Source organism: Ambystoma mexicanum (assembly GCF_040938575.1).
Source record: "Ambystoma mexicanum isolate Mex_15411 chromosome 12 unlocalized genomic scaffold, UKY_AmexF1_1 Mex_chr12_unloc.1, whole genome shotgun sequence".
Classification (NCBI taxonomy): Eukaryota; Metazoa; Chordata; class Amphibia; order Caudata; family Ambystomatidae; genus Ambystoma; species Ambystoma mexicanum.
Genome location: NW_027182322.1, coordinates 3,446,237 through 3,518,325, shown reverse-complemented (window position 1 = coordinate 3,518,325; position 72,089 = coordinate 3,446,237). Strand labels below are relative to the sequence as shown.

The window sequence follows — 72,089 nt, the reverse complement described above, 5'->3', positions numbered from 1 at the left end:
ATTAACCCCCTCTCCCCAAATACAATAAAAATAAAGAAATATATGTGCTTCCATAATGTCTACCTTCTAATGTTTCATATGTGTAAGCACATTGTCCTCCTCCTGACCACATTCTAAAACTATGTGCAAATTGTTCCTTCCATAAACTGTCACTTCCTTGGCCCTTTATTTATAATGACTGTTATACTCTCTCTCTTTCCGCCACAGTATAAAAAAGCCTAGCACACCTCATGATTGGACTAAGAAATTCCTGTCATTTAGTTGGAAATGATTTTCCCATTATCCCCAAAAACTCCTCACTGTGTCTAAGAACGCTTTTTTTCACAGGACAATACAGATCAGATTGACTTGAAAGGTCCTTTCCCGCGACTACAGAATGCCTCTCATTCCACTAAAAGATACGCCAGTGCCTACAATAGCCTAGGACTAGACTATGAGTCCCAATGTAGAAAGACCACAAGTCCACAGATATGCCTGTTTATTTAAACATCTGTATTATCATCAGCGTGTGACTGTAAAGGCGGGACCTCGCGCTCTCTGTAACGCGCTCCATTGGCAACATCAGTTAAATGTCGTTGGTTCAATCCCTCGCGGATGTTGTTTTTATTCCCATTTGTAACTGGGAAATACTGTCGCTGCAATACATATGTCTTAATCAAGCTAGTGGTTATTGACGTAAATGGCAGTGTTATAATGTTTCATGTACTGCAAATGTCACCACATAATGCGCTCTTAATTAGATTTGGTTGAAATACATTACAGTCACCCGATGAAAAAGTGTGCAAAGAGCATTAAAGAAACAAAAGGTTCATAACAGTAACAGGACATATCGAATTGTTTCAGTCCTCCACAGAGATTGCCAATGTATTAATGGAAATTCTAAAATATCTGCCCAACTGCCGTGACATTGCCTCACCGCAATGCCGTGACTCGGATTTGAACCGAGGTTGCTGTGGCCACAACACAGAGTACTAACCACTATACGATCACTGCGAGCTACTTGGGCAGCTACAATGCGACGTTCCACCTCTATCATAAGCTGTACTCCATCTGTGATGTCATGACTCATGTTTGAATTAAAGGTTGGTTGTGATGTTATCCATGAGAATAAGTGGACACCTGATCCCCAGTCACTTATTTAAGATCTCAATAATCAAGTCAGAATCCAAATGAAAGTCATCAAAGTGGAGCCAATTAGAAATAATATAGTTACACAAACCTGGCAATGGTGCGGCAGCCAGGGCTGATAATGGCCCGCCAGCCTGAGAGCAGGAAAGTGTGAGAGCAGTGATGGTCTTGTGAGAGTTTACAGCTGTTATTGAACCTGTCCCCTTCCATTGCAGAGTTTTCTCCCTATAAGAAGTGCAGAGGCTCCCTCCGGGGTGCTAATAGTACATTTATTTTTTTGCGCAGGAGAAGTGCTCTTGACCAATTGCACGTGCCAAATCACCCGAAGGCCACCACCATAAAATTCAGGCATTCATGTTCATGCGTCCTCCATGTTATGTCCTTATAAAGGGATGCATGTTCATGATGACTCCATGTCACACCTGCATACAAGGATGCATGTTCATGCCGCCTCGTTCTCTTGGCTTCATAAAGGGATTTTATCTCCTCCCTGTCTCACCCTCATGCAGGGATGCATGACCAATGCTCCTTCCCTTCTCGCCCGCATACATGGATGCACGTTCATGTCTTGTCGTTCTCTCGGCTTCATACGGGGATTTTATCTCCTCCCTGTCTCACCCTCAGGAAGGGATGCATGACCAATGCTCCTTCCCGTCTCGCCCGCATACATGGATGCACGTTCACGCCTCCTCCTTCTCTCGGCTTCATACGGGGATCATATCTCCTCCCTGTCTCACCCTCATGCAGGGATGCATGACCAATGCTCCTTCCTGTCTCGCCCGCATGCATGGATGCACGTTCACGCCTCCTCCTTCTCTCGGCTTCATACGGGGATCATATCTCCTCCCTGTCTCACCCTCATGCAGGGATGCATGACCAATGCTCCTTCCCTTCTCGCCTGCATACATGGAGCAACGTTCACGCCTCTTCCTTCTCTCGGCTTCATACGGGGATCATATCTCCTCCCTGTCTCACCCTCATGCAGGGATGCATGACCAACGCTCCTTCCTGTCTCGCCCGCATACATGGATGCACGTTCACGCCTCCTCCTTCTCTCGGCTTCATACGGGATCATATCTCCTCCCTGTCTCACCCTCATGCAGGGATGCATGACCAATGCTCCTTCCCTTCTCGCCTGCATACATGGATGCACGTTCACGCCTCCTCCTTCTCTCGACTTCATACGGGGATCATATCTCCTCAATGTCTCACCCTCACTTCCAACATGTGTAACTTCTTGTTCTCTTTGACGTCTGGGGCATGGGTGGCTACTGCACAGATCTAGATGTCGCCCACCTGCAAGGTGCTATGGAAAGCACTTTTCCACATTGGACGTGCTATATTAACCCCCTCTCCCCAAATACAATAAAAATAAAGAAATATATGTGCTTCCATAATGTCTACCTTCTAATGTTTCATATGTGTAAGCACATTGTCCTCCTCCTGACCACATTCTAAAACTATGTGCAAATTGTTCCTTCCATAAACTGTCACTTCCTTCGCCCTTTATTTATAATGACTGTTATACTCTCTCTCTTTCTGCCACAGTATAAAAAAGCCTAGCACACCTCATGATTGGACTAAGAAATTGCTGTCATTTAGTTGGAAATGATTTTCCCATTATCCCCAAAAACTCCTCACTGTGTCTAAGAACGCTTTTTTTCACAGGACAATACAGATCAGATTGACTTGAAAGGTCCTTTCACGCGACTACAGAATGCCTCTCATTCCACTAAAAGATACGCCAGTGCCTACAATAGCCTAGGACTAGACTATGAGTCCCAATGTAGAAAGACCACAAGTCCACAGATATGCCTGTTTATTTAAACATCTGTATTATCATCAGCGTGTGACTGTAAAGGCGGGACCTCGCGCTCTCTGTAACGCGCTCCATTGGCAACATCAGTTAAATGTCGTTGGTTCAATCCCTCGCGGATGTTGTTTTTATTCCCATTTGTAACTGGGAAATACTGTCGCTGCAATACATATGTCTTAATCAAGCTAGTGGTTATTGACGTAAATGGCAGTGTTATAATGTTTCATGTACTGCAAATGTCACCACATAATGCGCTCTTAATTAGATTTGGTTGAAATACATTACAGTCACCCGATGAAAAAGTGTGCAAAGAGCATTAAAGAAACAAAAGGTTCATAACAGTAACAGGACATATCGAATTGTTTCAGTCCTCCACAGAGATTGCCAATGTATTAATGGAAATTCTAAAATATCTGCCCAACTGCCGTGACATTGCCTCACCGCAATGCCGTGACTCGGATTCGAACCGAGTTTGCTGCGGCCACAACGCAGAGTACTAACCACTATACGATCACGGCGAGCTACTTGGGCTGCTACAATGTGACGTTCCACCTCTATCATAAGCTGTACTCCATCTGTGATGTCATGACTCATGTTTGAATTAAAGGTTGGTTGTGATGTTATCCATGAGAATAAGTGGACACCTGATCCCCAGTCACTTATTTAAGATCTCAATAATCAAGTCAGAATCCAAATGAAAGTCATCAAAGTGGAGCCAATTAGAAATAATATAGTTACACAAACCTGGCAATGGTGCGGCAGCCAGGGCCGATAATGGCCCGCCAGCCTGAGAGCAGGAAAGTGTGAGAGCAGTGATGGTCTTGTGAGAGTTTACAGCTGTTATTGACCCTGTCCCCTTCCATTGCAGAGTTTTCTCCCTATAAGAAGTGCAGAGGCTCCCTCCGGGGTGCTAATAGTAAATTTATTTTTTTGCGCAGGAGAAGTGCTCTTCACCAATTGCACGTGCCAAATCACCCGAAGGCCACCACCATAAAATTCAGGCATTCATGTTCATGCGTCCTCCATGTTATGTCCTTATAAAGGGATGCATGTTCATGATGACTCCATGTCACACCTGCATACAAGGATGCATGTTCATGCCGCCTCGTTCTCTTGGCTTCATACAGGGATTTTATCTTCTCCCTGTCTCACCCTCATGCAGGGATGCATGACCAATGCTCCTTCCCTTCTCGCCCGCATACATGGATGCACGTTCATGTCTCCTCGTTCTCTCGGCTTCATACGGGGATTTTATCTCCTCCCTGTCTCACCCTCGGGAAGGGATGCATGACCAATGCTCCTTCCCGTCTCGCCCGCATACATGGATGCACGTTCACGCCTCCTCCTTCTCTCGGCTTCATACGGGGATCATATCTCCTCCCTGTCTCACCCTCATGAGGGGATGCATGACCAATGCTCCTTCCCTTCTCGCCTGCATACATGGATGCACGTTCACGCCTCCTCCTTCTCTCGGCTTCATACGGGGATCATATCTCCTCCCTGTCTCACCCTCATGCAGGGATGCATGACCAATGCTCCTTCCCTTCTCGCCTGCATACATGGATGCACGTTCACGCCTCCTCCTTTTCTCGGCTTCATACGGGGATCATATCTCCTCAATGTCTCACCCTCACTTCCAACATGTGTAACTTCTTGTTCTCTTTGACGTCTGGGGCATGGGTGGCTACTGCACAGCTCTAGATGTCGCCCACCTGCAAGGTGCTATGGAAAGCACTTTTCCACATTGGACGTGCTATATTAACCCCCTCTCCCCAAATACAATAAAAATAAAGAAATATATGTGCTTCCATAATGTCTACCTTCTAATGTTTCATATGTGTAAGCACATTGTCCTCCTCCTGACCAAATTCTAAAACTATGTGCAAATTGTTCCTTCCATAAACTGTCACTTCCTTGGCCCTTTATTTATAATGACTGTTATACTCTCTCTCTTTCCGCCACAGTATAAAAATGCCTAGCACACCTCATGATTGGACTAAGAAATTCCTGTCATTTAGTTGGAAATGATTTTCCCATTATCCCCAAAAACTCCTCACTGTGTCTAAGAACATTTTTTTTCACAGGACAATACAGATCAGATTGACTTGAAAGGTCCTTTCACGCGACTACAGAATGCCTCTCATTCCACTAGAAGATACGCCAGTGCCTACAATAGACTAGGACTAGACTATGCGTCCCAATGTAGAAAGACCACAAGTCCACAGATATGCCTGTTTATTTAAACATCTGTATTATCATCAGCGTGTGACTGTAAAGGCGGGACTTTGCGCTCTCTGTAACGCGCTCCATTGGCAACATCAGTTAAATGTCGTTGGTTCAATCCCTCGCGGATGTTGTTTTTATTCCCATTTGTAACTGGGAAATACTGTCGCTGCAATACATATGTCTTAATCAAGCTAGTGGTTATTGACGTAAATGGCAGTGTTATAATGTTTCATGTGCTGCAAATGTCAGCACATAATGCGCACTTAATTAGATTTGGTTGAAATACATTACAGTCACCCGATGAAAAAGTGTGCAAAGAGCATTAAAGAAACAAAAGGTTCATAACAGTAACAGGACATATCGAATTGTTTCAGTCCTCCACAGAGATTGCCAATGTATTAATGGAAATTGTAAAATATCTGCCCAACTGCCGTGACTCGGATTCGAACCGAGGTTGCTGCGGCCACAACACAGAGAACTAACCACTATAAGATCACGGCGAGCTACTTGGGCTGCTACAATGTGACGTTCCACCTCTATCATAAGCTGTACTCCATCTGTGATGTCATGACTCATGTTTGAATTAAAGGTTGGTTGTGATGTTATCCATGAGAATAAGTGGACACCTGATCCCCAGTCACTTATTTAAGATCTCAATAATCAAGTCAGAATCCAAATGAGAGTCATCAAAGTGGAGCCAATTAGAAATAACATAGTTACACAAACCTGGCAATGGTGCGGCAGCCAGGGCCGATAATGGCCCGCCAGCCTGAGAGCAGGAAAGTGTGAGAGCAGTGATGGTCTTGTGAGAGTTTACAGCTGTTATTGACCCTGTCTCCTTCCATTGCAGAGTTTTCTCCCTATAAGAAGTGCAGAGGCTCCCTCCGGGGTGCTAATAGTAAATTTATTTTTTTGCGCAGGAGAAGTGCTCTTCACCAATTGCACGTGCCAAATCACCCGAAGGCCACCACCATAAAATTCAGGCATTCATGTTCATGCGTCCTCCATGTTATGACCTTATAAAGGGATGCATGTTCATGATGACTCCATGTCACACCTGCATACAAGGATGCATGTTCATGCCGCCTCGTTCTCTTGGCTTCATACAGGGATTTTATCTCCTCCCTGTCTCACCCTCATGCAGGGATGCATGACCAATGCTCCTTCCCTTCTCGCCCGCATACATGGATGCACGTTCATGCCGCCTCGTTCTCTTGGCTTCATACAGGGATTTTATCTCCTCCCTGTCTCACCCTCATGCAGGGATGCATGACCAATGCTCCTTCCCTTCTCGCCCGCATACATGGATGCACGTTCATGTCTTGTCGTTCTCTCGGCTTCATACGGGGATTTTATCTCCTCCCTGTCTCACCCTCAGGAAGGGATGCATGACCAATGCTCCTTCCCGTCTCGCCCGCATACATGGATGCACGTTCATGCCTCCTCCTTCTCTCGGCTTCATACGGGGATCATATCTCCTCCCTGTCTCACCCTCATGCAGGGATGCATGACCAATGCTCCTTCCTGTCTCGCCCGCATACATGGATGCACGTTCACGCCTCCTCCTTCTCTCGGCTTCATACGGGGATCATATCTGCTCCCTGTCTCACCCTCATGCAGGGATGCATGACCAATGCTCCTTCCCTTCTCGCCTGCATACATGGATGCACGTTCACGCCTCCTCCTTCTCTCGGCTTCATACGGGGATCATATCTCCTCCCTGTCTCACCCTCATGCAGGGATGCATGACCAACGCTCCTTCCTGTCTCGCCCGCATACATGGATGCACGTTCACGCCTCCTCCTTCTCTCGGCTTCATACGGGGATCATATCTCCTCCCTGTCTCACCCTCATGCAGGGATGCATGACCAATGCTTCTTCCCTTCTCGCCTGCATACATGGATGCACGTTCACGCCTCCTCCTTCTCTCGGCTTCATACGGGGATCATATCTCCTCCCTGTCTCACCCTCATGCAGGGATGCATGACCAATGCTCCTTCCTGTCTCGCCCGCATACATGGATGCACGTTCACGCCTCCTCCTTCTCTCGGCTTCATACGGGGATCAAATCTCCTCCCTGTCTCACCCTCATGCAGGGATGCATGACCAATGCTCCTTCCCTTCTCGCCTGCATACATGGATGCACGTTCACGCCTCCTCCTTCTCTCGGCTTCATACGGGGATCATATCTCCTCCCTGTCTCACCCTCATGCAGGGATGCATGACCAATGCTTCTTCCCTTCTCGCCTGCATACATGGATGCACGTTCACGCCTCCTCCTTCTCTCGGCTTCATACGGGGATCATATCTCCTCCCTGTCTCACCCTCATGCAGGGATGCATGACCAATGCTCCTTCCTGTCTCGCCCGCATACATGGATGCACGTTCATGCCTCCTCCTTCTCTCGGCTTCATACGGGGATCATATCTCCTCAATGTCTCACCCTCACTTCCAACATGTGTAACTTCTTGTTCTCTTTGACGTCTGGGGCATGGGTGGCTACTGCACAGCTCTAGATGTCGCCCACCTGCAAGGTGCTATGGAAAGCACTTTTCCACATTGGACGTGCTATATTAACCCCCTCTCCCCAAATACAATAAAAATAAAGAAATATATGTGCTTCCATAATGTCTACCTTCTAATGTTTCATATGTGTAAGCACATTGTCCTCCTCCTGACCACATTCTAAAACTATGTGCAAATTGTTCCTTCCATAAACTGTCACTTCCTTGGCCCTTTATTTATAATGACTGTTATACTCTCTCTATTTCCGCCACAGTATAAAAAAGCCTAGCACACCTCATGATTGGACTAAGAAATTCCTGTCATTTAGTTGGAAATGATTTTCCCATTATCCCCAAAAACTCCTCACTGTGTCTAAGAACGCTTTTTTTCACAGGACAATACAGATCAGATTGACTTGAAAGGCCCTTTCACGCGACTACAGAATGCCTCTCATTCCACTAAAAGATACGCCAGTGCCTACAATAGCCTAGGACTAGACTATGAGTCCCAATGTAGAAAGACCACAAGTCCACAGATATGCCTGTTTATTTAAACATCTGTATTATCATCAGCGTGTGACTGTAAAGGCGGGAACTCGCGCTCTCTGTAACGCGCTCCATTGGCAACATCAGTTAAATGTCGTTGGTTCAATCCCTCGCGGATGTTGTTTTTATTCCCATTTGTAACTGGGAAATACTGTCGCTGCAATACATATGTCTTAATCAAGCTAGTGGTTGTTGACGTAAATGGCAGTGTTATAATGTTTCATGTACTGCAAATGTCACCACATAATGTGCTCTTAATTAGATTTGGTTGAAATACATTACAGTCACCCGATGAAAAAGTGTGCAAAGAGCATTAAAGAAACAAAAGGTTCATAACAGTAACAGGACATATTGAATTGTTTCAGTCCTCCACAGAGATTGCCAATGTATTAATGGAAATTCTAAAATATCTGCCCAACTGCCGTGACATTGCCTCACCGCAATGCCGTGACTCGGATTCGTACCGAGGTTGCTGCGGCCACAACGCAGAGAACTAACGACTGCGATCTACTTGGGCTGTTACAATGTGACGTTCCACCTCTATCATAAGCTGTACTCCATCTGTGATGTCATGACTCATGTTTGAATTAAAGGTTGGTTGTGATGTTATCCATGAGAATAAGTGGACACCTGATCCCCAGTCACTTATTTAAGATCTCAATAATCAAGTCAGAATCCAAATGAAAGTCATCAAAGTGGAGCCAATTAGAAATAATATAGTTACACAAACCTGGCAATGGTGCGGCAGCCAGGGCCGATAATGGCCCGCCAGCCTGAGAGCAGGAAAGTGTGAGAGCAGTGATGGTCTTGTGAGAGTTTACAGCTGTTATTGACCCTGTCCCCTTCCATTGCAGAGTTTTCTCCCTATAAGAAGTGCAGAGGCTCCCTCCGGGGTGCTAATAGTAAATTTATTTTGTTGCGCAGGAGAAGTGCTCTTCACCAATTGCACGTGCCAAATCACCCGAAGGCCACCACCATAAAATTCAGGCATTCATGTTCATGCATCATCCATGTTATGTCCTTATGAAGGGATGCATGTTCATGATGACTCCATGTCACACCTGCATACAAGAATGCATGTTCATGCCGCCTCGTTCTCTTGGCTTCATACTGGGATTTTATCTCCTCCCTGTCTCACCCTCAGGAAGGGATGCATGACCAATGCTCCTTCCCGTCTCGCCCGCATACATGGATGCACGTTCACGCCTCCTCCTTCTCTCGGCTTCATACGGGGATCATATCTCCTCCCTGTCTCACCCTCATGCAGGGATGCATGACCAATGCTCCTTCCTGTCTCGCCCGCATACATCGATGCACGTTCACGCCTCCTCCTTCTCTCGGCTTCATACGGGGATCATATCTCCTCCCTGTCTCACCCTCATGCAGGGATGCATGACCAATGCTCCTTCCCTTCTCGCCTGCATACATGGATGCACGTTCACGCCTCCTCCTTCTCTTGGCTTCATACGGGGATCATATCTCCTCCCTGTCTCACCCTCATGCAGGGATGCATGACCAATGCTCCTTCCTGTCTCGCCCGCATACATGGATGCACGTTCACGCCTCCTCCTTCTCTCGGCTTCATACGGGGATCATATCTCCTCCCTGTCTCACCCTCATGCAGGGATGCATGACCAATGCTCCTTCCCTTCTCGCCTGCATACATGGATGCACGTTCACGCCTCCTCCTTCTCTCGGCTTCTTACGGGGATCATATCTCCTCAATGTGTCACCCTCACTTCCAACATGTGTAACTTCTTGTTCTCTTTGACGTCTGGGGCATGGGTGGCTACTGCACAGCTCTAGATGTCGCCCACCTGCAAGGTGCTATGGAAAGCACGTTTCCACATTGGACGTGCTATATTAACCCCCTCTCCCCAAATACAATAAAAATAAAGAAATATATGTGCTTCCATAATGTCTACCTTCTAATGTTTCATATGTGTAAGCACATTGTCCTCCTCCTGACCACATTCTAAAACTATGTGCAAATTGTTCCTTCCATAAACTGTCACTTCCTTGGCCCTTTATTTATAATGACTGTTATACTCTCTCTCTTTCCGCCACAGTATAAAAAAGCCTAGCACACCTCATGATTGAACTAAGAAATTCCTGTCATTTAGTTGGAAATGATTTTCCCATTATCCCCAAAAACTCCTCACTGTGTCTAAGAACGCTTTTTTTCACAGGACAATACAGATCAGATTGACTTGAAAGGTCCTTTCACGCGACTACAGAATGCCTCTCATTCCACTAAAAGATACGCCAGTGCCTACAATAGCCTAGGACTAGACTATGAGTCCCAATGTAGAAAGACCACAAGTCCACAGATATGCCTGTTTATTTAAACATCTGTATTATCATCAGCGTGTGACTGTAAAGGCGGGACCTCGCGCTCTCTGTAACGCGCTCCATTGGCAACATCAGTTAAATGTCGTTGGTTCAATCCCTCGCGGATGTTGTTTTTATTCCCATTTGTAACTGGGAAATACTGTCGCTGCAATACATATGTCTTAATCAAGCTAGTGGTTATTGACGTAAATGGCAGTGTTATATTGTTTCATGTACTGCAAATGTCACCACATAATGCGCTCTTAATTAGATTTGGTTGAAATACATTACAGTCACCCGATGAAAAAGTGTGCAAAGAGCATTAAAGAAACAAAAGGTTCAGAACAGTAACAGGACATATCGAATTGTTTCAGTCCTCCACAGAGATTGCCAATGTATTAATGGAAATTCTAAAATATCTGCCCAACTGCAGTGACATTGCCTCACCGCAATGCCGTGACTCGGATTGTTGCTGCGGCCACAACGCAGAGTACTAACCACTATACGATCACAGCGAGCTACTTGGGCTGCTACAATGTGACGCTCCACCTCTATCATAAGCTGTACTCCATCTGTGATGTCATGACTCACGTTTGAATTAAAGGTTGGTTGTGATGTTATCCATGAGAATAAGTGGACACCTGATCCCCAGTCACTTATTTAAGATCTCAATAATCAAGTCAGAATCCAAATGAAAGTCATCAAAGTGGAGCCAATTAGAAATAATACATTTACACAAACCTGGCAATGGTGCGGCAGCCAGGGCCGATAATGACCCGCCAGCCTGAGAGCAGGAAAGTGTGAGAGCATTGATGGTCTTGTGAGAGTTTACAGCTGTTATTGACCCTGTCCCCTTCCATTGCAGAGTTTTCTCCCTATAAGAAGTGCAGAGGCTCCCTCCGGGGTGCTAATAGTACATTTATTTTTTTGCGCAGGAGAAGTGCTCTTCACCAATTGCACGTGCCAAATCACCCGAAGGCCACCACCATAAAATTCAGGCATTCATGTTCATGCGTCCTCCATGTTATGTCCTTATAAAGGGATGCATGTTCATGATGACTCCATGTCACACCTGCATACAAGGATGCATGTTCATGCCGCCTCGTTCTCTTGGCTTCATACAGGGATTTTATCTCCTCCCTGTCTTACCCTCATGCAGGGATGCATGACCAATGCTCCTTCCCGTCTCGCCCGCATACATGGATGCACGTTCACGCCTCCTCCTTCTCTCGGCTTCATACGGGGATCATATCTCCTCCCTGTCTCACCCTCATGCAGGGATGCATGACCAATGCTCCTTCCTGTCACGCCTGCATACATGGATGCACGTTCACGCCTCCTCCTTCTCTCGGCTTCATACGGGGATCATATCTCCTCCCTGTCTCACCCTCATGCAGGGATGCATGACCAATGCTCCTTCCCTTCTCACCTGCATACATGGATGCACGTTCACGCCTCCTCCTTCTCTCGGCTTCATACGGGGATCATATCTCCTCCCTGTCTCACCCTCATGCAGGGATGCATGACCAATGCTCCTTCCTGTCTCGCCCGCATACATGGATGCACGTTCACGCCTCCTCCTTCTCTCGGCTTCATACGGGGATCATATCTCCTCCCTGTCTCACCCTCATGCAGGGATGCATGACCAATGCTCCTTCCCTTCTCGCCTCATACATGGATGCACGTTCACGCCTCCTCCTTCTCTCGGCTTCATACGGGGATCATATCTCCTCAATGTCTCACCCTCACTTCCAACATGTGTAACTTCTTGTTCTCTTTGACGTCTGGGGCATGGGTGGCTACTGCACAGCTCTAGATGTCGCCCACCTGCAAGGTGCTATGGAAAGCACTTTTCCACATTGGACGTGCTATATTAACCCCCTCTCCCCAAATACAATAAAAATAAAGAAATATATGTGCTTCCATAATGTCTACCTTCTAATGTTTCATATGTGTAAGCACATTGTCCTCCTCCTGACCACATTCTAAAACTATGTGCAAATTGTTCCTTCCATAAACTGTCACTTCCTTGGCCCTTTATTTATAATGACTGTTATACTCTCTCTCTTTCCGCCACAGTATAAAAAAGCCTAGCACACCTCATGATTGGACTAAGAAATTCCTGTCATTTAGTTGGAAATGATTTTCCCATTATCCCCAAAAACTCCTCACTGTGTCTAAGAACGCTTTTTTTCACAGGACAATACAGATCAGATTGACTTGAAAGGTCCTTTCACGCGACTACAGAATGCCTCTCATTCCACTAAAAGATACGCCAGTGCCTACAATAGCCTAGGACTAGACTTTGAGTCCCAATGTAGAAAGACCACAAGTCCACAGATATGCCTGTTTATTCAAACATCTGTATTATCATCAGCGTGTGACTGTAAAGGCGGGACCTCACGCTCTCTGTAACGCGCTCCATTGGCAACATCAGTTAAATGTCGTTGGTTCAATCCCTCGCGGATGTTGTTTTTATTCCCATTTGTAACTGGGAAATACTGTTGCTGCAATACATATGTCTTAATCAAGCTAGTGGTTATTGACGTAAATGGCAGTGTTATAATGTTTCATGTACTGCAAATGTCACCACATAATGCGCTCTTAATTAGATTTGGTTGAAATACATTACAGTCACCCGATGAAAAAGTGTGCAAAGAGCATTAAAGAAACAAAAGGTTCATAACAGTAACAGGACATATCGAATTGTTTCAGTCCGACACAGAGATTGACAATGTATTAATGGAAATTCTAAAATATCTGCCCAACTGCCGTGACATTGCCTCACCGCAATGCCGTGACTCGGATTCGAACCGAGGTTGCTGCGGCCACAACGCAGAGTACTAACCACTATATGATCAGGGAGAGCTACTTGGGCTGCTACAATGTGACGTTCCACCTCTATCATAAGCTGTACTCCATCTGTGATGTCATGACTCATGTTTGAATTAAAGGTTGGTTGTGATGTTATCCATGAGAATAAGTGGACACCTGATCCCCAGTCACTTATTTAAGATCTCAATAATCAAGTCAGAATCCAAATGAAAGTCATCAAAGTGGAGCCAATTAGAAATAATACAGTTACACAAACCTGGCAATGGTGCGGCAGCCAGGGCCGATAATGGCCCGCCAGCCTGAGAGCAGGAAAGTGTGAGAGCATTGATGGTCTTGTGAGAGTTTACAGCTGTTATTGACCCTGTCCCCTTCCATTGCAGAGTTTTCTCCCTATAAGAAGTGCAGAGGCTCCCTCCGGGGTGCTAATAGTACATTTATTTTTTTGCGCAGGAGAAGTGCTCTTCACCAATTGCACGTGCCAAATCACCCGAAGGCCACCACCATAAAATTCAGGCATTCATGTTCATGCGTCCTCCATGTTATGTCCTTATAGAGGGATGCATGTTCATGATGACTCCATGTCACACCTGCATACAAGGATGCATGTTCATGCCGCCTCGTTCTCTTGGCTTCATACAGGGATTTTATCTCCTCCCTGTCTTACCCTCATGCAGGGATGCATGACCAATGCTCCTTCCCTTCTCGCCCGCATACATGGATGCACGTTCATGTCTCCTCGTTCTCTCGGCTTCATACGGGGATCATATCTCCTCCCTGTCTCACCCTCATGCAGGGATGCATGACCAATGCTCCTTCCTGTCTCGCCCGCATACATGGAGGCACGTTCACGCCTCCTCCTTCTCTCGGCTTCATACGGGGATCATATCTCCTCCCTGTCTCACCCTCATGCAGGGATGCATGACCAATGCTCCTTCCCTTCTCGCCTGCATACATGGATGCACGTTCACGCCTCCTCCTTCTCTTGGCTTCATACGGGGATCATATCTCCTCCCTGTCTCACCCTCATGCAGGGATGCATGACCAATGCTCCTTCCTGTCTCGCCCGCATACATGGATGCACGTTCACGCCTCCTCCTTCTCTCGGCTTCATACGGGGATCATATCTCCTCCCTGTCTCACCCTCATGCAGGGATGCATGACCAATGCTCCTTCCCTTCTCGCCTGCATACATGGATGCACGTTCACGCCTCCTCCTTCTCTCGGCTTCTTACGGGGATCATATCTCCTCAATGTGTCACCCTCACTTCCAACATGTGTAACTTCTTGTTCTCTTTGACGTCTGGGGCATGGGTGGCTACTGCACAGCTCTAGATGTCGCCCACCTGCAAGGTGCTATGGAAAGCACGTTTCCACATTGGACGTGCTATATTAACCCCCTCTCCCCAAATACAATAAAAATAAAGAAATATATGTGCTTCCATAATGTCTACCTTCTAATGTTTCATATGTGTAAGCACATTGTCCTCCTCCTGACCACATTCTAAAACTATGTGCAAATTGTTCCTTCCATAAACTGTCACTTCCTTGGCCCTTTATTTATAATGACTGTTATACTCTCTCTCTTTCCGCCACAGTATAAAAAAGACTAGCACACCTCATGATTGGACTAAGAAATTCCTGTCATTTAGTTGGAAATGATTTTCCCATTATCCCCAAAAACTCCTCACTGTGTCTAAGAACGGTTTTTTTCACAGGACAATACAGATCAGATTGACTTGAAAGGTCCTTTCACGCGACTACAGAATGCTTCTCATTCCACTAAAAGATACGCCAGTGCCTACAATAGCCTAGGACTAGACTATGAGTCCCAATGTAGAAAGACCACAAGTCCACAGATATGCCTGTTTATTTAAACATCTGTATTATCATCAGCGTGTGACTGTAAAGGCGGGACCTTGCGCTCTCTGTAACGCGCTCCATTGGCAACATCAGTTAAATGTCGTTGGTTCAATCCCTCGCGGATGTTGTTTTTATTCCCATTTGTAACTGGGAAATACGGTCGCTGCAATACATATGTCTTAATCAAGCTAGTGGTTATTGACGTAAATGGCAGTGTTATAATGTTTCATGTACTGCAAATGTCACCACATAATGCGCTCTTAATTAGATTTGGTTGAAATACATTACAGTCACCCGATGAAAAAGTGTGCAAAGAGCATTAAAGAAACAAAAGGTTCAGAACAGTAACAGGACATATCGAATTGTTTCAGTCCTCCACAGAGATTGACAATGTATTAATGGAAATTCTAAAATATCTGCCCAACCGCAATGCCGTGACACGGATTCGAACCGAGGTTGCTGCGGCCACAACGCAGAGTACTAACCACTATACGATCACAGCGAGCTACTTGGGCTGCTACAATGTGACGCTCCACCTCTATCATAAGCTGTACTCCATCTGTGATGTCATGACTCATGTTTGAATTAAAGGTTGGTTGTGATGTTATCCATGAGAATAAGTGGACACCTGATCCCCAGTCACTTATTTAAGATCTCAATAATCAAGTCAGAATCCAAATGAAAGTCATCAAAGTGGAGCCAATTAGAAATAATACAGTTACACAAACCTGGCAATGGTGCTGCAGCCAGGGCCGATAATGACCCGCCAGCCTGAGAGCAGGAAAGTGTGAGAGCATTGATGGTCTTGTGAGAGTTTACAGCTGTTATTGACCCTGTCCCCTTCCATTGCAGAGTTTTCTCCCTATAAGAAGTGCAGAGGCTCCCTCCGGGGTGCTAATAGTACATTTATTTTTTTGCGCAGGAGTAGTGCTCTTCACCAATTATACGTGCCAAATCACCCGAAGGCCACCACCATAAAATTCAGGCATTCATGTTCATACGTCCTCCATGTTATGTCCTTATAAAGGGATGCATGTTCATGATGACTCCATGTCACACCTGCATACAAGGATGCATGTTCATGCCGCCTCGTTCTCTTGGCTTCATACAGGGATTTTATCTCCTCCCTGTCTCACCCTCATGCAGGGATACATGACCAATGCTCCTTCCCTTCTCGCCCGCATACATGGATGCACGTTCATGTCTCCTCGTTCTCTTGGCTTCATACGGGGATTTTATCTCCTCCCTGTCTCACCCTCATGCAGGGATGCATGACCAATGCTCCTTCCCTTCTCGCCTGCATACATGGATGCACGTTCACGCCTCCTCCTTCTCTCGGCTTCTTACGGGGATCATATCTCCTCAATGTGTCACCCTCACTTCCAACATGTGTAACTTCTTGTTCTCTTTGACGTCTGGGGCATGGGTGGCTACTGCACAGCTCTAGATGTCGCCCACCTGCAAGGTGCTATGGAAAGCACGTTTCCACATTGGACGTGCTATATTAACCCCCTCTCCCCAAATACAATAAAAATAAAGAAATATATGTGCTTCCATAATGTCTACCTTCTAATGTTTCATATGTGTAAGCACATTGTCCTCCTCCTGACCACATTCTAAAACTATGTGCAAATTGTTCCTTCCATAAACTGTCACTTCCTTGGCCCTTTATTTATAATGACTGTTATACTCTCTCTCTTTCCGCCACAGTATAAAAAAGCCTAGCACACCTCATGATTGGACTAAGAAATTCCTGTCATTTAGTTGGAAATGATTTTCCCATTATCCCCAAAAACTCCTCACTGTGTCTAAGAACGCTTTTTTTCACAGCACAATACAGATCAGATTGACTTGAAAGGTCCTTTCACGCGACTACAGAATGCCTCTCATTCCACTAAAAGATACGCCAGTGCCTACAATAGCCTAGGACTAGACTTTGAGTCCCAATGTAGAAAGACCACAAGTCCACAGATATGCCTGTTTATTCAAACATCTGTATTATCATCAGCGTGTGACTGTAAAGGCGGGACCTCACGCTCTCTGTAACGCGCTCCATTGGCAACATCAGTTAAATGTCGTTGGTTCAATCCCTCGCGGATGTTGTTTTTATTCCCATTTGTAACTGGGAAATACTGTTGCTGCAATACATATGTCTTAATCAAGCTAGTGGTTATTGACGTAAATGGCAGTGTTATAATGTTTCATGTACTGCAAATGTCACCACATAATGCGCTCTTAATTAGATTTGGTTGAAATACATTACAGTCACCCGATGAAAAAGTGTGCAAAGAGCATTAAAGAAACAAAAGGTTCATAACAGTAACAGGACATATCGAATTGTTTCAGTCCGACACAGAGATTGACAATGTATTAATGGAAATTCTAAAATATCTGCCCAACTGCCGTGACATTGCCTCACCGCAATGCCGTGACTCGGATTCGAACCGAGGTTGCTGCGGCCACAACGCAGAGCACTAACCACTATATGATCAGGGAGAGCTACTTGGGCTGCTACAATGTGACGTTCCACCTCTATCATAAGCTGTACTCCATCTGTGATGTCATGACTCATGTTTGAATTAAAGGTTGGTTGTGATGTTATCCATGAGAATAAGTGGACACCTGATCCCCAGTCACTTATTTAAGATCTCAATAATCAAGTCAGAATCCAAATGAAGTCATCAAAGTGGAGCCAATTAGAAATAATACAGTTACACAAACCTGGCAATGGTGCGGCAGCCAGGGCCGATAATGGCCCGCCAGCCTGAGAGCAGGAAAGTGTGAGAGCATTGATGGTCTTGTGAGAGTTTACAGCTGTTATTGACCCTGTCCCCTTCCATTGCAGAGTTTTCTCCCTATAAGAAGTGCAGAGGCTCCCTCCGGGGTGCTAATAGTACATTTATTTTTTTGCGCAGGAGAAGTGCTCTTCACCAATTGCACGTGCCAAATCACCCGAAGGCCACCACCATAAAATTCAGGCATTCATGTTCATGCGTCCTCCATGTTATGTCCTTATAAAGGGATGCATGTTCATGATGACTCCATGTCACACCTGCATACAAGGATGCATGTTCATGCCGCCTCGTTCTCTTGGCTTCATACAGGGATTTTATCTCCTCCCTGTCTTACCCTCATGCAGGGATGCATGACCAATGCTCCTTCCCTTCTCGCCCGCATACATGGATGCACGTTCATGTCTCCTCGTTCTCTCGGCTTCATACGGGGATCATATCTCCTCCCTGTCTCACCCTCATGCAGGGATGCATGACCAATGCTCCTTCCTGTCTCGCCCGCATACATGGAGGCACGTTCACGCCTCCTCCTTCTCTCGGCTTCATACGGGGATCATATCTCCTCCCTGTCTCACCCTCATGCAGGGATGCATGACCAATGCTCCTTCCCTTCTCGCCTGCATACATGGATGCACGTTCACGCCTCCTCCTTCTCTTGGCTTCATACGGGGATCATATCTCCTCCCTGTCTCACCCTCATGCAGGGATGCATGACCAATGCTCCTTCCTGTCTCGCCCGCATACATGGATGCACGTTCACGCCTCCTCCTTCTCTCGGCTTCATACGGGGATCATATCTCCTCTCTGTCTCACCCTCATGCAGGGATGCATGACCAATGCTCCTTCCCTTCTCGCCTGCATACATGGATGCACGTTCACGCCTCCTCCTTCTCTCGGCTTCTTACGGGGATCATATCTCCTCAATGTGTCACCCTCACTTCCAACATGTGTAACTTCTTGTTCTCTTTGACGTCTGGGGCATGGGTGGCTACTGCACAGCTCTAGATGTCGCCCACCTGCAAGGTGCTATGGAAAGCACGTTTCCACATTGGACGTGCTATATTAACCCCCTCTCCCCAAATACAATAAAAATAAAGAAATATATGTGCTTCCATAATGTCTACCTTCTAATGTTTCATATGTGTAAGCACATTGTCCTCCTCCTGACCACATTCTAAAACTATGTGCAAATTGTTCCTTCCATAAACTGTCACTTCCTTGGCCCTTTATTTATACTGACTGTTATACTCTCTCTCTTTCCGCCACAGTATAAAAAAGACTAGCACACCTCATGATTGGACTACGAAATTCCTGTCATTTAGTTGGAAATGATTTTCCCATTATCCCCAAAAACTCCTCACTGTGTCTAAGAACGCTTTTTTTCACAGGACAATACAGATCAGATTGACTTGAAAGGTCCTTTCACGCGACTACAGAATGCTTCTCATTCCACTAAAAGATACGCCAGTGCCTACAATAGCCTAGGACTAGACTATGAGTCCCAATGTAGAAAGACCACAAGTCCACAGATATGCCTGTTTATTTAAACATCTGTATTATCATCAGCGTGTGACTGTAAAGGCGGGACCTTGCGCTCTCTGTAACGCGCTCCATTGGCAACATCAGTTAAATGTCGTTGGTTCAATCCCTCGCGGATGTTGTTTTTATTCCCATTTGTAACTGGGAAATACGGTCGCTGCAATACATATGTCTTAATCAAGCTAGTGGTTATTGACGTAAATGGCAGTGTTATAATGTTTCATGTACTGCAAATGTCACCACATAATGCGCTCTTAATTAGATTTGGTTGAAATACATTACAGTCACCCGATGAAAAAGTGTGCAAAGAGCATTAAAGAAACAAAAGGTTCAGAACAGTAACAGGACATATCGAATTGTTTCAGTCCTCCACAGAGATTGACAATGTATTAATGGAAATTCTAAAATATCTGCCCAACCGCCGTGACATTGCCTCACCGCAATGCCGTGACTCAGATTCGAACCGAGGTTGCTGCGGCCACAAAGCAGAGTACTAACCACTATACGATCACAGCGAGCTACTTGGGCTGCTACGATGTGACGCTCCACCTCTATCATAAGCTGTACTCCATCTGTGATGTCATGACTCATGTTTGAATTAAAGGTTGGTTGTGATGTTATCCATGAGAATAAGTGGACACCTGATCCCCAGTCACTTATTTAAGATCTCAATAATCAAGTCAGAATCCAAATGAAAGTCATCAAAGTGGAGCCAATTAGAAATAATACAGTTACACAAACCTGGCAATGGTGCTGCAGCCAGGGCCGATAATGACCCGCCAGCCTGAGAGCAGGAAAGTGTGAGAGCATTGATGGTCTTGTGAGAGTTTACAGCTGTTATTGACCCTGTCCCCTTCCATTGCAGAGTTTTCTCCCTATAAGAAGTGCAGAGGCTCCCTCCGGGGTGCTAATAGTACATTTATTTTTTTGCGCAGGAGAAGTGCTCTTCACCAATTATACGTGCCAAATCACCCGAAGGCCACCACCATAAAATTCAGGCATTCATGTTCATACGTCCTCCATGTTATGTCCTTATAAAGGGATGCATGTTCATGATGACTCCATGTCACACCTGCATACAAGGATGCATGTTCATGCCGCCTCGTTCTCTTGGCTTCATACAGGGATTTTATCTCCTCCCTGTCTCACCCTCATGCAGGGATACATGACCAATGCTCCTTCCCTTCTCGCCCGCATACATGGATGCACGTTCATGTCTCCTCGTTCTCTTGGCTTCATACGGGGATTTTATCTCCTCCCTGTCTCACCCTCATGCAGGGATGCATGACCAATGCTCCTTCCCTTCTCGCCTGCATACATGGATGCACGTTCACGCCTCCTCCTTCTCTCGGCTTCTTACGGGGATCATATCTCCTCAATGTGTCACCCTCACTTCCAACATGTGTAACTTCTTGTTCTCTTTGACGTCTGGGGCATGGGTGGCTACTGCACAGCTCTAGATGTCGCCCACCTGCAAGGTGCTATGGAAAGCACGTTTCCACATTGGACGTGCTATATTAACCCCCTCTCCCCAAATACAATAAAAATAAAGAAATATATGTGCTTCCATAATGTCTACCTTCTAATGTTTCATATGTGTAAGCACATTGTCCTCCTCCTGACCACATTCTAAAACTATGTGCAAATTGTTCCTTCCATAAACTGTCACTTCCTTGGCCCTTTATTTATAATGACTGTTATACTCTCTCTCTTTTCGCCACAGTATAAAAAAGACTAGCACACCTCATGATTGGACTAAGAAATTCCTGTCATTTAGTTGGAAATGATTTTCCCATTATCCCCAAAAACTCCTCACTGTGTCTAAGAACGCTTTTTTTCACAGGACAATACAGATCAGATTGACTTGAAAGGTCCTTTCACGCGACTACAGAATGCTTCTCATTCCACTAAAAGATACGCCAGTGCCTACAATAGCCTTGGACTAGACTATGAGTCCCAATGTAGAAAGACCACAAGTCCACAGATATGCCTGTTTATTTAAACATCTGTATTATCATCAGCGTGTGACTGTAAAGGCGGGACCTTGCGCTCTCTGTAACGCGCTCCATTGGCAACATCAGTTAAATGTCGTTGGTTCAATCCCTCGCGGATGTTGTTTTTATTCCCATTTGTAACTGGGAAATACGGTCGCTGCAATACATATGTCTTAATCAAGCTAGTGGTTATTGACGTAAATGGCAGTGTTATAATGTTTCATGTACTGCAAATGTCACCACATAATGCGCTCTTAATTAGATTTGGTTGAAATACATTACAGTCACCCGATGAAAAAGTGTGCAAAGAGCATTAAAGAAACAAAAGGTTCAGAACAGTAACAGGACATATCGAATTGTTTCAGTCCTCCACAGAGATTGACAATGTATTAATGGAAATTCTAAAATATCTGCCCAACCGCCGTGACATTGCCTCACCGCAATGCCATGACTCGGATTCGAACTGAGGTTGCTGCGGCCACAACGCAGAGTACTAACCACTATACGATCACGGCGAGCTACTTGGGCTGCTACAATGTGACGCTCCACCTCTATCATAAGCTGTACTCCATCTGTGATGTCATGACTCATGTTTGAATTAAAGGTTGGTTGTGATGTTATCCATGAGAATAAGTGGACACCTGATCCCCAGTCACTTATTTAAGATCTCAATAATCAAGTCAGAATCCAAATGAAAGTCATCAAAGTGGAGCCAATTAGAAATAATACAGTTACACAAACCTGGCAATGGTGCTGCAGCCAGGGCCGATAATGACCCGCCAGCCTGAGAGCAGGAAAGTGTGAGAGCATTGATGGTCTTGTGAGAGTTTACAGCTGTTATTGACCCTGTCCCCTTCCATTGCAGAGTTTTCTCCCTATAAGAAGTGCAGAGGCTCCCTCCGGGGTGCTAATAGTACATTTATTTTTTTGCGCAGGAGAAGTGCTCTTCACCAATTATATGTGCCAAATCACCCGAAGGCCACCACCATAAAATTCAGGCATTCATGTTCATACGTCCTCCATGTTATGTCCTTATAAAGGGATGCATGTTCATGATGACTCCATGTCACACCTGCATACAAGGATGCATGTTCATGCCGCCTCATTCTCTTGGCTTCATACAGGGATTTTATCTCCTCCCTGTCTCACCCTCATGCAGGGATGCATGACCAATGCTCCTTCCCTTCTCGCCCGCATACATGGATGCACGTTCATGTCTCCTCGTTCTCTCGGCTTCATACGGGGATTTTATCTCCTCCCTGTCTCACCCTCAGGAAGGGATGCATGACCAATGCTCCTTCCCTTCTCGCCCGCATACATGGATGCACGTTCATGTCTCCTCGTTCTCTCGGCTTCATACGGGGATCATATCTCCTCCCTGTCTCACCCTCATGCAGGGATGCATGACCAATGCTCCTTCCTGTCACGCCCGCATACATGGATGCACGTTCACGCCTCCTCCTTCTCTCGGCTTCATACGGGGATCATATCTCCTCCCTGTCTCACCCTCATGCAGGGATGCATGACCAATGCTCCTTCCCTTCTCGCCTGCATACATGGATGCACGTTCACGCCTCCTCCTTCTCTTGGCTTCATACGGGGATCATATCTCCTCCCTGTCTCACCCTCATGCAGGGATGCATGACCAATGCTCCTTCCTGTCTCGCCCGCATACATGGATGCACGTTCACGCCTCCTCCTTCTCTCGGCTTCATACGGGGATCATATCTCCTCCCTGTCTCACCCTCATGCAGGGATGCATGACCAATGCTCCTTCCCTTCTCGCCTGCATACATGGATGCACATTCACGCCTCATCCTTCTCTCGGCTTCATACGGGGATCATATCTCCTCAATGTGTCACCCTCACTTCCAACATGTGTAACTTCTTGTTCTCTTTGACGTCTGGGGCATGGGTGGCTACTGCACAGCTCTAGATGTCGCACACCTGCAAGGTGCTATGGAAAGCACGTTTCCACATTGGACGTGCTATATTAACCCCCTCTCCCCAAATACAATAAAAATAAAGAAATATATGTGCTTCCATAATGTCTACCTTCTAATGTTTCATATGTGTAAGCACATTGTCCTCCTCCTGACCACATTCTAAAACTATGTGCAAATTGTTCCTTCCATAAACTGTCACTTCCTTGGCCCTTTATTTATAATGACTGTTATACTCTCTCTCTTTCCGCCACAGTATAAAAAAGCATAGCACACCTCATGATTGGACTAAGAAATTCCTGTCATTTAGTTGGAAATGATTTTCCCATTATCCCCAAAAACTCCTCACTGTGTCTAAGAACGCTTTTTTTCACAGGACAATACAGATCAGATTGACTTGAAAGGTCCTTTCACGCGACTACAGAATGCCTCTCATTCCACTAAAAGATACGCCAGTGCCTACAATAGCCTAGGACTAGACTATGAGTCCCAATGTAGAAAGACCACAAGTCCAAAGATATGCCTGTTTATTTAAACATCTGTATTATCATCAGCGTGTGACTGTAAAGGCGGGACCTCGCGCTCTCTGTAACGCGCTCCATTGGCAACATCAGTTAAATGTCGTTGGTTCAATCCCTCGCGGATGTTGTTTTTATTCACATTTGTAACTGGGAAATACTGTCGCTGCAATACATATGTCTTAATCAAGCTAGTGGTTATTGACGTAAATGGCAGTGTTATAATGTTTCATGTACTGCAAATGTCACCACATAATGCGCTCTTAATTAGATTTGGTTGAAATACATTACAGTCACCCAATGAAAAAGTGTGCAAAGAGCATTAAAGAAACAAAAGGTTCAGAACAGTAACAGGACATATCGAATTGTTTCAGTCCTCCACAGAGTTTGACAATGTATTAATGGAAATTCTAAAATATCTGCCCAACCGCCGTGACATTGCCTCACCGCAATGCCGTGACTCGGATTCGAACCGAGGTTGCTGCGGCCACAAAGCAGAGTACTAACCACTATACGATCACAGCGAGCTACTTGGGCTGCTACAATGTGACGCTCCACCTCTATCATAAGCTGTACTCCATCTGTGATGTCATGACTCATGTTTGAATTAAAGGTTGGTTGTGATGTTATCCATGAGAATAAGTGGACACCTGATCCCCAGTCACTTATTTAAGATCTCAATAATCAAGTCAGAATCCAAATGAAAGTCATCAAAGTGGAGCCAATTAGAAATAATACAGTTACAGAAACCTGGCAATGGTGCGGCAGCCAGGGCCGATAATGGCCCGCCAGCCTGAGAGCAGGAAAGTGTGAGAGCATTGATCGTCTTGTGAGAGTTTACAGCTGTTATTGACCCTGTCCCCTTCCATTGCAGAGTTTTCTCCCTATAAGAAGTGCAGAGGCTCCCTCCGGGGTGCTAATAGTACATTTATTTTTTTGAGCAGGAGAAGTGCTCTTCACCAATTGCACGTGCCAAATCACCCGAAGGCCACCACCATAAAATTCAGGCATTCATGTTCATGCGTCCTCCATGTTATGTCCTTATAAAGGGATGCATGTTCATGATGACTCCATGTCACACCTGCATACAAGGATGCATGTTCATGCCGCCTCGTTCTCTTGGCTTCATACAGGGATTTTATCTCCTCCCTGTCTCACCCTCATGCAGGGATGCATGACCAATGCTCCTTCCCTTCTCGCCCGCATACATGGATGCACGTTCATGTTTCCTCGTTCTCTCGGCTTCATACGGGGATCATATCTCCTCCCTGTCTCACCCTCATGCAGGGATGCATGACCAATGCTCCTTCCTGTCTCGCCCGCATACATGGATGCACGTTCACGCCTCCTCCTTCTCTCGGCTTCATACGGGGATCATATCTCCTCCCTGTCTCACCCTCATGCAGGGATGCATGACCAATGCTCCTTCCCTTCTCGCCTGCATACATGGATGCACGTTCACGCCTCCTCCTTCTCTCGGCTTCATACGGGGATCATATCTCCTCAATGTCTCACCCTCATGCAGGGATGCATGACCAATGCTCCTTCCCTTCTCGCCTGCATACATGGATGCACGTTCACGCCTCCTCCTTCTCTCGGCTTCATACAGGGATCATATCTCCTCCCTGTCTCACCCTCATGCAGGGATGCATGACCAATGCTCCTTCCTGTCTCGCCCGCATACATGGATGCACGTTCACGCCTCCTCCTTCTCTCGGCTTCATACGGGGATCATATCTCCTCCCTGTCTCACCCTCATGCAGGGATGCATGACCAATGCTCCTTCCCTTCTCGCCTGCATACATGGATGCACGTTCACGCCTCCTCCTTCTCTCGGCTTCATACGGGGATCATATCTCCTCAATGTCTCACCCTCACTTCCAACATGTGTAACTTCTTGTTCTCTTTGACGTCTGGGGCATGCTCTAGATGTCGCCCACCTGCAAGGTGCTATGGAAAGCACTTTTCCACATTGGACGTGCTATATTAACCCCCTCTCCCCAAATACAATAAAAATAAAGAAATATATGTGCTTCCATAATGTCTACCTTCTAATGTTTCATATGTGTAAGCACATTGTCCTCCTCCTGACCACATTCTAAAACTATGTGCATATTGTTCCTTCCATAAACTGTCACTTCCTTGGCCCTTTATTTATAATGACTGTTATACTCTCTCTCTTTCCGCCACAGTATAAAAAAGCCTAGCACACCTCATGATTGGACTAAGAAATTCCTGTCATTTAGTTGGAAATGATTTTCCCATTATCCCCAAAAACTCCTCACTGTGTCTAAGAACGCTTTTTTTCACAGGACAATACAGATCAGATTGACTTGAAAGGTCCTTTCACGCGACTACAGAATGCCTCTCATTCCACTAAAAGATACGCCAGTGCCTACAATAGCCTAGGACTAGACTATGAGTCCCAATGTAGAAAGACCACAAGTCCACAGATATGCCTGTTTATTTAAACATCTGTATTATCATCAGCGTGTGACTGTAAAGGCGGGACCTCGCGCTCTCTGTAACGCGCTCCATTGGCAACATCAGTTAAATGTCGTTGGTTCAATCCCTCCCGGATGTTGTTTTTATTCCCATTTGTAACTGGGAAATACTGTCGCTGCAATACATATGTCTTAATCAAGCTAGTGGTTATTGACGTAAATGGCAGTGTTATAATGTTTCATGTACTGCAAATGTCACCACATAATGCGCTCTTAATTAGATTTGGTTGAAATACATTACAGTCACCCGATGAAAAAGTGTGCAAAGAGCATTAAAGAAACAAAAGGTTCATAACAGTAACAGGACATATCGAATTGTTTCAGTCCTCCACAGAGATTGCCAATGTATTAATGGAAATTCTAAAATATCTGCCCAACTGCCGTGACATTGCCTCACCGCAATGCCGTGACTCGGATTCGAAACGAGGTTGCAGCGGCCACAACGCAGAGTACTAACCACTATATGATCACGGCGAGCTACTTGGGCTGCTACAATGTGACGTTCCACCTCTATCATAAGCTGTACTCCATCTGTGATGTCATGACTCATGTTTGAATTAAAGGTTGGTTGTGATGTTATCCATGAGAATAAGTGGACACCTGATCCCCAGTCACTTATTTAAGATCTCAATAATCAAGTCAGAATCCAAATGAAAGTCATCAAAGTGGAGCCAATTAGAAATAATACAGTTACACAAACCTGGCAATGGTGCGGCAGCCAGGGCCGATAATGGCCCGCCGCCCTGAGAGCAGGAAAGTGTGAGAGCAGTGATGGTCTTGTGAGAGTTTACAGCTGTTATTGACCCTGTCCCCTTCCATTGCAGAGTTTTCTCCCTATAAGAAGTGCAGAGGCTCCCTCCGGGGTGCTAATAGTACATTTATTTTTTTGCGCAGGAGAAGTGCTCTTCACCAATTGCACGTGCCAAATCACCCGAAGGCCACCACCATAAAATTCAGGCATTCATGTTCATGCGTCCTCCATGTTATGTCCTTATAAAGGGATGCATGTTCATGATGACTCCATGTCACACCTGCATACAAGGATGCATGTTCATGCCGCCTCGTTCTCTTGGCTTCATACAGGGATTGTATCTCCTCCCTGTCTCACCCTCATGCAGGGATGCATGACCAATGCTCCTTCCCTTCTCACCCGCATACATGGATGCACGTTCATGTCTCCTCGTTCTCTCGGCTTCATACGGGGATTTTATCTCCTCCCTGTCTCACCCTCAGGAAGGGATGCATGACCAATGCTCCTTCCCGTCTCGCCCGCATACATGGATGCACGTTCACGCCTCCTCCTTCTCTCTGCTTCATACGGGGATCATATCTCCTCCCTTTCTCACCCTCATGCAGGGATGCATGACCAATGCTCCTTCCTGTCTCGCCCGCATACATGGATGCACGTTCACGCCTCCTCCTTCTCTCGGCTTCATACGGGGATCATATCTCCTCCCTGTCTCACCCTCATGCAGGGATGCATGACCAATGCTCCTTCCCTTCTCGCCTGCATACATGGATGCACGTTCACGCCTCCTCCTTCTCTCGGCTTCATACGGGGATCATATCTCCTCCCTGTCTCACCCTCATGCAGGGATGCATGACCAACACTCCTTCCTGTCTCGCCCGCATACATGGATGCACGTTCACGCCTCCTCCTTCTCTCGGCTTCATACGGGGATCATATCTCCTCCCTGTCTCACCCTCATGCAGGGATGCATGCCCAATGCTCCTTCCCTTCTCGCCTGCATACATGGATGCACGTTCACGCCTCCTCCTTCTCTCGGCTTCATACGGGGATCATATCTCCTCCCTGTCTCACTCTCATGCAGGGATGCATGACCAATGCTCCTTCCTGTCTCGCCCGCATACATGGATGCACGTTCACGCCTCCTCCTTCTCTCGGCTTCATACGGGGATCATATCTCCTCCCTGTCTCACCCTCATGCAGGGATGCATGACCAATGCTCCTTCCCTTCTCGCCTGCATACATGGATGCACGTTCATGCCTCCTCCTTCTCTCGGCTTCATACGGGGATCATATCTCCTCAATGTCTCACCCTCACTTCCAACATGTGTAACTTCTTGTTCTCTTTGACTTCTGGGGCATGGGTGGCTACTGCACAGCTCTAGATGTCGCCCACCTGCAAGGTGCTATGGAAAGCACTTTTCCACATTGGACGTGCTATATTAACCCCCTCTCCCCAAATACAATAGAAATAAAGAAATATATGTGCTTCCATAATGTCTACCTTATAATGTTTCATATGTGTAAGCACATTGTCCTCCTCCTGACCACATTCTAAAACTATGTGCAAATTGTTCCTTCCATAAACTGTCACTTCCTTGGCCCTTTATTTATAATGACTGTTATACTCTCTCTCTTTCCGCCACAGTATAAAAAAGCCTAGCACACCTCATGATTGGACTAAGAAATACCTGTCATTTAGTTGGAAATGATTTTCCCATTATCCCCAAAAACTCTTCACTGTGTCGAAGAACGCTTTTTTTCACAGGACAATACAGATCAGATTGACTTGAAAGGCCCTTTCACGCGACTACAGAATGCCTCTCATTCCACTAAAAGATACGCCAGTGCCTACAATAGCCTAGGACTAGACTATGAGTCCCAATGTAGAAAGACCACAAGTCCACAGATATGCCTGTTTATTTAAACATCTGTATTATCATCAGTGTGTGACTGTAAAGGCGGGACCTCGCGCTCTCTGTAACGCGCTCCATTGGCAACATCAGTTAAATGTCGTTGGTTCAATCCCTCGCGGATGTTGTTTTTATTCCCATTTGTAACTGGGAAATACTGTCGCTGCAATACATATGTCTTAATCAAGCTAGTGGTTATTGACGTAAATGGCAGTGTTATAATGTTTCATGTACTGCAAATGTCACCACATAATGCGCTCTTAATTAGATTTGGTTGAAATACATTACAGTCACCCGATGGAAAAGTGTGCAAAGAGCATTAAAGAAACAAAAGGTTCATAACAGTAACAGGACATATCGAATTGTTTCAGTCCTCCACAGAGATTGCCAATGTATTAATGGAAATTCTAAAATATCTGCCCAACTGCTGTGACATTGCCTCACCGAAATGCCGTGACTCGGATTCGAACCGAGGTTGCTGCGGCCACAACGCAGAGTACTAACCACTATACGATCACAACGAGCTACTTGGGCTGCTACAATGTGACGTTCCACCTCTATCATAAGCTGTACTCCATCTGTGATGTCATGACTCATGTTTGAATTAAAGGTTGGTTGTGATGTTATCCATGAGAATAAGTGGACACCTGATCCCCAGTCACTTATTTAAGATCTCAATAATCAAGTCAGAATCCAAATGAAAGTCATCAAAGTGGAGCCAATTAGAAATAATATAGTTACACAAACCTGGCAATGGTGCAGAAGCCAGGGCCGATAATGGCCCGCCAGCCTGAGAGCAGGAAAGTGTGAGAGCAGTGATGGTCTTGTGAGAGTTTACAGCTGTTATTGACCCTGTCCCCTTCCATTGCAGAGTTTTCTCCCTATAAGAAGTGCAGAGGCTCCCTCCGGGGTGCTAATAGTAAATTTATTTTTTTGCGCAGGAGAAGTGCTCTTCACCAATTGCACGTGCCAAATCACCCGAAGGCCACCACCATAAAATTCAGGCATTCATGTTCATGCGTCCTCCATGTTATGTCCTTATAAAGGGATGCATGTTCATGATGACTCCATGTCACACCTGCATACAAGGATGCATGTTCATGCCGCCTCGTTCTCTTGGCTTCATACAGGGATTTTATCTCCTCCCTGTCTCACCCTCATGCAGGGATGCATGACCAATGCTCCTTCCCTTCTCGCCTGCATACATGGATGCACATTCATGTCTCCTCGTTCTCTCGGCTTCATACAGGGATTTTATCTCCTCCCTGTCTCACCCTCAGGAAGGGATGCATGACCAATGCTCCTTCCCGTCTCGCCCACATACATGGATGCACGTTCACGCCTCCTCCTTCTCTCGGCTTGATACGGGGATCATATCTCCTCCCTGTCTCACCCTCATGCAGGGATGCATGACCAATGCTCCTTCCTGTCTCGCCCGCATACATGGATGCACGTTCACGCCTCCTCCTTCTCTCGGCTTCATACGGGGATCATATCTCCTCCCTGTCTCACCCTCATGCAGGGATGCATGACCAATGCTCCTTCCCTTCTCGCCTGCATACATGGATGCACGTTCACGCCTCCTCCTTCTCTCGGCTTCATACGGGGATCATATCTCCTCCCTCTCCCACCCTCATGCAGGGATGCATGACCAATGCTCCTTCCTGTCTCGCCCGCATACATGGATGCACGTTCACGCCTTCTCCTTCTCTCGGCTTCATACGGGGATCATATCTCCTCCCTGTCTCACCCTCATGCAGGGATGCATGACCAATGCTCCTTCCCTTCTCGCCTGCATACATGGATGCACGTTCATGCCTCCTCCTTCTCTCGGCTTCATACGGGGATCATATCTCCTCAATGTCTCACCCTCACTTCCAACCTTTGTAACTTCTTGTTCTCTTTGACGTCTGGGGCATGGGTGGCTACTGCACAGCTCTAGATGTCGCCCACCTGCAAGGTGTTATGGAAAGCACTTTTCCACATTGGACGTGCTATATTAACCCCCTCTCCCCAAATACAATAAAAATAAAGAAATATATGTGCTTCCATAATGTGTACCTTCTAATGTTTCATATGTGTAAGCACATTGTCCTCCTCCTGACCACATTCTAAAACGATGTGCAAATTGTTCCTTCCATAAACTGTCACTTCCTTGGCCCTTTATTTATAATGACTGTTATACTCTCTCTCTTTCCGCCACAGTATAAAAAAGCCTAGCACACCTCATGATTGGACTAAGAAATTCCTGTCATTTAGTTGGAAATGATTTTCCCATTATCCCCAAAAACTCCTCACTGTGTCTAAGAACGCTTTTTTTCACAGGACAATACAGATCAGATTGACTTGAAAGGTCCTTTCACGCGACTACAGAATGCCTCTCATTCCACTAAAAGATACGCCAGTGCCTACAATAGCCTAGGACTAGACTATGAGTCCCAATGTAGAAAGACCACAAGTCCACAGATATGCCTGTTTATTTAAACATCTGTATTATCATCAGCGTGTGACTGTAAAGGCGGGACCTCGCGCTCTCTGTAACGCGCTCCATTGGCAACATCAGTTAAATGTCGTTGGTTCAATCCCTCGCGGATGTTGTTTTTATTCCCATTTGTAACTGGGAAATACTGTCGCTGCAATACATATGTCTTAATCAAGCTAGTGGTTATTGACGTAAATGGCAGTGTTATAATGTTTCATGTACTGCAAATGTCACCACATAATGCGCTCTTAATTAGATTTGGTTGAAATACATTACAGTCACCCGATGAAAAAGTGTGCAAAGAGCATTAAAGAAACAAAAGGTTCATAACAGTAACAGGACATATCGAATTGTTTCAGTCCTCCACAGAGATTGCCAATGTATTAATGGAAATTCTAAAATATCTGCCCAACTGCAGTGACATTGCCTCACCGCAATGCTGTGACTCGGATTCGAACCGAGGTTGCTGCGACCACAACACAGAGTACTAACCACTATAAGATCACGGCGAGCTACTTGGGCTGCTAAAACGCTAAGTTCCACCTCTATCATAAGCTGTACTCCATCTGTGATTTCATGACTCATGTTTGAATTAAAGGTTGGTTGTGATGTTATCCATGAGAATAAGTGGACACCTGATTCCCAGTCACTTATTTAAGATCTCAATAATCAAGTCAGAATCCAAATGAAAGTCATCAAAGTGGAGCCAATTAGAAATAATATAGTTGCACAAACCTGGCAATGGTGCGGCAGCCAGGGCCGATAATGGCCCGCCAGCCTGAGAGCAGGAAAGTGTGGGAGCAGTGATGGTCTTGTGAGAGTTTACAGCTGTTATTGACCCTGTCCCCTTCCATTGCAGAGTTTTCTCCCTATAAGAAGTGCAGAGGCTCCCTCCGGGGTGCTAATGGTAAATTTATTTTTTTGCGCAGGAGAAGTGCTCTTCACAAATTGCACGTGCCAAATCACCTGAAGGCCACCACCATAAAATTCAGGTATTCATGTTCATGCGTCCTCCATGTTATGTCCTTATAAAGGGATGCATGTTCATGATGACTCCATGTCACACCTGCATACAAGGATGCATGTTCATGCCGCCTCGTTCTCTTGGCTTCATACAGGGATTTTATCTCCTCCCTGTCTCACCCTCATGCAGGGATGCATGACCAATGCTCCTTCCCTTCTCGCCTGCATACATGGATGCACATTCATGTCTCCTCGTTCTCTCTGCTTCATACAGGGATTTTATCTCCTCCCTGTCTCACCCTCAGGAAGGGATGCATGACCAATGCTCCTTCCCGTCTCACCCGCATACATGGATGCACGTTCACGCCTCCTCCTTCTCTCGGCTTCATACGGGGATCATATCTCCTCCCTGTCTCACCCTCATGCAGGGATGCATGACCAATGCTCCTTCCTGTCTCGCCCACATACATGGATGCACGTTCACGCCTCCTCCTTCTCTCGGCTTCATACGGGGATCATATCTCCTCCCTGTCTCACCCTCATGCAGGGATGCATGACCAATGCTCCTTCCCTTCTCGTCTGCATACATGGATGCACGTTCACGCCTCCTCCTTCTCTCGGCTTCATACAGGGATCATATCTCCTCCCTGTCTCACCCTCATGCAGGGATGCATGACCAATGCTCCTTCCTGTCTCGCCCGTATACATGGATGCACGTTCATGCCTCCTCCTTCTCTCGGCTTCATACGGGGATCATATCTCCTCCCTGTCTCACCCTCATGCAGGGATGCATGACCAATGCTCCTTCCCTTCTCGCCTGCATACATGGATGCACGTTCATGCCTCCTCCTTCTCTCGGCTTCATACGGGGATCATATCTCCTCAATGTCTCACCCTCACTTCCAACATGTGTAACTTCTTGTTCTCTTTGACGTCTGGGGCATGGGTGGCTACTGCACAGCTCTAGATGTCGCCCACCTGCAAGGTGCTATGGAAAGCACTTTTCCACATTGGACGTGCTATATTAACCCTCTCTCCCCAAATACAATAAAAATAAAGAAATATATGTGCTTCCATAATGTCTACCTTCTAATGTTTCATATGTGTAAGCACATTGTCCTCCTCCTGACCACATTCTAAAACTATGTGCAAATTGTTCCTTCCATAAACTGTCACTTCCTTGGCCCTTTATTTATAATGACTGTTATACTCTCTCTCTCTTTCCACCACAGTATAAAAAAGCCTAGCACACCTCATGATTGGACTAAGAAATTCCTGTCATTTAGTTGGAAATGATTTTCCCATTATCCCCAAAAACTCCTCACTGTGTCTAAGAACGCTTTTTTTCACAGGACAATACAGATCAGATTGACTTGAAAGGTCCTTTCACGCGACTACAGAATGCCTCTCATTCCACTAAAAGATACGCCAGTGCCTACAATAGCCTAGGACTAGACTATGAGTCCCAATGTAGAAAGACCACAAGTCCACAGATATGCCTGTTTATTTAAACATCTGTATTATCATCAGCGTGTGACTGTAAAGGCGGGACCTCGCGCTCTCTGTAACGCGCTCCATTGGCAACATCAGTTAAATGTCGTTGGTTCAATCCCTCGCGGATGTTGTTTTTATTCCCATTTGTAACTGGGAAATACTGTCGCTGCAATACATATGTCTTAATCAAGCTAGTGGTTGTTGACGTAAATGGCAGTGTTATAATGTTTCATGTACTGCAAATGTCACCACATAATGCGCTCTTAATTAGATTTGGTTGAAATACATTACAGTCACCCGATGAAAAAGTGTGCAAAGAGCATTAAAGAAACAAAAGGTTCATAACAGTAACAGGACATATCGAATTGTTTCAGTCCTCCACAGAGATTGCCAATGTATTAATGGAAATTCTAAAATATCTGCCCAACTGCAGTGACATTGCCTCACCGCAATGCTGTGATTCGGATTCGAACCGAGGTTGCTGCGACCACAACACAGAGTACTAACCACTATAAGATCACGGCGAGCTACTTGGGCTGCTAAAATGCGAAGTTCCACCTCTATCATAAGCTGTACTCCATCTGTGATTTCATGACTCATGTTTGAATTAAAGGTTGGTTGTGATGTTATCCATGAGAATAAGTGGGCACCTGATCCCCAGTCACTTATTTAAGATCTCAATAATCAAGTCAGAATCCAAATGAAAGTCATCAAAGTGGAGCCAATTAGAAATAATATAGTTACACAAACCTGGCAATGGTGCGGCAGCCAGGGCCGATAATGGCCCGCCAGCCTGAGAGCAGGAAAGTGTGAGAGCAGTGATGGTCTTGTGAGAGTTTACAGCTGTTATTGACCCTGTCCCCTTCCATTGCAGAGTTTTCTCCCTATAAGAAGTGCAGAGGCTCCCTCCTGGGTGCTAATAGTAAATTTATTTTTTTGCGCAGGAGAAGTGCTCTTCACCAATTGCACGTGCCAAATCACCCGAAGGCCACCACCATAAAATTCAGGCATTCATGTTCATGCGTCCTCCATGTTATGTCCTTATAAAGGGATGCATGTTCATGATGACTCCATGTCACACCTGCATACAAGGATGCATGTTCATGCCGCCTCGTTCTCTTGGCTTCATACAGGGATTTTATCTCCTCCCTGTCTCACCCTCATGCAGGGATGCATGACCAATGCTCCTTCCCTTCTCGCCCGCATACATGGATGCACGTTCATGTCTCCTCGTTCTCTCTGCTTCATACGGGGATTTTATCTCCTCCCTGTCTCACCCTCAGGAAGGGATGCATGACCAATGCTCCTTCCCGTCTCGCCCGCATACATGGATGCACGTTCACGCCTCCTCCTTCTCTCGGCTTCATACGGGGATCATATCTCCTCCCTGTCTCACCCTCATGCAGGGATGCATGACCAATGCTCCTTCCTGTCTCGCCCGCATACATGGATGCACGTTCACGCCTCCTCCTTCTCTCGGCTTCATACGGGGATCATATCTCCTCCCCGTCTCACCCTCATGCAGGGATGCATGACCAATGCTCCTTCCCTTCTCGCCTGCATACATGGATGCACGTTCACGCCTCCTCCTTCTCTCAGCTTAATACAGGGATCATATCTCCTCCCTGTCTCACCCTCATGCAGGGATGCATGACCAATGCTCCTTCCCTTCTCGTCTGCATACATGGATGCACGTTCACGCCTCCTCCTTCTCTCGGCTTCATACAGGGATCATATCTCCTCCCTGTCTCACCCTCATGCAGGGATGCATGACCAATGCTCCTTCCTGTCTCGCCCGTATACATGGATGCACGTTCATGCCTCCTCCTTCTCTTGGCTTCATACGGGGATCATATCTCCTCCCTGTCTCACCCTCATGCAGGGATGCATGACCAATGCTCCTTCCCTTCTCGCCTGCATACATGGATGCACGTTCATGCCTCCTCCTTCTCTCGGCTTCATACGGGGATCATATCTCCTCAATGTCTCACCCTCACTTCCAACATGTGTAACTTCTTGTTCTCTTTGACGTCTGGGGCATGGGTGGCTACTGCACAGCTCTAGATGTCGCCCACCTGCAAGGTGCTATGGAAAGCACTTTTCCACATTGGACGTGCTATATTAACCCCCTCTCCCCAAATACAATAAAAATAAAGAAATATATGTGCTTCCATAATGTCTACCTTCTAATGTTTCATATGTGTAAGCACATTGTCCTCCTCCTGACCACATTCTAAAACTATGTGCAAATTGTTCCTTCCATAAACTGTCACTTCCTTGGCCCTTTATTTATAATGACTGTTATACTCTCTCTCTCTTTCCGCCACAGTATAAAAAAGCCTAGCACACCTCATGATTGGACTAAGAAATTCCTGTCATTTAGTTGGAAATGATTTTCCCATTATCCCCAAAAACTCCTCACTGTGTCTAAGAACGCTTTTTTTCACAGGACAATACAGATCAGATTGACTTGAAAGGTCCTTTCACGCGACTACAGAATGCCTCTCATTCCACTAAAAGATACGCCAGTGCCTACAATAGCCTAGGACTAGACTATGAGTCCCAATGTAGAAAGACCACAAGTCCACAGATATGCCTGTTTATTTAAACATCTGTATTATCATCAGCGTGTGACTGTAAAGGCGGGACCTCGCTCTCTCTGTAACGCGCTCCATTGGCAACATCAGTTAAATGTCGTTGGTTCAATCCCTCGCGGATGTTGTTTTTATTCCCATTTGTAACTGGGAAATACTGTCGCTGCAATACATATGTCTTAATCAAGCTAGTGGTTATTGACGTAAATGGCAGTGTTATAATGTTTCATGTACTGCAAATGTCACCACATAATGCGCTCTTAATTAGATTTGGTTGAAATACATTACAGTCACCCGATGAAAAAGTGTGCAAAGAGCATTAAAGAAACAAAAGGTTCATAACAGTAACAGGACATCGAATTGTTTCAGTCCTCCACAGAGATTGCCAATGTATTAATGGAAATTCTAAAATATCTGCCCAACTGCCGTGACATTGCCTCACCGCAATGCCGTGACTCGGATTCGAACCGAGGTTGCTGCGACCACAACACAGAGTACTAACCACTATACGATCACAGCGAGCTACTTGGGCTGCTACAATGTGACGTTCCACCTCTATCATAAGCTGTACTCCATCTGTGATGTCATGACTCATGTTTGAATTAAAGGTTGGTTGTGATGTTATCCATGAGAATAAGTGGACACCTGATCCCCAGTCACTTATTTAAGATCTCAATAATCAAGTCAGAATCCAAATGCAAGTCATCAAAGTGGAGCCAATTACAAATAATATAGTTACACAAACCTGGCAATGGTGCGGCAGCCAGGGCCGATAATGGCCCGCCAGCCTGAGAGCAGGAAAGTGTGAGAGCAGTGATGGTCTTGTGAGAGTTTACAGCTGTTATTGACCCTGTCCCCTTCCATTGCAGAGTTTTCTCCCTATAAGAAGTGCAGAGGCTCCCTCCGGGGCGCTAATAGTACATTTATTTTTTTGCACAGGAGAAGTGCTCTTCGCCAATTGCACGTGCCAAATCACCCGAAGGCCACCACCATAAAATTCAGGCATTCATGTTCATGCGTCCTCCATGTTATGTCCTTATAAAGGGATGCATGTTCATGATGACTCCATGTCACACCTGCATACAAGGATGCATGTTCATGCCGCCTCGTTCTCTTGGCTTCATACAGGGATTTTATCTCCTCCCTGTCTCACCCTCATGCAGGGATGCATGACCAATGCTCCTTCCCTTCTCGCCTGCATACATGGATGCACGTTCATGTCTCCTCGTTCTCTCTGCTTCATACGGGGATTTTATCTCCTCCCTGTCTCACCCTCAGGAAGGGATGCATGACCAATGCTCCTTCCCGTCTCGCCCGCATACATGGATGCACGTTCACGCCTCCTCCTTCTCTCGGCTTCATACGGGGATCATATCTCCTCCCTGTCTCACCCTCATGCAGGGATGCATGACCAATGCTCCTTCCTGTCTCGCCCGCATACATGGATGCACGTTCACGCCTCCTCCTTCTCTCGGCTTCATACGGCGATCATATCTCCTCCCTGTCTCACCCTCATGCAGGGATGCATGACCAATGCTCCTTCCCTTCTCGTCTGCATACATGGATGCACGTTCACGCCTCCTCCTTCTCTCGGCTTCATACGGGGATCATATCTCCTCCCTGTCTCACCCTCATGCAGGGATGCATGACCAACGCTCCTTCCTGTCTCGCCCGCATACGTGGATGCACGTTCACGCCTCCTCCTTCTCTCGGCTTCAGACGGGGATCATATCTCCTCCCTGTCTCACCCTCATGCAGGGATGCATGACCAATGCTCCTTCCCTTCTCGCCTGCATACATGGATGCACGTTCACGCCTCCTCCTTCTCTCGGCTTCATACGGGGATCATATCTCCTCAATGTCTCACCCTCACTTCCAACATGTGTAACTTCTTGTTCTCTTTGACGTCTGGGGCATGGGTGGCTACTGCACAGCTCTAGATGTCGCCCACCTGCAAGGTGCTATGGAAAGCACTTTTCCACATTGGACGTGCTATATTAACCCCCTCTCCCCAAATACAATAAAAATAAAGAAATATATGTGCTTCCATAATGTCTACCTTCTAATGTTTCATATGTGTAAGCACATTGTCCTCCTCCTGACCACATTCTAAAACTATGTGCAAATTGTTCCTTCCATAAACTGTCACTTCCTTGGCCCTTTATTTATAATGACTGTTATACTCTCTCTCTTTCCGCCACAGTATAAAAAAGCCTAGCACACCTCATGATTGGACTAAGAAATTCCTGTCATTTAGTTGGAAATGATTTTCCCATTATCCCCAAAAACTCCTCACTGTGTCTAAGAACGCTTTTTTTCACAGGACAATACAGATCAGATTGACTTGAAAGGTCCTTTCACGCGACTACAGAATGCCTCTCATTCCACTAAAAGATACGCCAGTGCCTACAATAGCCTAGGACTAGACTATGAGTCCCAATGTAGAAAGACCACAAGTCCACAGATATGCCTGTTTATTTAAACATCTGTATTATCATCAGCGTGTGACTGTAAAGGCGGGACCTCGCGCTCTCTGTAACGCGCTCCATTGGCAACATCAGTTAAATGTCGTTGGTTCAATCCCTCGCGGATGTTGTTTTTATTCCCATTTGTAACTGGGAAATACTGTCGCTGCAATACATATGTCTTAATCAAGCTAGTGGTTATTGACGTAAATGGCAGTGTTATAATGTTTCATGTACTGCAAATGTCACCACATAATGCGCTCTTAATTAGATTTGGTTGAAATACATTACAGTCACCCGATGAAAAAGTGTGCAGAGAGCATTAAAGAAACAAAAGGTTCATAACAGTAACAGGACATATCGAATTGTTTCAGTCCTCCACAGAGATTGCCAATGTATTAATGGAAATTCTAAAATATCTGCCCAACTGCCGTGACATTGCCTCACCGCAATGCCGTGACTCGGATTCGAACCGAGGTTGCTGCGGCCACAACGCAGGGTACTAACCACTATACTATCACAGCGAGCTACTTGGGCTGCTACCATGTGACGTTCCAACTCTATCATAAGCTGTACTCCATCTGTGATGTCATGACTCATGTTTGAATTAAAGGTTGGTTGTGATGTTATCCATGAGAATAAGTGGACACCTGATCCCCAGTCACTTATTAAAGATCTCAATAATCAAGTCAGAATCCAAATGAAAGTCATCAAAGTGGAGCCAATTAGAAATAATATAGTTACACAAACCTGGCAATGGTGCGGCAGCCAGGGCCGATAATGGCCCGCCAGCCTGAGAGCAGGAAAGTGTGAGAGCAGTGATGGTCTTGTGAGAGTTTACAGCTGTTATTGACCCTGTCCCCTTCCATTGCAGAGTTTTCTCCCTATAAGAAGTGCAGAGGCTCCCTCCGGGTGCTAATAGTAAATTTATTTTTTTGCGCAGGAGAAGTGCTCTTCACCAATTGCACGTGCCAAATCACCCGAAGGCCACCACCATAAAATTCAGGCATTCATGTTCATGCGTCCTCCATGTTATGTCCTTATAAAGGGATGCATGTTCATGATGACTCCATGTCACACCTGCATACAAGGATGCATGTTCATGCCGCCTCGTTCTCTTGGCTTCATACAGGGATTTTATCTCCTCCCTGTCTCACCCTCATGCAGGGATGCATGACCAATGCTCCTTCCCTTCTCGCCCGCATACATGGATGCACGTTCATGTCTCTTCGTTCTCTCTGCTTCATACGGGGATTTTATCTCCTCCCTGTCTCACCCTCAGGAAGGGATGCATGACCAATGCTCCTTCCCGTCTCGCCCGCATACATGGATGCACGTTCACGCCTCCTCCTTCTCTCTGCTTCATACGGGGATCATATCTCCTCCCTGTCTCACCCTCATGCAGGGATGCATGACCAATGCTCCTTCCTGTCTCGCCCGCATACATGGATGCACGTTCACGCCTCCTCCTTCTCTCGTCTTCATACGGGGATCATATCTCCTCCCTGTCTCACCCTCATGCAGGGATGCATGACCAATGCTCCTTCCCTTCTCGCCTGCATACATGGATGCACGTTCACGCCTCCTCCTTCTCTCGGCTTCAAAAGGGGATCATATCTCCTCCCTGTCTCACCCTCATGCAGGGATGCATGACCAACGCTCCTTCCTGTCTCGCCCGCATACATGGATGCACGTTCACGCCTCCTCCTTCTCTCGGCTTCATACGGGGATCATATCTCCTCCCTGTCTCACCCTCATGCAGGGATGCATGACCAATGCTCCTTCCCTTCTCGCCTGCATACATGGATGCACGTTCACGCCTCCTCCTTCTCTCGGCTTCATACGGGGATCATATCTCCTCAATGTCTCACCCTCACTTCCAACATGTGTAACTTCTTGTTCTCTTTGACGTCTGGGGCATGGGTGGCTACTGCACAGCTCTAGATGTCGCCCACCTGCAAGGTGCTATGGAAAGCACTTTTCCACATTGGACGTGCTATATTAACCCCCTCTCCCCAAATACAATAAAAATAAAGAAATATATGTGCTTCCATAATGTCTACCTTCTAATGTTTCATATGTGTAAGCAATTGTCCTCCTCCTGACCACATTCTAAAACTATGTGCAAATTGTTCCTTCCATAAACTGTCACTTCCTTGGCCCTTTATTTATAATGACTGTTATACTCTCTCTCTTTCCGCCACAGTATAAAAAAGCCTAGCACACCTCATGATTGGACTAAGAAATTCCTGTCATTTAGTTGGAAATGATTTTCCCATTATCCCCAAAAACTCCTCACTGTGTCTAAGAACGCTTTTTTTCACTTGACAATACAGATCAGATTGACTTGAAAGGTCCTTTCACGCGACTACAGAATGCCTCTCATTCCACTAAAAGATACGCCAGTGCCTACACTAGCCTAGGACTAGACTATGAGTCCCAATGTAGAAAGACCACAAGTCCACAGATATGCCTGTTTATTTAAACATCTGTATTATCATCAGCGTGTGACTGTAAAGGCGGGACATCGCGCTCTCTGTAACGCGCTCCATTGGCAACATCAGTTAAATGTTGTTGGTTCAATCCCTCGCGGATGTTGTTTTTATTCCCATTTGTAACTGGGAAATACTGTCGCTGCAATACATATGTCGTAATCAAGCTAGTGGTTATTGACGTAAATGGCAGTGTTATAATGTTTCATGTACTGCAAATGTCACCACATAATGCGCTCTTAATTAGATTTGGTTGAAATACATTACAGTCACCCGATGAAAAAGTGTGCAAAGAGCATTAAAGAAACAAAAGGTTCATAACAGTAACAGGACATATCGAATTGTTTCAGTCCTCCACAGAGATTGCCAATGTATTAATGGAAATTCTAAAATATCTGCCCAACTGCCGTGACATTGCCTCACCGCAATGCCGTGACTCGGATTCGAACCGAGGTTGCTGCGGCCACAACGCAGAGTACTAACCACTATACGATCACAGCGAGCTACTTGGGCTGCTACAATGTGACGTTCCACCTCTATCATAAGCTGTACTCCATCTGTGATGTCATGACTCATGTTTGAATTAAAGGTTGGTTGTGATGTTATCCATGAGAATAAGTGGACACCTGATCCCCAGTCACTTATTTAAGATCTCAATGATCAAGTCAGAATCCAAATGAAAGTCATCAAAGTGGAGCCAATTAGAAATAATACAGTTACACAAACCTGGCAATGGTGCGGCAGCCAGGGCCGATAATGGCCCGCCAGCCTGAGAGCAGGAAAGTGTGAGAGCAGTGATGGTCTTGTGAGAGTTTACAGCTGTTATTGACCCTGTCCCCTTCCATTGCAGAGTTTTCTCCCTATAAGAAGTGCAGAGGCTCCCTCCGGGGTGCTAATAGTACATTTATTTTTTTGCGCAGGAGAAGTGCTCTTCACCAATTGCACGTTCCAAATCACCCGAAGGCCACCACCATAAAATTCAGGCATTCATGTTCATGCGTCCTCCATGTTATGTCCTTATAAAGGGATGCATGTTCATGATGACTCCATGTCACACCTGCATACAAGGATGCATGTTCATGCCGCCTCGTTCTCTTGGCTTCATACAGGGATTTTATCTCCTCCCTGTCTCACCCTCATGCAGGGATGCATGACCAATGCTCCTTCCCTTCTCGCCCGCATACATGGATGCACGTTCATGTCTCCTCGTTCTCTCGGCTTCATTCGGGGATTTTATCTCCTCCCTGTCTCACCCTCAGGAAGGGATGCATGACCAATGCTCCTTCCCGTCTCGCCCGCATACATGGATGCACGTTCACGCCTCCTCCTTCTCTCGGCTTCATAGGGGGATCATATCTCCTCCCTGTCTCACCCTCATGCAGGGATGCATGACCAATGCTCCTTCCTGTCTCGCCCGCATACATGGATGCACGTTCACGCCTCCTCCTTCTCTCGGCTTCATACGGGGATCATATCTCCTCCCTGTCTCACCCTCATGCAGGGAGGCATGACCAATGCTCCTTCCCTTCTCGCCTGCATACATGGATGCACGTTCACGCCTCCTCCTTCTCTCGGCTTCATAGGGGGATCATATCTCCTCCCTGTCTCACCCTCATGCAGGGATGCATGACCAATGCTCCTTCCCTTCTCGCCTGCATACATGGATGCATGTTCACGCCTCCTCCTTCTCTCGGCTTCATAGGGGGATCATATCTCCTCCCTGTCTCACCCTCATGCAGGGATGCATGACCAATGCTCCTTCCCTTCTCGCCCGCATACATGGATGCACGTTCATGTCTCCTCGTTCTCTCGGCTTCATTCGGGGATTTTATCTCCTCCCTGTCTCACCCTCAGGAAGGGATGCATGACCAATGCTCCTTCCCGTCTCGCCCGCATACATGGATGCACGTTCACGCCTCCTCCTTCTCTCGGCTTCATAGGGGGATCATATCTCCTCCCTGTCTCACCCTCATGCAGGGATGCATGACCAATGCTCCTTCCTGTCTCGCCCGCATACATGGATGCACGTTCACGCCTCCTCCTTCTCTCGGCTTCATACGGGGATCATATCTCCTCCCTGTCTCACCCTCATGCAGGGAGGCATGACCAATGCTCCTTCCCTTCTCGCCTGCATACATGGATGCACGTTCACGCCTCCTCCTTCTCTCGGCTTCATAGGGGGATCATATCTCCTCCCTGTCTCACCCTCATGCAGGGATGCATGACCAATGCTCCTTCCTGTCTCGCCCGCATACATGGATGCATGTTCACGCCTCCTCCTTCTCTCGGCTTCATACGGGGATCATATCTCCTCCCTGTCTCACCCTCATGCAGGGATGCATGACCAATGCTCCTTCCCTTCTCGCCTGCATATATGGATGCACGTTCACGCCTCCTCCTTCTCTCGGCTTCATACGGGGATCATATCTCCTCAATGTCTCACCCTCACTTCCAACATGTGTAACTTCTTGTTCTCTTTGACGTCTGGGGCATGGGTGGCTACTGCACAGCTCTAGATGTCGCCCACCTGCAAGGTGCTATGGAAAGCACTTTTCCACATTGGACGTGCTATATTAACCCCCTCTCCCCAAATACAATAAAAATAAAGAAATATATGTGCTTCCATAATGTGTACCTTCTAATGTTTCATATGTGTAAGCACATTGTCCTCCTCCTGACCACATTCTAAAACTATGTGCAAATTGTTCCTTCCATAAACTGTCACTTCCTTGGCCCTTTATTTATAATGACTGTTATACTCTCTCTCTTTCCGCCACAGTATAAAAAAGCCTAGCACACCTCATGATTGGACTAAGAAATTCCTGTCATTTAGTTGGAAATGATTTTCCCATTATGCCCAAAAACTCCTCACTGTGTCTAAGAACGCTTTTTTTCACAGGACAATACAGATCAGATTGACTTGAAAGGGCCTTTCACGCGACTACAGAATGCCTCTCATTCCACTAAAAGATACGCCAGTGCCTACAATAGCCTAGGACTAGACTATGAGTCCCTATGTAGAAAGACCACAAGTCCACAGATATGCCTGTTTATTAAAACATCTGTATTATCATCAGCGTGTGACTGTAAAGGCGGGACCTCGCGCTCTCTGTAACGCGCTCCATTGGCAACATCAGTTAAATGTCGTTGGTTCAATCCCTCTCGGATGTTGTTTTTATTCCCATTTGTAACTGGGAAATACTGTTGCTGCAATACATATGTCTTAATCAAGCTAGTGGTTATTGACGTAAATGGCAGTGTTATAATGTTTCATGTACTGCAAATGTCACCACATAATGCGCTCTTAATTAGATTTGGTTGAAATACATTACAGTCACCCGATGAAAAAGTGTGCAAAGAGCATTAAAGAAACGAAAGGTTCATAACAGTAACAGGACATATCGAATTGTTTCAGTCCTCCACAGAGATTGCCAATGTATTAATGGAAATTCTAAAATATCTGCCCAACTGCCGTGACATTGCCTCACCGCAATGCCGTGACTCGGAATCGAACCGAGGTTGCTGCGGCCACAACGCAGAGTACTAACCACTATACGATCACATCAAGCTACTTGGGCTGCTACAATGTGACGTTCCACCTCTATCATAAGCTGTACTCCATCTGTGATGTCATGACTCATGTTTGAATTAAAGGTTGGTTGTGATGTTATCCATGAGAATAAGTGGACACCTGATCCCCAGTCACTTATTTAAGATCTCAATAATCAAGTCAGAATCCAAATGAAAGTCATCAAAGTGGAGCCAATTAGAAATAATATAGTTACACAAACCTGGCAATGGTGCGGCAGCCAGGGCCGATAATGGCCCGCCAGCCTGAGAGCAGGAAAGTGTGAGAGCAGTGATGGTCTTGTGAGAGTTTACAGCTGTTATTGACCCTGTCCCCTTCCATTGCAGAGTTTTCTCCCTATAAGAAGTACAGAGGCTCCCTCCGGGGTGCTAATAGTACATTTATTTTTTTGCGCAGGAGAAGTGCTCTTCACCAATTGCACGTGCCAAATCACCCGAAGGCCACCACCAAAAAATTCAGGCATTCATGTTCATGCGTCCTCCATGTTATGTCCTTATAAAGGGATGCATGTTCATGATGACTCCATGTCACACCTGCATACAAGGATGCATGTTCATGCCGCCTCGTTCTCTTGGCTTCATACAGGGATTTTATCTCCTCCCTGTCTCACCCTCATGCAGGGATGCATGACCAATGCTCCTTCCCTTCTCGCCCGCATACATGGATGCACGTTCATGTCTCCTCGTTCTCTCGGCTTCATACGGGGATTTTATCTCCTCCCTGTCTCACCCTCAGGAAGGGATGCATGACCAATGCTCCTTTCCGTCTCGCCCGCATACATGGATGCACGGTCACGCCTTCTCCTTCTCTCGGCTTCATACGGGGATCATATCTCCTCCCTGTCTCACCCTCATGCAGGGATGCATGACCAATGCTCCTTCCTGTCTCGCCCGCATACATGGATGCACGTTCACGCCTCCTCCTTCTCTCGGCTTCATACGGGGATCATATCTCCTCCCTGTCTCACCCTCATGCAGGGATGCATGACCAATGCTCCTTCCCTTCTTGCCTGCATACATGGATGCACGTTCACACCTCCTCCTTCTCTCGGCTTCATACGGGGATCATATCTCCTCCCTGTCTCACCCTCATGCAGGGATGCATGACCAATGCTCCTTCCTGTCTCGCCCGCATACATGGATGCACGTTCACGCCTCCTCCTTCTCTCGGCTTCATACGGGGATCATATCTCCTCCCTGTCTCACCCTCATGCAGGGATGCATGACCAATGCTCCTTCCCTTCTCGCCTGCATACATGGATGCACGTTCACGCCTCCTCCTTCTCTCGGCTTCATACGGGGATCATATCTCCTCAATGTCTCACCCTCACTTCCAACATGTGTAACTTCTTGTTCTCTTTCACGTCTGGGGCATGGGTGGCTACTGCACAGCTCTAGATGTCGCCCACCTGCAAGGTGCTATGGAAAGCACTTTTCCACATTGGACGTGCTATCTTAACCCCCTCTCCCCAAATACAATAAAAATAAAGAAATATACGTGCTTCCATAATGTCTACCTTCTAATGTTTCATATGTGTAAGCACATTGTCCTCCTCCTGACCACATTCTAAAACTATGTGCAAATTGTTCCTTCCATAAACTGTCACTTCCTTGGCCCTTTATTTATAATGACTGTTATACTGTCTCTCTTTCCGCCACAGTATAAAAAAGCCTAGCACACCTCATGATTGGACTAAGAAATTCCTGTCATTTAGTTGGAAATGATTTTCCCATTATCCCCAAAAACTCCTCACTGTGTCTAAGAACGCTTTTTTTCACAGGACAATACAGATCAGATTGACTTGAAAGGTCCTTTCACGCGACTACAGAATGCCTCTCATTCCACTAAAAGATACGCCAGTGCCTACAATAGCCTAGGACTAGACTATGAGTCCCATTGTAGAAAGACCACAAGTCCACAGATATGCCTGTTTATTTAAACATCTGTATTATCATCAGCGTGTGACTGTAAAGGCGGGACCTCGCGCTCTCTGTAACGCGCTCCATTGGCAACATCAGTTAAATGTCGTTGGTTCAATCCCTCGCGGATGTTGTTTTTATTCCCATTTGTAACTGGGAAATACTGTCGCTGCAATACATATGTCTTAATCAAGCTAGTGGTTATTGACGTAAATGGCAGTGTTATAATGTTTCATGTACTGCAAATGTCACCACATAATGCGCTCTTAATTAGATTTGGTTGAAATACATTACAGTCACCCGATGAAAAAGTGTGCAAGGAGCATTAAAGAAACAAAAGGTTCATAACAGTAACAGGACATATCGAATTGTTTCAGTCCTCCACAGAGATTGCCAATGTATTAATGGAAATTCTAAAATATCTGCCCAACTGCCGTGACATTGCCGTGACTCGGATTCGAACCGAGGTTGCTGCGGCCACAACGCAGAGTACTAACCACTATAAGATCACTGCGAGCTACTTGGGCTTCTACAATGTGACGTTCCACCACTATCATAAGCTGTACTCCATCTGTGATGTCATGACTCATGTTTGAATTAAAGGTTGGTTGTGATGTTATCCATGAGAATAAGTGGACACCTGATCCCCAGTCACTTATTTAAGATCTCAATAATCAAGTCAGAATCCAAATGAAAGTCATCAAAGTGGAGCAAATTAGAAATAATATAGTTACACAAACCTGGCAATGGTGCGGCAGCCAGGGCCGATAATGGCCCGCCAGCCTGAGAGCAGGAAAGTGTGAGAGCAGTGATGGTCTTGTGAGAGTTTACAGCTGTTATTGACCCTGTCCCCTTCCATTGCAGAGTTTTCTCCCTATAAGAAGTGCAGAGGCTCCCTCCGGGGTGCTAATAGTACATTTATTTTTTTGCGCAGGAGAAGTGCTCTTCACCAATTGCACATGCCAAATCACCCGAAGGCCACCACCATAAAATTCAGGCATTCATGTTCATGCGTCCTCCATGTTATGTCCTTATAAAGGGATGCATGTTCATGATGACTCCATGTCACACATGCATACAAGGATGCATGTTCATGCCGCCTCGTTCTCTTGGCTTCATACAGGGATTTTATCTCCTCCCTGTCTCACCCTCATGCAGGGATGCATGACCAATGCTCCTTCCCTTCTCGCCCGCATACATGGATGCACGTTCATGTCTCCTCGTTCTCTCGGCTTCATACGGGGATTTTATCTCCTCCCTGTCTCACCCTCAGGAAGGGATGCATGACCAATGCTCCTTTCCGTCTCGCCCGCATACATGGATGCACGTTCACGCCTCCTCCTTCTCTCAGCTTCATACAGGGATCATATCTCCTCCCTGTCTCACCCTCATGCAGGGATGCATGACCAATGCTCCTTCCCTTCTCGCCTGCATACATGGATGCACGTTCACGCCTCCTCCTTCTCTCGGCTTCATACGGGGATCATATCTCCTCCCTGTCTCACCCTCATGCAGGGATGCATGACCAATGCTCCTTCCTGTCTCGCCCGCATACATGGATGCACGTTCATGTCTCCTCGTTCTCTCGGCTTCATACGGGGATTTTATCTCCTCCCTGTCTCACCCTCAGGAAGGGATGCATGACCAATGCTCCTTCCCGTCTCGCCCGCATACATGGATGCACGTTCACGCCTCCTCCTTCTCTCAGCTTCATACAGGGATCATATCTCCTCCCTGTCTCACCCTCATGCAGGGATGCATGACCAATGCTCCTTCCCTTCTCGCCTGCATACATGGATGCATGTTCACGCCTCCTCCTTCTCTCGGCTTCATACGGGGATCATATCTCCTCAATGTCTCACCCTCACTTCCAACATGTGTAACTTCTTGTTCTCTTTGACGTCTGGGGCATGGGTGGCTACTGCACAGCTCTAGATGTCGCCCACCTGCAAGGTGCTATGGAAAGCACTTTTCCACATTGGACGTGCTATATTAACCCCCTCTCCCCAAATACAATAAAAATAAAGAAATATATGTGCTTCCATAATGTCTACCTTCTAATGTTTCATATGTGTAAGCACATTGACCTCCTCCTGACCACTCTCTAAAACTATGTGCAAATTGTTCCTTCCATAAACTGTCACTTCCTTGGCCCTTTATTTATAATGACTGTTATACTGTCTCTCTTCCGCCACAGTATAAAAAAGCCTAGCACACCTCATGATTGGACTAAGAAATTCCTGTCATTTAGTTGGAAATGATTTTCCCATTATCCCCAAAAACTCCTCACTGTGTCTAAGAACGCTTTTTTTCACAGGACAATACAGATCAGGTTGACTTGAGAGGTCCTTTCACGCGACTACAGAATGCCTCTCATTCCACTAAAAGATACGCCAGTGCCTACAATAGCCTAGCACTAGACTATGAGTCCCAATGTAGAAAGACCACAAGTCCACAGATATGCCTGTTTATTTAAACATCTGTATTATCATCAGCGTGTGACTGTAAAGGCGGGACCTCGCGCTCTCTGTAACGCGCTCCATTGGCAACATCAGTTAAATGTTGTTGGTTCAATCCCTCGCGGATGTTGTTTTTATTCCCATTTGTAACTGGGAAATACTGTCGCTGCAATACATATGTCTTAATCAAGCTAGTGGTTATTGACGTAAATGGCAGTGCTATAATGTTTCATGTACTGCAAATGTCACCACAGAATGCGCTCTTAATTAGATTTGGTTGAAATACATTACAGTCACCCGATGAAAAAGTGTGCAAAGAGCATTAAAGAAACAAAAGGTTCATAACAGTAACAGGACATATCGAATTGTTTCAGTCCTCCACAGAGATTGCCAATGTATTAATGGAAATTCTAAAATATCTGCCCAACTGCCGTGACATTGCCTCACTGCAATGCCGTGACTCGGATTCGAACCGAGGTTGCTGCGGCCACAAGAACGCAGAGTACTAACCACTATACGATCACAGCGAGCTACTTGGGCTGCTACAATATGACATTCCACCTCTATCATAAGCTGTACTCCATCTGTGATGTCATGACTCATGTTTGAATTAAAGGTTGGTTGTGATGTTATCCATGAGAATAAGTGGACACCTGATCCCCAGTCACTTATTTAAGATCTCAATAATCAAGTCAGAATCCAAATGAAAGTCATCAAAGTGGAGCCAATTAGAAATAATATAGTTACACAAACCTGGCAATGGTGCGGCAGCCAGGGCCGATAATGGCCCGCCAGCCTGAGAGCAGGAACGTGTGAGAGCAGTGATGGTCTTGTGAGAGTTTACAGCTGTTATTGACCCTGTCCCCTTCCATTGCAGAGTTTTCTCCCTATAAGAAGTGCAGAGGCTCCCTCCGGGGTGCTAATAGTACATTTATTTTTTTGCGCAGGAGAAGTGCTCTTCACCAATTGCACGTGCCAAATCACCCGAAGGCCACCACCATAAAATTCAGGCATTCATGTTCATGCGTCCTCCATGTTGTGTCCTTATAAAGGGATGCATGTTCATGATGACTCCATGTCACACCTGCATACAAGGATGCATGTTCATGCCGCATCGTTCTCTTGGCTTCATACAGGGATTTTATCTCCTCCCTGTCTCACCCTCATGCAGGGATGCATGACCAATGCTCCTTCCCTTCTCGCCCGCATACATGGATGCACGTTCATGTCTCCTCGTTCTCTCGGCTTCATACGGGGATTTTATCTCCTCCCTGTCTCACCCTCAGGAAGGGATGCATGACCAATGCTCCTTCCCTTCTCGCCCGCATACATGGATGCACGTTCACGCCTCCTCCTTTTCTCGGCTTCATACGGGGATCATATCTCCTCCCTGTCTCACCCTCATGCAGGGATGCATGACCAATGCTCCTTCCTGTCTCGCCCGCATACATGGATGCACGTTCACGCCTCCTCCTTCTCTCGGCTTCATACAGGGATCATATCTCCTCCCTGTCTCACCCTCATGCAGGGATGCATGACCAATGCTCCTTCCCTTCTCGCCTGCATACATGGATGCACGTTCACGCCTCCTCCTTCTCTCGGCTTCATACGGGGATCATATCTCCTCCCTGTCTCACCCTCATGCAGGGATGCATGACCAATGCTCCTTCCTGTCTCGCCCGCATACATGGATGCATGTTCACGCCTCCTCCTTCTCTCGGCTTCATACGGGGATCATATCTCCTCCCTGTCTCACCCTCATGCAGGGATGCATGACCAATGCTCCTTCCCTTCTCGCCTGCATACATGGAGGCACGTTCACGCCTCCTCCTTCTCTCGGCTTCATTCGGGGATAATATCTCCTCAATGTCTCACCCTCACTTCCAACATGTGTAACTTCTTGTTCTCTCTGACGTCTGGGGCATGGGTGGCTACTGCACAGCTCTAGATGTCGCCCACCTGCAAGGTGCTATGGAAAGCACTTTTCCACATTGGACGTGCTATATTAACCCCCTCTCCCCAAATACAATAAAAATAAAGAAATATATGTGCTTCCATAATGTCTACCTTCTAATGTTTTATATGTGTAAGCACATTGTCCTCCTCCTGACCACATTCTAAAACTATGTGCAAATTGTTCCTTCCATAAACTGTCACTTCCTTGGCCCTTTATTTATAATGACTGTTATACTCTCTCTCTTTCCGCCACAGTATAAAAAAGCCTAGCACACCTCATGATTGGACTAAGAAATTCCTGTCATTTAGTTGGAAATGATTTTCCCATTATCCCCAAAAACTCCTCACTGTGTCTAAGAACGCTTTTTTTCACAGGACAATACAGATCAGATTGACTTGAAAGGTCCTTTCACGCGACTACAGAATGCCTCTCATTCCACTAAAAGATACGCCAGTGCCTACAATAGCCTAGGACTAGACTATGAGTCCCAATGTAAAAAGACCACAAGTCCACAGATATGCCTGTTTATTTAAACATCTGTATTATCATCAGCGTGTGACTGTAAAGGCGGGACCTCGCGCTCTCTGTAACGCGCTCCATTGGCAACATCAGTTAAATGTCGTTGGTTCAATCCCTCGCGGATGTTGTTTTTATTCCCATTTGTAACTGGGAAATACTGTTGCTGCAATACATATGTCTTAATCAAGCTAGTGGTTATTGACGTAAATGGCAGTGTTATAATGTTTCATGTAATGCAAATGTCACCACATAATGCGCTCTTAATTAGATTTGGTTGAAATACATTACAGTCACCCGATGAAAAAGTGTGCAAAGAGCATTAAAGAAACAAAAGGTTCATAACAGTAACAGGACATATCGAATTGTTTCAGTCCTCCACAGAGATTGCCAATGTATTAATGGAAATTCTAAAATATCTGCCCAACTGCCGTGACATTGCCTCACCGCAATGCCGTGACTCGGATTCGAACCGAGGTTGCTGCGGCCACAACGCAGAGTACTAACCACTATACTATCACGGCGAGCTACTTGGGCTACTACGATGTGACGTTCCACCTCTGTCATAAGCTGTACTCCATCTGTGATGTCATGACTCATGTTTGAATTAAAGGTTGGTTGTGATGTTATCCATGAGAATAAGTGGACACCTGATCCCCAGTCACTTATTTAAGATCTCAATAATCAAGTCAGAATCCAAATGAAAGTCATCAAAGTGGAGCCAATTAGAAATAATATAGTTACACAAACCTGGCAATGGTGCGGCAGCCAGGGCCGATAATGGCCCGCCAGCCTGAGAGCAGGAAAGTGTGAGAGCAGTGATGGTCTTGTGAGAGTTTACAGCTGTTATTGACCCTGTCCCCTTCCATTGCAGAGTTTTCTCCCTGTAGGAAGTACAGAGGCTCCCTCCGGGGTGCTAATAGTACATTTATTTTTTTGCGCAGGAGAAGTGCTCTTCACCAATTGCACGTGCCAAATCACCCGAAGGCCACCACCATAAAATTCAGGCATTCATGTGCATGCGTCCTCCATGTTATGTCCTTATAAAGGGATGCATGTTCATGATGACTCCATGTCACACCTGCATACAAGGATGCATGTTCATGCCGCCTCGTTCTCTTGGCTTCATACAGGGATTTTATCTCCTCCCTGTCTCACCCTCATGCAGGGATGCATGGCCAATGCTCCTTCCCTTCTCGCCCGCATACATGGATGCACGTTCATGTCTCCTCGTTCTCTCGGCTTCATACGGGGATTATATCTCCTCCCTGTCTCACCCTCAGGAAGGGATGCATGACCAATGCTCCTTCCCGTCTCGCCTGCATACATGGATGCACGTTCACGCCTCCTCCTTCTCTCGGCTTCATACGGGGATCATATCTCCTCCCTGTCTCACCCTCATGCAGGGATGCATGACCAATGCTGCTTCCTGTCTCGCCCGCATACATGGATGCACGTTCACGCCTCCTCCTTCTCTCGGCTTCATACAGGGATCATATCTCCTCCCTGTCTCACCCTCATGCAGGGATGCATGACCAATGCTCCTTCCCTTCTCGCCCGCATACATGGATGCACGTTCATGCCTCCTCCTTCTCTCGGCTTCATACGGGGATCATATCTCCTCCCTGTCCCACCCTCATGCAGGGATGCATGACCAATGCTCCTTCCTGTCTCGCCCGCATACATGGATGCACGTTCACGCCTCCTCCTTCTCTCGGCTTCATACGGGGATCATATCTCCTCCCTGTCTCACCCTTATGCAGGGATGCATGACCAATGCTCCTTCCCTTCTCAGCTGCATACATGGATGCACGTTCACGCCTCCTCCTTCTCTCGGCTTCATACGGGGATCATATCTCCTCCCTGTCTCACCCTCATGCAGGGATGCATGACCAATGCTCCTTCCTGTCTCGCCCGCATACATGGATGCACGTTCACGCCTCCTCCTTCTCTCGGCTTCATACGGGGATCATATCTCCTCCCTGTCTCACCCTCATGCAGGGATGCATGACCAATGCTCCTTCCCTTCTCGCCTGCATACATGGATGCACGTTCACGCCTCCTCCTTCTCTCGGCTTCATACGGGGATCATATCTCCTCAATGTCTCACCCTCACTTCCAACATGTGTAACTTCTTGTTCTCTTTGACGTCTGGGGCATGGGTGGCTACTGCACAGCTCTAGATGTCGCCCACCTGCAAGGTGCTATGGAAAGCACTTTTCCACATTGGACGTGCTATATTAACCCCCTCTCCCCAAATACAATAAAAATAAAGAAATATATGTGCTTCCATAATGTCTACCTTCTAATGTTTCATATGTGTAAGCACATTGTCCTCCTCCTGACCACATTCTAAAACTATGTGCAAATTGTTCCTTCCATAAACTGTCTCTTCCTTGGCCCTTTATTTATAATGGCTGTTATACTGTCTCTCTTTCCGCCACAGTATAAAAAAGCCTAGCACACCTCATGATTGGACTAAGAAATTCCTGTCATTTAGTTGGAAATGATTTTCCCATTATCCCCAAAAACTCCTCACTGTGTCTAAGAACGCTTTTTTTCACAGGACAATACAGATCAGATTGACTTGAAAGGTCCTTTCACGCGACTACAGAATGCCTCTCATTCCACTAAAAGATACGCCAGTGCCTACAATAGCCTAGGACTAGACTATGAGTCCCAATGTAGAAAGACCACAAGTCCACAGATATGCCTGTTTATTTAAACATCTGTATTATCATCAGCGTGTGACTGTAAAGGCGGGACCTCGCGCTCTCTGTAACACGCTCCATTGGCAACATCAGTTAAATGTCGTTGGTTCAATCCCTCGCGGATGTTGTTTTTATTCCCATTTGTAACTGGGAAATACTGTCGCTGCAATACATATGTCTTAATCAAGCTAGTGGTTATTGACGTAAATGGCAGTGTTATAATGTTTCATGTACTGCAAATGTCACCACATAATGCGCTCTTAATTAGATTTGGTTGAAATACATTACAGTCACCCGATGAAAAAGTGTGCAAAGAGCATTAAAGAAACAAAAGGTTCATAACAGTAACAGGACATATCGAATTGTTTCAGTCCTCCACAGAGATTGCCAATGTATTAATGGAAATTCTAAAATATCTGCCCAACTGCCGTGACATTGCCTCACCGCAATGCCGTGACTCGGATTCGAACCGAGGTTGCTGCGGCCACAACGCAGAGTACTAACCACTATACGATCACGGCGAGCTACTTGGGCTGCTACAATGTGACGTTCCACCTCTATCATAAGCTGTACTCCATCTGTGATGTCATGACTCATGTTTGAATTAAAGGTTGGTTGTGATGTTATCCATGAGAATAGGTGGACACCTGATCCCCAGTCACTTATTTAAGATCTCAATAATCAAGTCAGAATCCAAATGAAAGTCATCAAAGTGGAGCCAATTAGAAATAATATAGTTACACAAACCTGGCAATGGTGCGGCAGCCAGGGCCGATAATGGCCCGCCAGCCTGAGAGCAGGAAAGTGTGAGAGCAGTGATGGTCTTGTGAGAGTTTACAGCTGTTATTGACCCTGTCCCCTTCCATTGCAGAGTTTTCTCCCTATAAGAAGTGCAGAGGCTCCCTCCGGGGTGCTAATAGTACATTTATTTTTTTGCGCAGGAGAAGTGCTCTTCACCAATTGCACGTGCCAAATCACCCAAAGGCCACCACCAAAAAATTCAGGCATTCATGTTCATGCGTCCTCCATGTTATGTCCTTATAAAGGGATGCATGTTCATGATGACTCCATGTCACACCTGCATACAAGGATGCATGTTCATGCCGCCTCGTTCTCTTGGCTTCATACAGGGATTTTATCTCCTCCCTGTCTCACCCTCATGCAGGGATGCATGACCAATGCTCCTTCCCTTCTCGCCCGCATACATGGATGCACGTTCATGTCTCCTCGTTCTCTCGGCTTCATACAGGGATTTTATCTCCTCCCTGTCTCACCCTCAGGAAGGGATGCATGACCAATGCTCCTTCCCGTCTCGCCCACATACATGGATGCACGTTCACGCCTCCTCCTTCTCTCGGCTTCATACGGGGATCATATCTCCTCCCTGTCTCACCCTCATGCAGGGATGCATGACCAATGCTCCTTCCTGTCTCGCCCGCATACATGGATGCACGTTCACGCCTCCTCCTTCTCTCGGCTTCATACGGGGATCATATCTCCTCCCTGTCTCACCCTCATGCAGGGATGCATGACCAATGCTCCTTCCCTTCTCGCCTGCATACATGGATGCACGTTCACGCCTCCTCCTTCTCACGGCTTCATACGGGGATCATATCTCCTCCCTGTCTCACCCTCATGCAGGGAGGCATGACCAATGCTCCTTCCTGTCTCGCCCGCATACATGGATGCACGTTCACGCCTCCTCCTTCTCTCGGCTTCATACGGGGATGATATCTCCTCCCTGTCTCACCCTCATGCAGGGATGCATGACCAATGCTCCTTCCCTTCTCGCCTGCATACATGGATGCACGTTCACGCCTCCTCCTTCTCTCGGCTTCATACGGGGATCATATCTCCTCAATGTCTCACCCTCACTTCCAACATGTGTAACTTCTTGTTCTCTTTCACGTCTGGGGCATAGGTGGCTACTGCACAGCTCTAGATGTCGCCCACCTGCAAGGTGCTATGGAAAGCACTTTTTCACATTGGACGTGCTATATTAACCCCCTCTCCCCAAATACAATAAAAATAAAGAAATATATGTGCTTCCATAATGTCTACCTTCTAATGTTTCATATGTGTAAGCACATTGTCCTCCTCCTGACCACATTCTAAAACTATGTGCAAATTGTTCCTTCCATAAACTGTCACTTCCTTGGCCCTTTATTTATAATGACTGTTATACTGTCTCTCTTTCCGCCACAGTATAAAAAAGCCTAGCACACCTCATGATTGGACTAAGAAATTCCTGTCATTTAGTTGGAAATGATTTTCCCATTATCCCCAAAAACTCCTCACTGTGTCTAAGAACGCTTTTTTTCACAGGACAATACAGATCAGATTGACTTGAAAGGTCCTTTCACGCGACTACAGAATGCCTCTCATTCCACTAAAAGATACGCCAGTGCCTACAATAGCCTAGGACTAGACTATGAGTCCCAATGTAGAAAGACCACAAGTCCACAGATATGCCTGTTTATTTAAACATCTGTATTATCATCAGCGTGTGACTGTAAAGGCGGGACCTCGCGCTCTCTGTAACGCGCTCCATTGGCAACATCAGTTAAATGTCGTTGGTTCAATCCCTCGCGGATGTTGTTTTTATTCCCATTTGTAACTGGGAAATACTGTCGCTGCAATACATATGTCTTAATCAAGCTAGTGGTTATTGACGTAAATGGCAGTGTTATAATGTTTCATGTACTGCAAATGTCACCACATAATGCGCTCTTAATTAGATTTGGTTGAAATACATTACAGTCACCCGATGAAAAAGTGTGCAAAGAGCATTAAAGAAACAAAAGGTTCATAACAGTAACAGGACATATCGAATTGTTTCAGTCCTCCACAGAGATTGCCAATGTATTAATGGAAATTCTAAAATATCTGCCCAACTGCCGTGACATTGCCTCACTGCAATGCCGTGACTCGGATTCGAACCGAGGTTGCTGCGGCCACAACGCAGAGTACTAACCACTATATGATCACGGCGAGCTACTTGGGCTGCTACAATGTGACGTTCCACCTCTATCATAAGCTGTACTCCATCTGTGATGTCATGACTCATGTTTGAATTAAAGGTTGGTTGTGATGTTATCCATGAGAATAAGTGGACACCTGATCCCCAGTCACTTATTTAAGATCTCAATAATCAAGTCAGAATCCAAATGAAAGTCATCAAAGTGGAGCCAATTAGAAATAATATAGTTACACAAACCTGGCAATGGTGCGGCAGCCAGGGCCGATAATGGCCCGCCAGCCTGAGAGCAGGAAAGTGTGAGAGCAGTGATGGTCTTGTGAGAGTTTACAGCTGTTATTGACCCTGTCCCCTTCCATTGCAGAGATTTCTCCCTATAAGAAGTGCAGAGGCTCCCTCCGGGGTGCTAATAGTACATTTATTTTTTTGTGCAGGAGAAGTGCTCTTCACCAATTGCACGTGCCAAATCACCCGAAGGCCACCACCATAAAATTCAGGCATTCATGTTCATGCGTCCTTCATGTTATGTCCTTATTAAGGGATGCATGTTCATGATGACTCCATGTCACACCTGCATACATGGATGCATGTTCATGCCGCCTCGTTCTATTGGCTTCATACAGGGATTTTATCTCCTCCCTGTCTCACCCTCATGCAGGGATGCATGACCAATGCTCCTTCCCTTCTCGCCCGCATGTTATGTCCTTATTAAGGGATGCATGTTCATGATGACTCCATGTCACACCTGCATACATGGATGCATGTTCATGCCGCCTCGTTCTATTGGCTTCATACAGGGATTTTATCTCCTCCCTGTCTCACCCTCATGCAGGGATGCATGACCAATGCTCCTTCCCTTCTCGCCCGCATACATGGATGCACGTTCATGTCTCCTCGTTCTCTCGGCTTCATACGGGGATTTTATCTCCTCCCTGTCTCACCCTCAGGAAGGGATGCATGACCAATGCTCCTTCCCGTCTCGCCTGCATACATGGATGCACGTTCACGCCTCCTCCTTCTCTCGGCTTCATACGGGGATCATATCTCCTCCCTGTCTCACCCTCATGCAGGGATGCATGACCAATGCTCCTTCCTGTCTCGCCCGCATACATGGATGCATGTTCTCGGCTTCATACAGGGATCATATCTCCTCCCTGTCTCACCCTCATGCAGGGATGCATGACCAATGCTCCTTCCCTTCTCGCCTGCATACATGGATGCACGTTCACGCCTCCTCCTTCTCTCGGCTTCATACGGGGATCATATCTCCTTCCTGTCTCACCCTCATGCAGGGATGCATGACCAATGCTCCTTCCTGTCTCGCCTGCATACATGGATGCACGTTCACGCCTCCTCCTTCTCTCGGCTTCATACGGGGATCATATCTCCTCAATGTCTCACCCTCACTTCCAACATGTGTAACTTCTTGTTCTCTTTCACGTCTGGGGCATGGGTGGCTACTGCACAGCTCTAGATGTCGCCCACCTGCAAGGTGCTATGGAAAGCACTTTTCCACATTGGACGTGCTATATTAACCCCCTCTCCCCAAATACAATAAAAATAAAGAAATATATGTGCTTCCATAATGTCTACCTTCTAATGTTTCATATGTGTAAGCACATTGTCCTCCTCCTGACCACATTCTAAAACTATGTGCAAATTGTTCCTTCCATAAACTGTCACTTCCTTGGCCCTTTATTTATAATGACTGTTATACTGTCTCTCTTTCCGCCACAGTATAAAAAAGCCTAGCACACCTCATGATTGGACTAAGAAATTCCAGTCATTTAGTTGGAAATGATTTTCCCATTATCCCCAAAAACTCCTCACTGTGTCTAAGAACGCTTTTTTTCACAGGACAATACAGATCAGATTGACTTGAAAGGTCCTTTCACGCGACTACAGAATGCCTCTCATTCCACTAAAAGATACGCCAGTGCCTACTAATAGCCTAGGACTAGACTATGAGTCCCAATGTAGAAAGACCACAAGTCCACAGATATGCCTGTTTATTTAAACATCTGTATTATCATCAGCGTGTGACTGTAAAGGCGGGACCTCGCGCTCTCTGTAACGCGCTCCATTGGCAACATCAGTTAAATGTCGTTGGTTCAATCCCTCGCGGATGTTGTTTTTATTCCCATTTGTAACTGGGAAATACTGTCGCTGCAATACATATGTCTTAATCAAGCTAGTGGTTATTGACGTAAATGGCAGTGTTATAATGTTTCATGTACTGCAAATGTCACCACATAATGCGCTCTTAATTAGATTTGGTTGAAATACATTACAGTCACCCGATGAAAAAGTGTGCAAAGAGCATTAAAGAAACAAAAGGTTCATAACAGTAACAGGACATATCGAATTGTTTCAGTCCTCCACAGAGATTGCCAATGTATTAATGGAAATTCTAAAATATCTGCCCAACTGCCGTGACATTGCCTCACCGCAATGCCGTGACTCGGAATCGAACCGAGGTTGCTGCGGCCACAACGCAGAGTACTAACCACTATATGATCACGGCGAGCTACTTGGGCTGCTACAATGTGACGTTCCACCTCTATCATAAGCTGTACTCCATCTGTGATGTCATGACTCATGTTTGAATTAAAGGTTGGTTGTGATGTTATCCATGAGAATAAGTGGACACCTGATCCCCAGTCACTTATTTAAGATCTCAATAATCATGTCAGAATCCAAATGAAAGTCATCAAAGTGGAGCCAATTAGAAATAATATAGTTACACAAACCTGACAATGGTGCGGCAGCCAGGGCCGATAATGGCCCGCCAGCCTGAGAGCAGGAAAGTGTGAGAGCAGTGATGGTCTTATGAGAGTTTACAGCTGTTATTGACCCTGTCCCCTTCCATTGCAGAGTTTTCTCCCTGTAAGAAGTGCAGAGGCTCCCTCCGGGGTGCTAATAGTAAATTTATTTTTTTGCGCAGGAGAAGTGCTCTTCACCAATTGCACGTGCCAAATCACCCGAAGGCCACCACCATAAAATTCAGGCATTCATGTTCATGCGTCCTCCATGTTATGTCCTTATAAAGGGATGCATGTTCATGATGACTCCATGTCACACCTGCATACAAGGATGCATGTTCATGCCGCCTCATTCTCTTGGCTTCATACAGGGATTTTATCTCCTCCCTGTCTCACCCTCATGCAGGGATGCATGACCAATGCTCCTTACCTTCTCGCCCGCATACATGGATGCACGTTCATGTCTCCTCGTTCTCTCTGCTTCATATGGGGATTTTATCTCCTCCTTGTCTCACCCTCAGGAAGGGATGCATGACCAATGCTCCTTCCCGTCTCGCCCGCATACATGGATGCACGTTCATGCCTCCTCCTTCTCTCGGCTTCATACAGGGATCATATCTCCTCCCTGTCTCACCCTCATGCAGGGATGCATGACCAATGCTCCTTCCTGTCTCGCCCGCATACATGGATGCACGTTCACGCCTCCTCCTTCTCTCGGCTTCATACGGGGATCATATCTCCTCCCTGTCTCACCCTCATGCAGGGATGCATGACCAATGCTCCTTCCCTTCTCGCCTGCATACATGGATGCACGTTCACGCCTCCTCCTTCTCTCGGCTTCATACGGGGATCATATCTCCTCCCTTTCTCACCCTCATGCAGGGATGCATGACCAACGCTCCTTCCTGTCTCGCCCGCATACATGGATGCACGTTCACGCCTCCTCCTTCTCTCGGCTTCATACGGGGATCATATCTCCTCCCTGTCTCACCCTCATGCAGGGATGCATGACCAATGCTCCTTCCCTTCTCGCCTGCATACATGGATGCACGTTCACGCCTCCTCCTTCTCTCGGCTTCATACGGGGATCATATCTCCTCAATGTCTCACCCTCACTTCCAACATGTGTAACTTCTTGTTCTCTTTGACGTCTGGGGCATGGGTGGCTACTGCACAGCTCTAGGTGTCGCCCACCTGCAAGGTGTTATGGAAAGCACTTTTCCACATTGGACGTGCTATATTAACCCCCTCTCCCCAAATACAATAAAAATAAAGAAATATATGTGCTTCCATAATGTCTACCTTCTAATGTTTCATATGTGTAAGCACATTGCCCTCCTCCTGACCACATTCTAAAACTATGTGCAAATTGTTCCTTCCATAAACTGTCACTTCCTTGGCCCTTTATTTATAATGACTGTTATACTCTCTCTCTTTCCGCCACAGTATAAAAAAGCCTAGCACACCTCATGATTGGACTAAGAAATTCCTGTCATTTAGTTGGAAATTATTTTCCCATTATCCCTAAAAACTCCTCACTGTGTCTAAGAACGCTTTTTTTCACAGGACAATACAGATCAGATTGACTTGAAAGGTCCTTTCACGCGACTACAGAATGCCTCTCATTCCACTAAAAGATACGCCAGTGCCTACAATAGCCTAGGACTAGACTATGAGTCCCAATGTAGAAAGACCACAAGTCCACAGATATGCCTGTTTATTTAAACATCTGTATTATCATCAGCGTGTGTCTGTAAAGGCGGGACCTCGCGCTCTCTGTAACGCGCTCCATTGGCAACATCAGTTAAATGTCGTTGGTTCAATCCCTTGCGGATGTTGTTTTTATTCCCATTTGTAACTGGGAAATACTGTCGCTGCAATACATATGTCTTAATCAAGCTAGTGGTTATTGACGTAAATGGCAGTGTTATAATGTTTCATGTACTGCAAATGTCACCACATAATGCGCTCTTAATTAGATTTGGTTGAAATACATTACAGTCACCCGATGAAAAAGTGTGCAAAGAGCATTAAAGAAACAAAAGGTTCATAACAGTAACAGGACATATCGAATTGTTTCAGTCCTCCACAGAGATTGCCAATGTATTAATGGAAATTCTAAAATATCTGCCCAACTGCCGTGACATTGCCTCACCGCAATGCCGTGTCTCGGATTCGAACCCAGGTTGCTGAGGCCACAACGCAGAGTACTAACCACTATACGATCACGGCGAGATATTTGGGCTGCTACAATGTGACACTTGGGCTGCTACAATGTGACGTTCCACCTCTATCATAAGCTGTACTCCATCTGTGATGTCATGACTCATGTTTGAATTAAAGGTTGGTTGTGATGTTATCCATGAGAATAAGTGGACACCTGATCCCCAGTCACTTATTTAAGATCTCAATAATCAAGTCAGAATCCAAATGAAAGTTATCAAAGTGGAGCCAATTAGAAATAATACAGTTACACAAACCTGGCAATGGTGCGGCAGCCAGGGCCGATAATGGCCCGCCAGCCTGAGAGCAGGAAAGTGTGAGAGCAGTGATGGTCTTGTGAGAGTTTACAGCTGTTATTGACCCTGTCCCCTTCCATTGCAGAGTTTTCTCCCTATAAGAAGTGCAGAGGCTCCCTCCGGGGTGCTAATAGTACATTTATTTTTTTGCGCAGGAGAAGTGCTCTTCACCAATTGCACGTGCCAAATCACCCGAAGGCCACCACCATAAAATTCAGGCATTCATGTTCATGCGTCCTCCATGTTATGTCCTTATAAAGGGATGCATGTTCATGATGACTCCATGTCACACCTGCATACAAGGATGCATGTTCATGCCGCCTCGTTCTCTTGGCTTCATACAGGGATTTTATCTCCTCCCTGTCTCACCCTCATGCAGGGATGCATGACCAATGCTCCTTCCCTTCTCGCCCGCATACATGGATGCACGTTCATGTCTCCTCGTTCTCTCGGCTTCATACGGGGATTTTATCTCCTCCCTGTCTCACCCTCAGGAAGGGATGCATGACCAATGCTCCTTCCCGTCTCGCCCGCATACATGGATGCACGTTCACGCCTCCTCCTTCTCTCGGCTTCATAGGGGGATCATATCTCCTCCCTGTCTCACCCTCATGCAGGGATGCATGACCAATGCTCCTTCCTGTCTCGCCCGCATACATGGATGCACGTTCACGCCTCCTCCTTCTCTCGGCTTCATACGGGGATCATATCTCCTCCCTGTCTCACCCTCATGCAGGGATGCATGACCAATGCTCCTTCCCTTCTCGCCTGCATACATGGATGCACGTTCACGCCTCCTCCTTCTCTCGGCTTCATACGGGGATCATATCTCCTCCTTGTCTCACCCTCATGCAGGGATGCATGACCAATGCTCCTTCCTGTCTCACCCGCATACATGGATGCATGTTCACGCCTCCTCCTTCTCTCGGCTTCATACGGGGATCATATCTCCTCCCTGTCTCACCCTCATGCAGGGATGCATGACCAATGCTCTTTCCCTTCTCGCCTGCATATATGGATGCACGTTCACGCCTCCTCCTTCTCTCGGCTTCATACGGGGATCATATCTCCTCAATGTCTCACCCTCACTTCCAACATGTGTAACTTCTTGTTCTCTTTGACGTCTGGGGCATGGGTGGCTACTGCACAGCTCTAGATGTCGCCCACCTGCAAGGTGCTATGGAAAGCACTTTTCCACATTGGACGTGCTATATTAACCCCCTCTCCCCAAATACAATAAAAATAAAGAAATATATGTGCTTCCATAATGTCTACCTTCTAATGTTTCATATGTGTAAGCACATTGTCCTCCTCCTGACCACATTCTAAAACTATGTGCAAATTGCTCCTTCCATAAACTGTCACTTCCTTGGCCCTTTATTTATAATGACTGTTATACTCTCTCTCTTTCCGCCACAGTATAAAAAAGCCTAGCACACCTCATGATTGGACTAAGAAATTCCTGTCATTTAGTTGGAAATGATTTTCCCATTATCCCCAAAAACTCCTCACTGTGTCTAAGAATGCTTTTTTTCACAGGACAATACAGATCAGATTGACTTGAAAGGTCCTTTCACGCGACTACAGAATGCCTCTCATTCCACTAAAAGATACGCCAGTGCCTACAATAGCCTAGGACTAGACTATGAGTCCCAATGTAGAAAGACCACAAGTCCACAGATATGCCTGTTTATTTAAACATCTGTATTATCATCAGCGTGTGACTGTAAAGGCGGGACCTCGCGCTCTCTGTAACGCGCTCCATTGGCAACATCAGTTAAATGTCGTTGGTTCAATCCCTCGCGGATGTTGTTTTTATTCCCATTTGTAACTGGGAAATACTGCCGCTGCAATACATATGTCTTAATCAAGCTAGTGGTTATTGACGTAAATGGCAGTGTTATAATGTTTCATGTACTGCAAATGTCACCACATAATGCGCTCTTAATTAGATTTGGTTGAAATACATTACAGTCACCCGATGAAAAAGTGTGCAAAGAGCATTAAAGAAACAAAAGGTTCATAACAGTAACAGGACATATCGAATTGTTTCAGTCCTCCACAGAGATTGCCAATGTATTAATGGAAATTCTAAAATATCTGCCCAACTGCTGTGACATTGCCTCACCGCAATGCCGTGACTCGGATTCGAACCGAGGTTGCTGCGGCCACAACGCAGAGTACAAATCACGGCGAGCTACTTGGGCTGCTACAATGTGACGTTCCACCTCTATCATAAGCTGTACTCCATCTGTGATGTCATGACTCATGTTTGAATTAAAGGTTGGTTGTGATGTTATCCATGAGAATAAGTGGACACCTGATCCCCAGTCACTTATTTAAGATCTCAATAATCAAGTCAGAATCCAAATGAAAGTCATCAAAGTGGAGCCAATTAGAAATAATATAGTTACACAAACCTGGCAATGGTGCGGCAGCCAGGGCCGATAATGGCCCGCCAGCCTGAGAGCAGGAAAGTGTGAGAGCAGTGATGGTCTTGTGAGAGTTTACAGCTGTTATTGACCCTGTCCCCTTTGATTGCAGAGTTTTCTCCCTATAAGAAGTGCAGAGGCTCCCTCCAGGGTGCTAATAGTACATTTATTTTTTGCGCAGGAGAAGTGCTCTTCACCAATTGCACGTGCCAAATCACCTGAAGGCCACCACCATAAAATTCAGGCATTCATGTTCATGCGTCCTCCATGTTATGTCCTTATAAAGGGATGCATGTTCATGATGACTCCATGTCACACCTGCATACAAGGATGCATGTTCATGCCGCCTCGTTCTCTTGGCTTCATACAGGGATTTTATCTCCTCCCTGTCTCACCCTCATGCAGGGATGCATGACCAATGCTCCTTCCCTTCTCGTCCGCATACATGGATGCACGTTCATGTCTTCTCGTTCTCTCGGCTTCATACGGGGATTTTATCTCCTCCCTGTCTCACCCTCAGGAAGGGATGCATGCCCAATGCTCCTTCCCGTCTCGCCCGCATACATGGATGCACGTTCACGCCTCCTCCTTCTCTCGGCTTCATACGGGGATCATATCTCCTCCCTGTCTCACCCTCATGCAGGGATGCATGACCAATGGTCCTTCCTGTCTCGCCCGCATACATGGATGCACGTTCACGCCTCCTCCTTCTCTCGGCTTCATACGGGGATCATATCTCCTCCCTGTCTCACCCTCATGCAGGGATGCATGACCAATGCTCCTTCCCTTCTCGCCTGCATACATGGATGCACGTTCACGCCTCCTCCTTCTCTCGGCTTCAAAAGGGGATCATATCTCCTCCCTGTCTCACCCTCATGCAGGGATGCATGACCAACGCTCCTTCCTGTCTCGCCCGCATACATGGATGCACGTTCACGCCTCCTCCTTCTCTCGGCTTCATACGGGGATCATATCTCCTCCCTGTCTCACCCTCATGCAGGGATGCATGACCAATGCTCCTTCCCTTCTCGCCTGCATACATGGATGCACGTTCACGCCTCCTCCTTCTCTCGGCTTCATACGGGGATCATATCTCCTCAATGTCTCACCCTCACTTCCAACATGTGTAACTTCTTGTTCTCTTTGACGTCTGGGGCATGGGTGGCTACTGCACAGCTCTAGATGTCGCCCACCTGCAAGGTGCTATGGAAAGCACTTTTCCACATTGGACGTGCTATATTAACCCCCTCTCCCCAAATACAATAAAAATAAAGAAATATATGTGCTTCCATAATGTCTACCTTCTAATGTTTCATATGTGTAAGCAATTGTCCTCCTCCTGACCACATTCTAAAACTATGTGCAAATTGTTCCTTCCATAAACTGTCACTTCCTTGGCCCTTTATTTATAATGACTGTTATACTGTCTCTCTTTCCGCCACAGTATAAAAAAGCCTAGCACACCTCATGATTGGACTAAGAAATTCCTGTCATTTAGTTGGAAATGATTTTCCCATTATCCCCAAAAACTCCTCACTGTGTCTAAGAACGCTTTTTTTCACAGGACAATACAGATCAGATTGACTTGAAAGGTCCTTTCACGCGACTACAGAATGCCTCTCATTCCACTAAAAGATACGCCAGTGCCTACACTAGCCTAGGACTAGACTATGAGTCCCAATGTAGAAAGACCACAAGTCCACAGATATGCCTGTTTATTTAAACATCTGTATTATCATCAGCGTGTGACTGTAAAGGCGGGACATCGCGCTCTCTGTAACGCGCTCCATTGGCAACATCAGTTAAATGTTGTTGGTTCAATCCCTCGCGGATGTTGTTTTTATTCCCATTTGTAACTGGGAAATACTGTCGCTGCAATACATATGTCGTAATCAAGCTAGTGGTTATTGACGTAAATGGCAGTGTTATAATGTTTCATGTACTGCAAATGTCACCACATAATGCGCTCTTAATTAGATTTGGTTGAAATACATTACAGTCACCCGATGAAAAAGTGTGCAAAGAGCATTAAAGAAACAAAAGGTTCATAACAGTAACAGGACATATCGAATTGTTTCAGTCCTCCACAGAGATTGCCAATGTATTAATGGAAATTCTAAAATATCTGCCCAACTGCCGTGACATTGCCTCACCGCAATGCTGTGACTCGGATTCGAACCGAGGTTGCTGCGGCCACAACGCAGAGTACTAACCACTATACGATCACAGCGAGCTACTTGGGCTGCTACAATGTGACGTTCCACCTCTATCATAAGCTGTACTCCATCTGTGATGTCATGACTCATGTTTGAATTAAAGGTTGGTTGTGATGTTATCCATGAGAATAAGTGGACACCTAATCCCCAGTCACTTATTTAAGATCTCAATAATCAAGTCAGAATCCAAATGAAAGTCATCAAAGTGGAGCCAATTAGAAATAATACAGTTACACAAACCTGGCAATGGTGCGGCAGCCAGGGCCGATAATGGCCCGCCAGCCTGAGAGCAGGAAAGTGTGAGAGCAGTGATGGTCTTGTGAGAGTTTACAGCTGTTATTGACCATGTCCCCTTCCATTGCAGAGTTTTCTCCCTATAAGAAGTGCAGAGGCTCCCTCCGGGGTGCTAATAGTACATTTATTTTTTTGTGCAGGAGAAGTGCTCTTCACCAATTGCACGTGCCAAATCACCCGAAGGCCACCACCATAAAATTCAGGCATTCATGTTCATGCGTCCTCCATGTTATGTCCTTATAAAGGGATGCATGTTCATGATGACTCCATGTCACACCTGCATACAAGGATGCATGTTCATGCCGCCTCGTTCTCTTGGCTTCATACAGGGATTTTATCTCCTCCCTGTCTCACCCTCATGCAGGGATGCATGACCAATGCTCCTTCCCTTCTCGCCTGCATACATGGATGCACGTTCATGTCTCCTCGTTCTCTCGGCTTCATACGGGGATTTTATCTCCTCCCTGTCTCACCCTCAGGAAGGGATGCATGACCAATGCTCCTTCCCGTCTCGCCTGCATACATGGATGCACGTTCACGCCTCCTCCTTCTCTCGGCTTCATACGGGGATCATATCTCCTCCCTGTCTCACCCTCATGCAGGGATGCATGACCAATGCTCCTTCCTGTCTCGCCCAGATACATGGATGCACGTTCACGCCTCCTCCTTCTCTCGGCTTCATACAGGGATCATATCTCCTCCCTGTCTCACCCTCATGCAGGGATGCATGACCAATGCTCCTTCCCTTCTCGCCTGCATACATGGATGCACGTTCACGCCTCCTCCTTCTCTCGGCTTCATACGGGGATCATATCTCCTCCCTGTCTCACCCTCATGCAGGGATGCATGACCAATGCTCCTTCCCTTCTCGCCTACATACATGGATGCACGTTCACGCCTCCTCCTTCTCTCGGCTTCATACGGGGATCATATCTCCTCAATGTCTCACCCTCACTTCCAACATGTGTAACTTCTTGTTCTCTTTGACGTCTGGGGCATGGGTGGCTACTGCACAGCTCTAGATGTCGCCCACCTGCAAGGTGCTATGGAAAGCACTTTTCCACATTGGACGTGCTATATTAACCCCCTCTCCCCAAATACAATAAAAATAAAGAAATATATGTGCTTCCATAATGTCTACCTTCTAATGTTTCATATGTGTAAGCACATTGTCCTCCTCCTGACCACATTCTAAAACTATGTGCAAATTGTTCCTTCCATAAACTGTCACTTCCTTGGCCCTTTATTTATAATGACTGTTATACTCTCTCTCTTTCCGCCACAGTATAAAAAAGCTTAGCACACCTCATGATTGGACTAAGAAATTCCTGTCATTTAGTTGGAAATGATTTTCCCATTATCCCCAAAAACTCCTCACTGTGTCTAAGAACGCTTTTTTTCACAGGACAATACAGATCAGATTGACTTGAAAGGTCCTTTCACGCGACTACAGAATGCCTCTCATTCCACTAAAAGATACGCCAGTGCCTACAATAGCCTAGGACTAGACTATGAGTCCCAATGTAGAAAGACCACAAGTCCACAGATATGCCTGTTTATTTAAACATCTGTATTATCATCAGCGTGTGACTGTAAAGGCGGGACCTCGCGCTCTCTGTAACGCGCTCCATTGGCAACATCAGTTAAATGTCGTTGGTTCAATCCCTCGCGGATGTTGTTTTTATTCCCATTTGTAACTGGGAAATACTGTCGCTGCAATACATATGTCTTAATCAAGCTAGTGGTTATTGACGTAAATGGCAGTGTTATAATGTTTCATGTACTGCAAATGTCACCACATAATGCGCTCTTAATTAGATTTGGTTGAAATACATTACAGTCACCCGATGAAAAAGTGTGCAAAGAGCATTAAAGAAACAAAAGGTTCATAACAGTAACAGGACATATCGAATTGTTTCAGTCCTCCACAGAGATTGCCAATGTATTAATGGAAATTCTAAAATATCTGCCCAACTGCCGTGACATTGCCTCACTGCAATGCCGTGACTCGGATTCGAACCGAGGTTGCTGCGGCCACAACGCAGAGTACTAACCACTATACTATCACGTCGAGCTACTTGGGCTGCTACAATGTGACGTTCCACCTCTATCATAAGCTGTACTCCATCTGTGATGTCATGACTCATGTTTGAATTAAAGGTTGGTTGTGATGTTATCCATGAGAATAAGTGGACACCTGATCCCCAGTCACTTATTTAAGATCTCAATAATCAAGTCAGAATCCAAATGAAAGTCATCAAAGTGGAGCCAATTAGAAAAAATATAGTTAAAACAAACCTGGCAATGGTGCGGCAGCCAGGGCCGATAATGGCCCGCCAGCCTGAGAGCAGGAAAGTGTGAGAGCAGTGATGGTCTTGTGAGAGTTTACAGCTGTTATTGACCCTGTCCCCTTCCATTGCAGAGTTTTCTCCCTATAAGAAGTGCAGAGGCTCCCTCCGGGGTGCTAATAGTACATTTATTTTTTTGTGCAGGAGAAGTGCTCTTCACCAATTGCACGTGCCAAATCACCCGAAGGCCACCACCATAAAATTCAGGCATTCATGTTCATGCGTCCTCCATGTTATGTCCTTATAAAGGGATGCATGTTCATGATGACTCCATGTCACACCTGCATACATGGATGCATGTTCATGCCGCCTCGTTCTATTGGCTTCATACAGGGATTTTATCTCCTCCCTGTCTCACCCTCATGCAGGGATGCATGACCAATGCTCCTTCCCTTCTCGCCCGCATACATGGATGCACGTTCATGTCTCCTCGTTCTCTCGGCTTCATACGGGGATTTTATCTCCTCCCTGTCTCACCCTCAGGAAGGGATGCATGACCAATGCTCCTTCCCGTCTCGCCTGCATACATGGATGCACGTTCACGCCTCCTCCTTCTCTCGGCTTCATACGGGGATCATATCTCCTCCCTGTCTCACCCTCATGCAGGGATGCATGACCAATGCTCCTTCCTGTCTCGCCCGCATACATGGATGCATGTTCATGCCTCCTCCTTCTCTCGGCTTCATACAGGGATCATATCTCCTCCCTGTCTCACCCTCATGCAGGGATGCATGACCAATGCTCCTTCCCTTCTCGCCTGCATACATGGATGCACGTTCACGCCTCCTCCTTCTCTCGGCTTCATACGGGGATCATATCTCCTCCCTGTCTCACCCTCATGCAGGGATGCATGACCAATGCTCCTTCCTGTCTCGCCCGCATACATGGATGCACGTTCACGCCTCCTCCTTCTCTCGGCTTCATACGGGGATCATATCTCCTCCCTGTCTCACCCTCATGCAGGGATGCATGACCAATGCTCCTTCCCTTCTCGCCTGCATACATGGATGCACGTTCACGCCTCCTCCTTCTCTCGGCTTCATACGGGGATCATATCTCCTCAATGTCTCACCCTCACTTCCAACATGTGTAACTTCTTGTTCTCTTTCACGTCTGGGGTATGGGTGGCTACTGCACAGCTCTAGATGTCGCCCACCTGCAAGGTGCTATGGAAAGCACTTTTCCACATTGGACGTGCTATATTAACCCCCTCTCCCCAAATACAATAAAAATAAAGAAATATATGTGCTTCCATAATGTCTACCTTCTAATGTTTCATATGTGTAAGCACATTGTCCTCCTCCTGACCACATTCTAAAACTATGTGCAAATTGCTCCTTCCATAAACTGTCACTTCCTTGGCCCTTTATTTATAATGACTGTTATACTCTCTCTCTTTCCGCCACAGTATAAAAAAGCCTAGCACACCTCATGATTGGACTAAGAAATTCCTGTCATTTAGTTGGAAATGATTTTCCCATTATCCCCAAAAACTCCTCACTGTGTCTAAGAACGCTTTTTTTCACAGGACAATACAGATCAGATTGACTTGAAAGGTCCTTTCACGCGACTACAGAATGCCTCTCATTCCACTAAAAGATACGCCAGTGCCTACAATAGCCTAGGACTAGACTATGAGTCCCAATGTAGAAAGACCACAAGTCCACAGATATGCCTGTTTATTTAAACATCTGTATTATCAT

General features: G+C 46.2%; 6 non-coding genes across 6 annotated transcripts; all 6 read right to left on the bottom strand.

The window, feature by feature from the left end:
• Nucleotides 1–39,647: 39,647 nt before the first annotated feature.
• On the bottom strand, nt 39,648–39,719 carry TRNAH-GUG (transfer RNA histidin (anticodon GUG)). Its single transcript has one exon. It is a non-coding gene; the product is annotated as a tRNA-His (tRNA).
• Nucleotides 39,720–42,115: 2,396 nt separating this feature from the next.
• TRNAH-GUG (transfer RNA histidin (anticodon GUG)) lies at nt 42,116–42,187 on the bottom strand. Its single transcript has one exon. It is a non-coding gene; the product is annotated as a tRNA-His (tRNA).
• A 10,392-nt stretch (nt 42,188–52,579) lies between these two features.
• Nucleotides 52,580–52,651, bottom strand: TRNAH-GUG (transfer RNA histidin (anticodon GUG)). The gene has a single exon. It is a non-coding gene; the product is annotated as a tRNA-His (tRNA).
• A 2,636-nt stretch (nt 52,652–55,287) lies between these two features.
• On the bottom strand, nt 55,288–55,359 carry TRNAH-GUG (transfer RNA histidin (anticodon GUG)). Its single transcript has one exon. It is a non-coding gene; the product is annotated as a tRNA-His (tRNA).
• Nucleotides 55,360–67,686: 12,327 nt separating this feature from the next.
• TRNAH-GUG (transfer RNA histidin (anticodon GUG)) lies at nt 67,687–67,758 on the bottom strand. The gene has a single exon. It is a non-coding gene; the product is annotated as a tRNA-His (tRNA).
• Nucleotides 67,759–70,037: 2,279 nt separating this feature from the next.
• Nucleotides 70,038–70,109, bottom strand: TRNAH-GUG (transfer RNA histidin (anticodon GUG)). Its single transcript has one exon. It is a non-coding gene; the product is annotated as a tRNA-His (tRNA).
• Nucleotides 70,110–72,089: the final 1,980 nt, after the last annotated feature.